The sequence below is a fragment of the Ranitomeya variabilis genome, chromosome 2, assembly GCF_051348905.1.
Source record: "Ranitomeya variabilis isolate aRanVar5 chromosome 2, aRanVar5.hap1, whole genome shotgun sequence".
Lineage (NCBI taxonomy): Eukaryota > Metazoa > Chordata > Amphibia > Anura > Dendrobatidae > Ranitomeya > Ranitomeya variabilis.
In genome coordinates this window covers 648,016,365-648,088,453 of record NC_135233.1, presented here as the reverse complement: position 1 = coordinate 648,088,453, position 72,089 = coordinate 648,016,365, and positions in this window count along the sequence as shown.

Sequence of the window (72,089 nt, the reverse complement as noted above, 5' to 3'; positions counted from 1 at the left end):
GAACAGGCAAGGTCAACAACAACCCACTAGCCCGAGAACAACAAGGCTTGGCCCGAGCACAAACATCGCAAGACTGCACAAAAGTACGCACGTCCCGAGACAGGGAAGGCCACCAGAAGGACCTAGCCACCAAATCTCTGGTACCAAAAATTCCCGGATGACCTGCCAACGCAGAAGAATGAACCTCCGAGATGACTCTATTGGTCCACTCATCCGGCACAAACAATCTACCAGGCGGACAACGATCAGGCCGATCCGCCTGAAACTCTTGTAAAGCACGTCGCAGGTCTGGGAAGACAGCAGACAATATCACCCCATCCTTAAGTATACCCGTAGGTTTAGAATCACCAGGGGAATCAGGTTCAAAACTCCTACAAAGGGCATCCGCCTTCACATTCTTAGTACCTGGCAGATACGAAACCACAAAATTAAACCGGGAGAAAAACAACGACCAGCGCGCCTGTCTAGGATTCAGACGTCTGGCCGACTCAAGATAAATCAAATTTTTGTGATCAGTCAAGACCACCACCTGATGTTTAGCACCCTCAAGCCAATGACGCCACTCCTCGAATGCCCACTTCATCGCCAAAAGCTCCCGATTACCGACGTCATAATTTCGCTCGGCGGGCGAAAATTTTCGAGAAAAGAACGCACAAGGTCTCATCACTGAACAATCTGAACTTTTCTGCGACAAAACCGCCCCCGCTCCGATCTCGGAAGCATCAACTTCCACCTGAAAAGGAAGAGAAACATCAGGCTGGCACAACACCGGAGCAGAAGAAAAATGGCGCTTAAGCTCCCGAAAGGCCTCCACAGCAGCAGGAGACCAATCTGCAACATCAGCACCCTTTTTAGTCAAATCAGTCAAAGGCCTGACAACGCTAGAAAAACCAGTTATGAATCGACGATAAAAGTTAGCAAAGCCCAAAAATTTCTGAAGGCCCTTAAGAGAAGTCGGTTGCGTCCAGTCACAAATAGCCCGAACCTTCACAGGATCCATCTCAATAGAAGAGGGGGAAAAAATGTACCCCAAAAAAGAAATCTTCTGAACCCCAAAAACACACTTTGAACCTTTAACAAACAGAGAATTGGTCCGCAAAAGCTGAAAAACCCTCCTAACTTGTTGAACATGAGATTCCCAGTCATCCGAAAAAATCAAGATATCGTCCAAATACACAATCATAAATTTATCCAGATATTCACGGAAAATATTGTGGATAAAAGACTGAAAGACCGAAGGGGCATTTGACAGACCAAAAGGCATCACCAAATACTCAAAATGGCCCTCGGGCGTATTAAATGCGGTTTTCCACTCATCCCCCTGCTTAATTCGCACCAAATTATACGCACCGCGAAGATCAATCTTAGAGAACCATTTCGCCCCCTCAATGCGAGCAAATAAATCTGTCAGCAATGGCAAAGGATACTGATACTTGACTGTGATCTTATTCAAGAGTCTATAATCAATACAAGGTCTCAAAGAACCATCGCTTTTAGCTACGAAAAAGAACCCCGCTCCAAGAGGAGACAAAGAAGGACGAATATGTCCCTTTTCCAAGGACTCCCTAATATACTCTCGCATGGCAGCATGTTCAGGTACAGACAGATTGAATAGACGACCCTTAGGAAATTTACTGCCAGGGATCAAATCTATGGCGCAATCGCAATCTCTGTGAGGAGGAAGAGAATTAAGAGTAGATTCCTCAAAAACCTCACGATAATCAGACAAAAACTCAGGAATTTCAGAGGGAATAGATGAAGCAATGGAGACCAAAGATGTGTCCCCATGATTTCCCTGACATCCCCAGCTTAGTACAGACATTGTTTTCCAGTCAAGGACTGGGTTATGAGTTTGCAACCATGGCAATCCCAGCACCAACACATCATGTAGATTATACAGTACAAGGAAGCGAATCACCTCTTGATGGTCTGGAGTAGGGTTGAGCGACTTTCATTTTTTTAAGATCGAGTCTGGTTTTGTGAAACCCGATTTAGTCCAGAGTCGAGTCGAGTGAAGTCGGCCGATTATCACTAAAAGTCGGGGATCGACCGAAACACGAAACCCAATGCAAGTCAATGGGGAAGCATAGCCGGCAGTGAGTGGAGGCCAGGAAAACACCTACAGTGCACATTTTACTGCCAAAAACATCCATTCTTGTTTTCTGAAGCTTGTCAATCTTAATTAACTTTATAATAATAGTTGGGCACTGGAAATTAGGGGTCATTTGGCAAAAGTTGTGGGGGTAGGGCTGGTTCAAGGTTTTAGTGGGCCCAGGAAACATGGACTACGTCATGGCGGTGGAGCAGGGAGAGGTAAGTATTTCAACGTTGCAAGTGCTGTGATCCTGAGCAAGCAGGGGGGGCCCACTCGTTCGCATTGGCACTGGCACAGGGCCCCTCAAAGTACGGCGGTGTGTTTGCATGGCGGGGGCGCCTCCCACCAGCAGCGACACTTTTGCGTACTCTGAGTGGCCCTGTGCCAGTGACGTCGCCAACGAGTATGCCCCCCCACCTGATGAAGGAACCTGCACTTTCATCTGCACCTTCCTCTTTGTCCCTGTGTAAGGTGGTATAATATGCGGGAAGGGGAACCTTACTTTCAGCAGGGTCAGATTCTGGCTGTGTAGAGTACAAGGGGAATGTAGTGGTCTAGGTCAATGTACCAGCAGACTCATCTAGCAGTGGCTGGGCAATGGGCAGGATGATGAGGAAACAGATATAGGGCCAAAGAATAAAGTAGGCTAAATGCAGATCAAAATTGGTAACAGGACTAAACAGGCGGCATTGCTTTGTTCAGTGGAGTAGCAAACCCAAGAGCAGCAGACACTGTTTCAAGGGCCTAACCACACTAGTAGGCCAAATGCAGTTTAATATCTGATAGTATAGACCGAAAGCCAGAATGTGGAAGCTCAGCTTTGTTCAGTTGAGGACAACACCAGGGAGGGGCAGACACCGTTAGTAGGCCCTAACCACCATTTTGTTTTTTAAAAAACACTTAATGAGAGCCAGAAGGTTGAAGCTCAGCTTTATTCAGTTGAGGGCAACACCAGGGAGGGGCAGACACCGTTAGTAGGCCCTAAACACCATTTTGTTTTTTAAAAAACACTTAATGAGAGCCAGAAGGTTGAAGCTCAGCTTTATTCAGTTGAGGGCAACACCAGGCAGGGGCAGACACCGTTAGTAGGCCGGAACCACCATTTTGTTTTTTAAAAAACACTTAATGAGAGCCAGAAGGTTGAAGCTCAGCTTTATTCAGTTGAGGGCAACACCAGGCAGGGGCAGACACCGTTAGTAGGCCGGAACCAGCAATGTGTTTAAAAACAGCAGTTAATCAGAGCCGGAAGGTAGAAGCTCAGCTTTATTCAGTTGAGGGCAACACCAGGGAGGGGCAGAAGCCGTTAGTAGGCCCTAACCACCATTTTGTTTTTTAAAAAACACTTAATGAGAGCCAGAAGGTTGAAGCTCAGCTTTATTCAGTTGAGGGCAACACCAGGCAGGGGCAGACACCGTTAGTAGGCCGGAACCAGCAATGTGTTTAAAAACAGCAGTTAATCAGAGCCGGAAGGTAGAAGCTCAGCTTTATTCTGTTGAGGGCAACACCAGGGAGGGGCAGAAGCCGTTAGTAGGCCCTAACCACCATTTTGTTTTTTGAAAAACACTTAATGAGAGCCAGAAGGTTGAAGCTCAGCTTTATTCAGTTGAGGGCAACACCAGGCAGGGGCAGACACCGTTAGTAGGCCGGAACCAGCAATGTGTTTAAAAACAGCAGTTAATCAGAGCCGGAAGGTAGAAGCTCAGCTTTATTCAGTTGAGGGCAACACCAGGGAGGGGCAGAAGCCGTTAGTAGGCCCTAACCACCATTTTGTTTTTTAAAAAACACTTAATGAGAGCCAGAAGGTTGAAGCTCAGCTTTATTCAGTTGAGGGCAACACCAGGCAGGGGCAGACACCGTTAGTAGGCCGGAACCACCATTTTGTTTCTTATAAAACACTTAATGAGAGCCAGAAGGTTGAAGCTCAGCTTTATTCAGTTGAGGGCAACACCAGGCAGGGGCAGACACCGTTAGTAGGCCGGAACCAGCAATGTGTTTAAAAACAGCAGTTAATCAGAGCCGGAAGGTAGAAGCTCAGCTTTATTCAGTTGAGGGCAACACCAGGGAGGGGCAGAAGCCGTTAGTAGGCCCTAACCACCATTTTGTTTTTTAAAAAACACTTAATGAGAGCCAGAAGGTTGAAGCTCAGCTTTATTCAGTTGAGGGCAACACCAGGCAGGGGCAGACACCGTTAGTAGGCCGGAACCAGCAATGTGTTTAAAAACAGCAGTTAATCAGAGCCGGAAGGTAGAAGCTCAGCTTTATTCAGTTGAGGGCAACACCAGGGAGGGGCAGAAGCCGTTAGTAGGCCCTAACCACCATTTTGTTTTTTAAAAAACACTTAATGAGAGCCAGAAGGTTGAAGCTCAGCTTTATTCAGTTGAGGGCAACACCAGGCAGGGGCAGACACCGTTAGTAGGCCGGAACCACCATTTTGTTTTTTAAAAAACACTTAATGAGAGCCAGAAGGTTGAAGCTAGCTTTATTCAGTTGAGGGCAACACCAGGCAGGGGCAGACATCGTTAGTAGGCCGGAACCAGCAATGTGTTTAAAAACAGCAGTTAATCAGAGCCGGAAGGTAGAAGCTCAGCTTTATTCAGTTGAGGGCAACACCAGGGAGGGGCAGAAGCCGTTAGTAGGCCGGAACCAGCAATGTGTTTAAAAACAGCAGTTAATCAGAGCCGGAAGGTAGAAGCTCAGCTTTATTCAGTTGAGGGCAACACCAGGGAGGGGCAGAAGCCGTTAGTAGGCCCTAACCACCATTTTGTTTTTTAAAAAACACTTAATGAGAGCCAGAAGGTTGAAGCTCAGCTTTATTCAGTTGAGGGCAACACCAGGCAGGGGCAGACACCGTTAGTAGGCCGGAACCACCATTTTGTTTTTTAAAAAACACTTAATGAGAGCCAGAAGGTTGAAGCTCAGCTTTATTCAGTTGAGGGCAACACCAGGCAGGGGCAGACACCGTTAGTAGGCCGGAACCAGCAATGTGTTTAAAAACAGCAGTTAATCAGAGCCGGAAGGTAGAAGCTCAGCTTTATTCAGTTGAGGGCAACACCAGGGAGGGGCAGAAGCCGTTAGTAGGCCGGAACCAGCAATGTGTTTAAAAACAGCAGTTAATCAGAGCCGGAAGGTAGAAGCTCAGCTTTATTCAGTTGAGGGCAACACCAGGGAGGGGCAGAAGCCGTTAGTAGGCCCTAACCACCATTTTGTTTTTTAAAAAACACTTAATGAGAGCCAGAAGGTTGAAGCTCAGCTTTATTCAGTTGAGGGCAACACCAGGCAGGGGCAGACACCGTTAGTAGGCCGGAACCACCATTTTGTTTTTTAAAAAACACTTAATGAGAGCCAGAAGGTTGAAGCTCAGCTTTATTCAGTTGAGGGCAACACCAGGCAGGGGCAGACACCGTTAGTAGGCCGGAACCACCATTTTGTTTTTTAAAAAACACTTAATGAGAGCCAGAAGGTTGAAGCTCAGCTTTATTCAGTTGAGGGCAACACCAGGCAGGGGCAGACACCGTTAGTAGGCCGGAACCACCATTTTGTTTTTTAAAAAACACTTAATGAGAGCCAGAAGGTTGAAGCTCAGCTTTATTCAGTTGAGGGCAACACCAGGCAGGGGCAGACACCGTTAGTAGGCCGGAACCACCATTTTGTTTTTTAAAAAACACTTAATGAGAGCCAGAAGGTTGAAGCTCAGCTTTATTCAGTTGAGGGCAACACCAGGCAGGGGCAGACACCGTTAGTAGGCCGGAACCAGCAATGTGTTTAAAAACAGCAGTTAATCAGAGCCGGAAGGTAGAAGCTCAGCTTTATTCAGTTGAGGGCAACACCAGGCAGGGGCAGACACCGTTAGTAGGCCGGAACCACCATTTTGTTTTTTAAAAAACACTTAATGAGAGCCAGAAGGTTGAAGCTCAGCTTTATTCAGTTGAGGGCAACACCAGGCAGGGGCAGACACCGTTAGTAGGCCGGAACCAGCAATGTGTTTAAAAACAGCAGTTAATCAGAGCCGGAAGGTAGAAGCTCAGCTTTATTCAGTTGAGGGCAACACCAGGGAGGGGCAGAAGCCGTTAGTAGGCCGGAACCAGCAATGTGTTTAAAAACAGCAGTTAATCAGAGCCGGAAGGTAGAAGCTCAGCTTTATTCAGTTGAGGGCAACACCAGGGAGGGGCAGAAGCCGTTAGTAGGCCCTAACCACCATTTTGTTTTTTAAAAAACACTTAATGAGAGCCAGAAGGTTGAAGCTCAGCTTTATTCAGTTGAGGGCAACACCAGGCAGGGGCAGACACCGTTAGTAGGCCGGAACCAGCAATGTGTTTAAAAACAGCAGTTAATCAGAGCCGGAAGGTAGAAGCTCAGCTTTATTCAGTTGAGGGCAACACCAGGGAGGGGCAGAAGCCGTTAGTAGGCCGGAACCAGCAATGTGTTTAAAAACAGCAGTTAATCAGAGCCGGAAGGTAGAAGCTCAGCTTTATTCAGTTGAGGGCAACACCAGGCAGGGGCAGACACCGTTAGTAGGCCGGAACCACCATTTTGTTTTTTAAAAAACACTTAATGAGAGCCAGAAGGTTGAAGCTCAGCTTTATTCAGTTGAGGGCAACACCAGGCAGGGGCAGACACCGTTAGTAGGCCGGAACCAGCAATGTGTTTAAAAACAGCAGTTAATCAGAGCCGGAAGGTAGAAGCTCAGCTTTATTCAGTTGAGGGCAACACCAGGGAGGGGCAGAAGCCTTTAGTAGGCCGGAACCAGCAATGTGTTTAAAAACAGCAGTTAATCAGAGCCGGAAGGTAGAAGCTCAGCTTTATTCAGTTGAGGGCAACACCAGGGAGGGGCAGAAGCCGTTACTAGGCCCTAACCACCATTTTGTTTTTTAAAAAACACTTAATGAGAGCCAGAAGGTTGAAGCTCAGCTTTATTCAGTTGAGGGCAACACCAGGCAGGGGCAGACACCGTTAGTAGGCCGGAACCACCATTTTGTTTTTTAAAAAACACTTAATGAGAGCCAGAAGGTTGAAGCTCAGCTTTATTCAGTTGAGGGCAACACCAGGCAGGGGCAGACACCGTTAGTAGGCCGGAACCACCATTTTGTTTTTTAAAAAACACTTAATGAGAGCCAGAAGGTTGAAGCTCAGCTTTATTCAGTTGAGGGCAACACCAGGCAGGGGCAGACACCGTTAGTAGGCCGGAACCACCATTTTGTTTTTTAAAAAACACTTAATGAGAGCCAGAAGGTTGAAGCTCAGCTTTATTCAGTTGAGGGCAACACCAGGCAGGGGCAGACACCGTTAGTAGGCCGGAACCACCATTTTGTTTTTTAAAAAACACTTAATGAGAGCCAGAAGGTTGAAGCTCAGCTTTATTCAGTTGAGGGCAACACCAGGCAGGGGCAGACACCGTTAGTAGGCCGGAACCACCATTTTGTTTTTTAAAAAACACTTAATGAGAGCCAGAAGGTTGAAGCTCAGCTTTATTCAGTTGAGGGCAACACCAGGCAGGGGCAGACACCGTTAGTAGGCCGGAACCAGCAATGTGTTTAAAAACAGCAGTTAATCAGAGCCGGAAGGTAGAAGCTCAGCTTTATTCAGTTGAGGGCAACACCAGGGAGGGGCAGAAGCCGTTAGTAGGCCCTAACCACCATTTTGTTTTTTAAAAAACACTTAATGAGAGCCAGAAGGTTGAAGCTCAGCTTTATTCAGTTGAGGGCAACACCAGGCAGGGGCAGACACCGTTAGTAGGCCGGAACCACCATTTTGTTTAAAAACAGCAGTTAATCAGAGCCGGAAGGTAGAAGCTCAGCTTTATTCAGTTGAGGGCAACACCAGGGAGGGGCAGAAGCCGTTAGTAGGCCCTAACCACCATTTTGTTTTTTAAAAAACACTTAATGAGAGCCAGAAGGTTGAAGCTCAGCTTTATTCAGTTGAGGGCAACACCAGGCAGGGGCAGACACCGTTAGTAGGCCGGAACCACCATTTTGTTTTTTAAAAAACACTTAATGAGAGCCAGAAGGTTGAAGCTCAGCTTTATTCAGTTGAGGGCATCACCAGGCAGGGGCAGACACCGTTAGTAGGCCGGAACCAGCAATGTGTTTAAAAACAGCAGTTAATCAGAGCCGGAAGGTAGAAGCTCAGCTTTATTCAGTTGAGGGCAACACCAGGGAGGGGCAGAAGCCGTTAGTAGGCCGGAACCAGCAATGTGTTTAAAAACAGCAGTTAATCAGAGCCGGAAGGTAGAAGCTCAGCTTTATTCAGTTGAGGGCAACACCAGGGAGGGGCAGAAGCCGTTAGTAGGCCCTAACCACCATTTTGTTTTTTAAAAAACACTTAATGAGAGCCAGAAGGTTGAAGCTCAGCTTTATTCAGTTGAGGGCAACACCAGGCAGGGGCAGACACCGTTAGTAGGCCGGAACCACCATTTTGTTTTTTAAAAAACACTTAATGAGAGCCAGAAGGTTGAAGCTCAGCTTTATTCAGTTGAGGGCAACACCAGGCAGGGGCAGACACCGTTAGTAGGCCGGAACCAGCAATGTGTTTAAAAACAGCAGTTAATCAGAGCCGGAAGGTAGAAGCTCAGCTTTATTCAGTTGAGGGCAACACCAGGGAGGGGCAGAAGCCGTTAGTAGGCCCTAACCACCATTTTGTTTTTTAAAAAACACTTAATGAGAGCCAGAAGGTTGAAGCTCAGCTTTATTCAGTTGAGGGCAACACCAGGCAGGGGCAGACACCGTTAGTAGGCCGGAACCAGCAATGTGTTTAAAAACAGCAGTTAATCAGAGCCGGAATGTAGAAGCTCAGCTTTATTCTGTTGAGGGCAACACCAGGGAGGGGCAGAAGCCGTTAGTAGGCCCTAACCACCATTTTGTTTTTTGAAAAACACTTAATGAGAGCCAGAAGGTTGAAGCTCAGCTTTATTCAGTTGAGGGCAACACCAGGCAGGGGCAGACACCGTTAGTAGGCCGGAACCAGCAATGTGTTTAAAAACAGCAGTTAATCAGAGCCGGAAGGTAGAAGCTCAGCTTTATTCAGTTGAGGGCAACACCAGGGAGGGGCAGAAGCCGTTAGTAGGCCCTAACCACCATTTTGTTTTTTAAAAAACACTTAATGAGAGCCAGAAGGTTGAAGCTCAGCTTTATTCAGTTGAGGGCAACACCAGGCAGGGGCAGACACCGTTAGTAGGCCGGAACCACCATTTTGTTTCTTATAAAACACTTAATGAGAGCCAGAAGGTTGAAGCTCAGCTTTATTCAGTTGAGGGCAACACCAGGCAGGGGCAGACACCGTTAGTAGGCCGGAACCAGCAATGTGTTTAAAAACAGCAGTTAATCAGAGCCGGAAGGTAGAAGCTCAGCTTTATTCAGTTGAGGGCAACACCAGGGAGGGGCAGAAGCCGTTAGTAGGCCCTAACCACCATTTTGTTTTTTAAAAAACACTTAATGAGAGCCAGAAGGTTGAAGCTCAGCTTTATTCAGTTGAGGGCAACACCAGGCAGGGGCAGACACCGTTAGTAGGCCGGAACCACCATTTTGTTTTTTAAAAAACACTTAATGAGAGCCAGAAGGTTGAAGCTAGCTTTATTCAGTTGAGGGCAACACCAGGCAGGGGCAGACATCGTTAGTAGGCCGGAACCAGCAATGTGTTTAAAAACAGCAGTTAATCAGAGCCGGAAGGTAGAAGCTCAGCTTTATTCAGTTGAGGGCAACACCAGGGAGGGGCAGAAGCCGTTAGTAGGCCGGAACCAGCAATGTGTTTAAAAACAGCAGTTAATCAGAGCCGGAAGGTAGAAGCTCAGCTTTATTCAGTTGAGGGCAACACCAGGGAGGGGCAGAAGCCGTTAGTAGGCCCTAACCACCATTTTGTTTTTTAAAAAACACTTAATGAGAGCCAGAAGGTTGAAGCTCAGCTTTATTCAGTTGAGGGCAACACCAGGCAGGGGCAGACACCGTTAGTAGGCCGGAACCACCATTTTGTTTTTTAAAAAACACTTAATGAGAGCCAGAAGGTTGAAGCTCAGCTTTATTCAGTTGAGGGCAACACCAGGCAGGGGCAGACACCGTTAGTAGGCCGGAACCAGCAATGTGTTTAAAAACAGCAGTTAATCAGAGCCGGAAGGTAGAAGCTCAGCTTTATTCAGTTGAGGGCAACACCAGGGAGGGGCAGAAGCCGTTAGTAGGCCGGAACCAGCAATGTGTTTAAAAACAGCAGTTAATCAGAGCCGGAAGGTAGAAGCTCAGCTTTATTCAGTTGAGGGCAACACCAGGGAGGGGCAGAAGCCGTTAGTAGGCCCTAACCACCATTTTGTTTTTTAAAAAACACTTAATGAGAGCCAGAAGGTTGAAGCTCAGCTTTATTCAGTTGAGGGCAACACCAGGCAGGGGCAGACACCGTTAGTAGGCCGGAACCACCATTTTGTTTTTTAAAAAACACTTAATGAGAGCCAGAAGGTTGAAGCTCAGCTTTATTCAGTTGAGGGCAACACCAGGCAGGGGCAGACACCGTTAGTAGGCCGGAACCACCATTTTGTTTTTTAAAAAACACTTAATGAGAGCCAGAAGGTTGAAGCTCAGCTTTATTCAGTTGAGGGCAACACCAGGCAGGGGCAGACACCGTTAGTAGGCCGGAACCACCATTTTGTTTTTTAAAAAACACTTAATGAGAGCCAGAAGGTTGAAGCTCAGCTTTATTCAGTTGAGGGCAACACCAGGCAGGGGCAGACACCGTTAGTAGGCCGGAACCACCATTTTGTTTTTTAAAAAACACTTAATGAGAGCCAGAAGGTTGAAGCTCAGCTTTATTCAGTTGAGGGCAACACCAGGCAGGGGCAGACACCGTTAGTAGGCCGGAACCAGCAATGTGTTTAAAAACAGCAGTTAATCAGAGCCGGAAGGTAGAAGCTCAGCTTTATTCAGTTGAGGGCAACACCAGGCAGGGGCAGACACCGTTAGTAGGCCGGAACCACCATTTTGTTTTTTAAAAAACACTTAATGAGAGCCAGAAGGTTGAAGCTCAGCTTTATTCAGTTGAGGGCAACACCAGGCAGGGGCAGACACCGTTAGTAGGCCGGAACCAGCAATGTGTTTAAAAACAGCAGTTAATCAGAGCCGGAAGGTAGAAGCTCAGCTTTATTCAGTTGAGGGCAACACCAGGGAGGGGCAGAAGCCGTTAGTAGGCCGGAACCAGCAATGTGTTTAAAAACAGCAGTTAATCAGAGCCGGAAGGTAGAAGCTCAGCTTTATTCAGTTGAGGGCAACACCAGGGAGGGGCAGAAGCCGTTAGTAGGCCCTAACCACCATTTTGTTTTTTAAAAAACACTTAATGAGAGCCAGAAGGTTGAAGCTCAGCTTTATTCAGTTGAGGGCAACACCAGGCAGGGGCAGACACCGTTAGTAGGCCGGAACCAGCAATGTGTTTAAAAACAGCAGTTAATCAGAGCCGGAAGGTAGAAGCTCAGCTTTATTCAGTTGAGGGCAACACCAGGGAGGGGCAGAAGCCGTTAGTAGGCCGGAACCAGCAATGTGTTTAAAAACAGCAGTTAATCAGAGCCGGAAGGTAGAAGCTCAGCTTTATTCAGTTGAGGGCAACACCAGGCAGGGGCAGACACCGTTAGTAGGCCGGAACCACCATTTTGTTTTTTAAAAAACACTTAATGAGAGCCAGAAGGTTGAAGCTCAGCTTTATTCAGTTGAGGGCAACACCAGGCAGGGGCAGACACCGTTAGTAGGCCGGAACCAGCAATGTGTTTAAAAACAGCAGTTAATCAGAGCCGGAAGGTAGAAGCTCAGCTTTATTCAGTTGAGGGCAACACCAGGGAGGGGCAGAAGCCTTTAGTAGGCCGGAACCAGCAATGTGTTTAAAAACAGCAGTTAATCAGAGCCGGAAGGTAGAAGCTCAGCTTTATTCAGTTGAGGGCAACACCAGGGAGGGGCAGAAGCCATTACTAGGCCCTAACCACCATTTTGTTTTTTAAAAAACACTTAATGAGAGCCAGAAGGTTGAAGCTCAGCTTTATTCAGTTGAGGGCAACACCAGGCAGGGGCAGACACCGTTAGTAGGCCGGAACCACCATTTTGTTTTTTAAAAAACACTTAATGAGAGCCAGAAGGTTGAAGCTCAGCTTTATTCAGTTGAGGGCAACACCAGGCAGGGGCAGACACCGTTAGTAGGCCGGAACCACCATTTTGTTTTTTAAAAAACACTTAATGAGAGCCAGAAGGTTGAAGCTCAGCTTTATTCAGTTGAGGGCAACACCAGGCAGGGGCAGACACCGTTAGTAGGCCGGAACCACCATTTTGTTTTTTAAAAAACACTTAATGAGAGCCAGAAGGTTGAAGCTCAGCTTTATTCAGTTGAGGGCAACACCAGGCAGGGGCAGACACCGTTAGTAGGCCGGAACCACCATTTTGTTTTTTAAAAAACACTTAATGAGAGCCAGAAGGTTGAAGCTCAGCTTTATTCAGTTGAGGGCAACACCAGGCAGGGGCAGACACCGTTAGTAGGCCGGAACCAGCAATGTGTTTAAAAACAGCAGTTAATCAGAGCCGGAAGGTAGAAGCTCAGCTTTATTCAGTTGAGGGCAACACCAGGGAGGGGCAGAAGCCGTTAGTAGGCCCTAACCACCATTTTGTTTTTTAAAAAAACACTTAATGAGAGCCAGAAGGTTGAAGCTCAGCTTTATTCAGTTGAGGGCAACACCAGGCAGGGGCAGACACCGTTAGTAGGCCGGAACCACCATTTTGTTTAAAAACAGCAGTTAATCAGAGCCGGAAGGTAGAAGCTCAGCTTTATTCAGTTGAGGGCAACACCAGGGAGGGGCAGAAGCCGTTAGTAGGCCCTAACCACCATTTTGTTTTTTAAAAAACACTTAATGAGAGCCAGAAGGTTGAAGCTCAGCTTTATTCAGTTGAGGGCAACACCAGGCAGGGGCAGACACCGTTAGTAGGCCGGAACCACCATTTTGTTTTTTAAAAAACACTTAATGAGAGCCAGAAGGTTGAAGCTCAGCTTTATTCAGTTGAGGGCATCACCAGGCAGGGGCAGACACCGTTAGTAGGCCGGAACCAGCAATGTGTTTAAAAACAGCAGTTAATCAGAGCCGGAAGGTAGAAGCTCAGCTTTATTCAGTTGAGGGCAACACCAGGGAGGGGCAGAAGCCGTTAGTAGGCCGGAACCAGCAATGTGTTTAAAAACAGCAGTTAATCAGAGCCGGAAGGTAGAAGCTCAGCTTTATTCAGTTGAGGGCAACACCAGGGAGGGGCAGAAGCCGTTAGTAGGCCCTAACCACCATTTTGTTTTTTAAAAAACACTTAATGAGAGCCAGAAGGTTGAAGCTCAGCTTTATTCAGTTGAGGGCAACACCAGGCAGGGGCAGACACCGTTAGTAGGCCGGAACCACCATTTTGTTTTTTAAAAAACACTTAATGAGAGCCAGAAGGTTGAAGCTCAGCTTTATTCAGTTGAGGGCAACACCAGGCAGGGGCAGACACCGTTAGTAGGCCGGAACCAGCAATGTGTTTAAAAACAGCAGTTAATCAGAGCCGGAAGGTAGAAGCTCAGCTTTATTCAGTTGAGGGCAACACCAGGGAGGGGCAGAAGCCGTTAGTAGGCCCTAACCACCATTTTGTTTTTTAAAAAACACTTAATGAGAGCCAGAAGGTTGAAGCTCAGCTTTATTCAGTTGAGGGCAACACCAGGCAGGGGCAGACACCGTTAGTAGGCCGGAACCACCATTTTGTTTTTTAAAAAACACTTAATGAGAGCCAGAAGGTTGAAGCTCAGCTTTATTCAGTTGAGGGCAACACCAGGCAGGGGCAGACACCGTTAGTAGGCCGGAACCAGCAATGTGTTTAAAAACAGCAGTTAATCAGAGCCGGAAGGTAGAAGCTCAGCTTTATTCAGTTGAGGGCAACACCAGGGAGGGGCAGAAGCCGTTAGTAGGCCCTAACCACCATTTTGTTTTTTAAAAAACACTTAATGAGAGCCAGAAGGTAGAAGCTCAGCTTTATTCAGTTGAGGACAACTTGAATTAGGGACTGCATACAGACTTAGCAGGCTGTCCCCTGTGTGGACCATGCATCCAATACATTAACCCATTGAGCCACAAAGGACACGTAACCTTCCGTGGCCATGCCTACAGGTCCATGTGTCTGTTGTCAGGTGTACCTTTGTCAGTGTAGGCCTATTGGAAGGAGGGACCGCAGACAGGCTTCGAAGGCCTAACACAATAAAATGGGCTGGCTGTAGGCACTTTAAAATTGGTTCCAGGGGTACACGGGCAGCAGTGGTCTGGTCAGTGGCGGCCTAGTGGAAGGAGGGACCGCAGACAGGCTTCGAAGGCCTAACACAATAAAATGGGCTGGCTGTAGGCACTTTAAAATTGGTTCCAGGGGTACACGGGCAGCAGTGGTCTGGTCAGTGGAGGCCTAGTGGAAGGAGGGACCGCAGACAGGCTTCGAAGGCCTAACACAATAAAATGGGCTGGCTGTAGGCACTTTAAAATTGGTTCCAGGGGTACACGGGCAGCAGTGGTCTGGTCAGTGGAGGCCTAGTGGAAGGAGGGACCGCAGACAGGCTTCGAAGGCCTAACACAATAAAATGGGCTGGCTGTAGGCACTTTAAAATTGGTTCCAGGGGTACACGGGCAGCAGTGGTCTGGTCAGTGGAGGCCTAGTGGAAGGAGGGACCGCAGACAGGCTTCGAAGGCCTAACACAATAAAATGGGCTGGCTGTAGGCACTTTAAAATTGGTTCCAGGGGTACACGGGCAGCAGTGGTCTGGTCAGTGGAGGCCTAGTGGAAGGAGGGACCGCAGACAGGCTTCGAAGGCCTAACACAATAAAATGGGCTGGCTGTAGGCACTTTAAAATTGGTTCCAGGGGTACACGGGCAGCAGTGGTCTGGTCAGTGGAGGCCTAGTGGAAGGAGGGACCACAGACAGGCTTCGAAGGCCTAACACAATAAAATGGGCTGGCTGTAGGCACTTTAAAATTGGTTCCAGGGGTACACGGGCAGCAGTGGTCTGGTCAGTGGAGGCCTAGTGGAAGGAGGGACCGCAGACAGGCTTCGAAGGCCTAACACAATAAAATGGGCTGGCTGTAGGCACTTTAAAATTGGTTCCAGGGGTACACGGGCAGCAGTGGTCTGGTCAGTGGAGGCCTAGTGGAAGGAGGGACCGCAGACAGGCTTCGAAGGCCTAACACAATAAAATGGGCTGGCTGTAGGCACTTTAAAATTGGTTCCAGGGGTACACGGGCAGCAGTGGTCTGGTCAGTGGAGGCCTAGTGGAAGGAGGGACCGCAGACAGGCTTCGAAGGCCTAACACAATAAAATGGGCTGGCTGTAGGCACTTTAAAATTGGTTCCAGGGGTACACGGGCAGCAGTGGTCTGGTCAGTGGAGGCCTAGTGGAAGGAGGGACCGCAGACAGGCTTCGAAGGCCTAACACAATAAAATGGGCTGGCTGTAGGCACTTTAAAATTGGTTCCAGGGGTACACGGGCAGCAGTGGTCTGGTCAGTGGAGGCCTAGTGGAAGGAGGGACCGCAGACAGGCTTCGAAGGCCTAAAATAACAAACAATAGGCTCATGGCAGTTTTACAGCGGTTACATGGATACACGGGCAGGCAGCTGGTGATGAGTGGAGGAGTATTTAAAGTAGGGACCGCAGACAGGCTATCAAAGGCCTAAAATAACAAACAATAGGCTCATGGCAGTTTTACAGCGGTTACATGGATACACGGGCAGGCAGCTGGTGATGAGTGGAGGAGTATTTAAAGTAGGGACCGCAGACAGGCTATCAAAGGCCTAAAATAACAAACAATAGGCTCATGGCAGTTTTACAGCGGTTACATGGATACACGGGCAGGCAGCTGGTGATGAGTGGAGGAGTATTTAAAGTAGGGACCGCAGACAGGCTATCAAAGGCCTAAAATAACAAACAATAGGCTCATGGCAGTTTTACAGCGGTTACATGGATACACAGGCAGCTTGGTGGTGAGTGGAGGAGTATTTAAAGTAGGGACCGCAGACAGGCTATCAAAGGCCTAAAATAACAAACAATAGGCTCATGGCAGTTTTACAGCGGTTACATGGATACACAGGCAGCTTGGTGGTGAGTGGAGGAGTATTTAAAGTAGGGACCGCAGACAGGCTATCAAAGGCCTAAAATAACAAACAATAGGCTCATGGCAGTTTTACAGCGGTTACATGGATACACGGGCAGGCAGCTGGTGATGAGTGGAGGAGTATTTAAAGTAGGGACCGCAGACAGGCTATCAAAGGCCTAAAATAACAAACAATAGGCTCATGGCAGTTTTACAGCGGTTACATGGATACACGGGCAGGCAGCTGGTGATGAGTGGAGGAGTATTTAAAGTAGGGACCGCAGACAGGCTATCAAAGGCCTAAAATAACAAACAATAGGCTCATGGCAGCTTTACAGCGGTTACATGGATACACAGGCAGCTTGGTGGTGAGTGGAGGAGTAGTGCAAGGAGTGTCTGTCCCAGTACTCCCAAAATATAAATAGATGTTAATGTCTCGCAAAACAACCAAAACAAAAAAAAAGGTGGCATACTTAGGTACAGGGGTGGGCTCATCTACTGAGTTTCTGACATAGTAATTTGGCAGTAACTATTTAATGGTGCCAATATAGGACACAGACACAGACTACTTTAAGTTGCATCATAGATGTCTACAAATTTGTATTGTCAGTGCCAGACATTGAATGATGTCAGCGAATAGACTAAAGATTGGTGGAGCTGTGCGACATAATTTTGCACGTGGTAGAGCACATTTTGAGCTGGGGTAGGGGGGAACTCTCTTGAGGCCGGCGGGACCGCCCCAGGGCCCCTCATGTTACAACGGTGTGTCTGACGTTGGGTGCGCACCGCCACCGCCAGAGACACTACATTGTACTATGAGGGACCCAGTAGCAATGCCGTCAACCAAAAGCGAGCACACCCACCTCTTCAGACAAACAGCAGTCTCACGGGTGCTTGCGCCAAGTCGCGATACCACGGCCCCGTGTGGGGAGTTTTGCCATTTAGGGAGGTGTAAACATGTCGTATGCTGTACAATCAGCTGCAGCAAATTAGACATTAGAAAAGTAATTCACAGGCAAGAGCTTTTCATAGGAAAGCTAGGTGTCGGCCGGGCAAGGTGGGGCAAAAGATTTCGAAATCCAGTTGTGGTTCATTTTAATGAATGTTAGATCGTCAACATTTTGGGTAGCCAGACGAGTCCTTTTTTCGGTTAATATTGAACCTGCAGCACTGAATACTCTTTCTGATAGGACACTTGCTGCCGGGCAAGCAAGCTCCTGCAATGCATATTCTGCCAATTCTGGCCAGGTGTCTAATTTGGAGGCCCAGTAATCAAATGGGAATGACGGTTGAGGGAGAACATCGATAAGGGATGAAAAATAGTTAGTAACCATACTGGACAAATGTTGTCTCCTGTCACTTTCAATTGATGCAGCAGTACCTGTCCTGTCTGCGGTCATAGCAAAATCACTCCACAACCTGGTCAGAAAACCCCTCTGTCCAACGCCACTTCTGATGTGTGCACCCCTAACACTCCTAGTCTGCTGCCCCCTGGAGCTCGTGTGAGAACGATCACGTGCGCTGTGTGCTGGGAATGCCTGAAGCAAACGGTCAACAAGAGTTGATTGTTTGGTTGCTAATATTAGTTCCAAGTTCTCATGTGGCATAATATTTTGCAATTTGCCTTTATAGCGTGGATCAAGGAGGCAGGCCAACCAGTAATCGTCATCGTTCATCATTTTCGTAATGCGTGTGTCCCTTTTTAGGATACGTAAGGCATAATCCGCCATGTGGGCCAAAGTTCCAGTTGTCAAATCTCCGGTTGTGATTGGTTGAGGGGCAGTTGCAGGCAAATCTACGTCACTTGTGTCCCTCAAAAAACCAGAACCCGGCCGTGACACGCAACCAATTTCCTGTGCCCCCGGGAAAGGTTCGGCATTAAAAATATACTCATCCCCATCATCCTCCTCGTCCTCCACCTCCTCTTCGCCCGCTACCTCGTCCTGTACACTGCCCTGACCAGACAATGGCTGACTGTCATCAAGGCTTTCCTCTTCCTCTGGTGCAGACGCCTGCTCCTTTATGTGCGTCAAACTTTGCATCAGCAGACGCATTAGGGGGATGCTCATGCTTATTACGGCGTTGTCTGCACTAACCAGCCGTGTGCATTCCTCAAAACACTGAAGGACTTGACACATGTCTTGTATCTTAGACCACTGCACACCTGACAACTCCATGTCTGCCATCCTACTGCCTGCCCGTGTATCCTCCCACAAATAAATAACAGCACGCCTCTGTTCGCACAGTCTCTGAAGCATGTGCAGTGTTGAGTTCCACCTTCTTGCAACGTCTATGATGAGGCGATGCTGGGGAAGGTTCAAAGACCGCTGATAGGTCTGCATACGGCTGGCGTGTACAGGCGAACGTCGGATATGTGAGCAAAGTGCACGCACTTTGAGGAGCAGGTCGGAGAACCCAGGATAAGTTTTCAATAAGCACTGCACCACCAGGTTTAAGGTGTGAGCCAGGCAAGGAATGTGTTTCAGTTGGGAAAGGGAGATGGCAGCCATGAAATTCCTTCCGTTATCACTCACTACCTTGCCTGCCTCAAGATCTACTGTGCCCAGCCACGACTGCGTTTCTTGTTGCAAGAACTCGGACAGAACTTCCGCGGTGTGTCTGTTGTCGCCCAAACACTTCATAGCCAATACAGCCTGCTGACGCTTGGCAGTAGCCAGAAGGTTGAAGCTCAGCTTTATTCAGTTGAGGGCAACACCAGGCAGGGGCAGACACCGTTAGTAGGCCGGAACCACCATTTTGTTTTTTAAAAAACACTTAATGAGAGCCAGAAGGTTGAAGCTCAGCTTTATTCAGTTGAGGGCAACACCAGGCAGGGGCAGACACCGTTAGTAGGCCGGAACCAGCAATGTGTTTAAAAACAGCAGTTAATCAGAGCCGGAAGGTAGAAGCTCAGCTTTATTCAGTTGAGGGCAACACCAGGGAGGGGCAGAAGCCGTTAGTAGGCCCTAACCACCATTTTGTTTTTTAAAAAACACTTAATGAGAGCCAGAAGGTAGAAGCTCAGCTTTATTCAGTTGAGGACAACTTGAATTAGGGACTGCATACAGACTTAGCAGGCTGTCCCCTGTGTGGACCATGCATCCAATACATTAACCCATTGAGCCACAAAGGACACGTAACCTTCCGTGGCCATGCCTACAGGTCCATGTGTCTGTTGTCAGGTGTACCTTTGTCAGTGTAGGCCTATTGGAAGGAGGGACCGCAGACAGGCTTCGAAGGCCTAACACAATAAAATGGGCTGGCTGTAGGCACTTTAAAATTGGTTCCAGGGGTACACGGGCAGCAGTGGTCTGGTCAGTGGCGGCCTAGTGGAAGGAGGGACCGCAGACAGGCTTCGAAGGCCTAACACAATAAAATGGGCTGGCTGTAGGCACTTTAAAATTGGTTCCAGGGGTACACGGGCAGCAGTGGTCTGGTGAGTGGAGGCCTAGTGGAAGGAGGGACCGCAGACAGGCTTCGAAGGCCTAACACAATAAAATGGGCTGGCTGTAGGCACTTTAAAATTGGTTCCAGGGGTACACGGGCAGCAGTGGTCTGGTCAGTGGAGGCCTAGTGGAAGGAGGGACCGCAGACAGGCTTCGAAGGCCTAACACAATAAAATGGGCTGGCTGTAGGCACTTTAAAATTGGTTCCAGGGGTTCACGGGCAGCAGTGGTCTGGTCAGTGGAGGCCTAGTGGAAGGAGGGACCGCAGACAGGCTTCGAAGGCCTAACACAATAAAATGGGCTGGCTGTAGGCACTTTAAAATTGGTTCCAGGGGTACACGGGCAGCAGTGGTCTGGTCAGTGGAGGCCTAGTGGAAGGAGGGACCGCAGACAGGCTTCCAAGGCCTAACACAATAAAATGGGCTGGCTGTAGGCACTTTAAAATTGGTTCCAGGGGTACACGGGCAGCAGTGGTCTGGTCAGTGGAGGCCTAGTGGAAGGAGGGACCGCAGACAGGCTTCGAAGGCCTAACACAATAAAATGGGCTGGCTGTAGGCACTTTAAAATTGGTTCCAGGGGTACACGGGCAGCAGTGGTCTGGTCAGTGGAGGCCTAGTGTCTGTTGTCGCCCAAACACTTCATAGCCAATACAGCCTGCTGACGCTTGGCAGTAGCTGGCCCATAATGGGACAACTGGTGTGCAACAGTGTCATCTGCCGATGGAGTGGTTGGCAGACTGCGTTCTGTGGAAGAGCTGTAGCTTCTGCAGGAGGACGAGGAGGAGGAGGAGGAGGGGGTGCGAACGCCTACAGCCAACTGTTTCCTAGACCGTGGGCTAGGCACAACTGTCCCTAAATTGATGTCGCCTGTGGACCCTGCATCCACCACATTCACCCAGTGTGCCGTGATGGACACATAACGTCCCTGGCCATGCCTACTGGTCCATGCATCTGTAGTCAGGTGCACCTTTGTACTCACAGATTGCCTGAGTGCATGGACGATGCGCTGTTTAACATGCTGGTGCAGGGCTGGGATGGCTTTTCTGGAAAAAAAGTGTCGACTGGGTAGCTCGTATCGTGGTTCAGCGTACTCCATCAGGGCTTTGAAAGCTTCGCTTTCAACTAACCGGTAGGGCATCATCTCTAACGAGATTAGTCTAGCTATGTGGGCGTTAAAACCCTGTGTACGCGGATGCGAGGATAAGTACTTCCTTTTTCTAACCAGAGTCTCATGTAGGGTGAGCTGGACTGGAGAGCTGGAGATCGTGGAACTTTCGGGTGTGCCGGTGTACATGGCAGACTGAGAGACGGTTGGAGACGGTATTGTTTCCGCCGGTGCCCTAGATGCAATATTTCCTCCTACAAAACTGGTGGTTCCCTGACCCTGACTGCTTTTGGCTGGCAAAGAAACCTGCACAGATACTGCCGGTGGTGCGGAAAATGGTGGCCTTACAGTGACGGAAGGGATGTTGCGTTGCTGACTAGCTTCATTGGCCGAGGGTGCTACAACCTTAAGGGACGTTTGGTAGTTAGTCCAGGCTTGAAAATGCATGGTGGTTAAGTGTCTATGCATGCAACTAGTATTTAGACTTTTCAGATTCTGACCTCTGCTTAAGCTAGTTGAACATTTTTGACAGATGACTTTGCGCTGATCAGTTGGATGTTGTTTAAAAAAATGCCAGACTGCACTCTTCCTAGACTCGGATCCCTTTTCAGGGATTGCAGACTGAGCTTTAACCGGATGGCCACGCTGTCCTCCAACAGGTTTTGGCTTTGACACGCGTTTTGGGCCCGATACGGGCCCGGCAGATGGAACCTGTTGCGATGTTGATGCCTGCTGCGGCCCCTCCTCCACCTCCGCTTCTGAACTACTGCCGCCTGCACCCTGTTCCCCCAATGGCTGCCAATCGGAGTCAATAACTGGGTCATCTATTACCTCCTCTTCGAGCTCGTGTGCAACTTCGTCTGTGTCACTGTGTCGGTCGGTGGTATAGCGTTCGTGGCGGGGCAACATAGTCTCATCAGGGTCTGATTGTGGATCTGTACCCTGAGAGGGCAATGTAGTGGTCTGAGTCAAAGGAGCAGCATAGTACTCTGGCTGTGGCTGTGCATCAGTGCACTCCATGTCAGAATATACTTGTAATGGGCATGGCCTGTTAAATGTTTCACTTTCTAAGCCAGGGACGGTATGTGTAAAGAGCTCCATGGAGTGACCCGTTGTGTCGCCTGCTGCATCCTTCTCTCTTGTTGTAGTTTTTGCTGAGGAGGACAAGGAAGCGACTTGTCCCTGACCGTGAACATCCACAAGCGACGCGCTGCTTTTACATTTACCAGTTTCGGAAGAGGAGGCAAAAGAGCTAGAGGCTGAGTCTGCAATGTAAGCCAAAACTTGCTGTTGCTGCTCCGCCTTTAAAAGCGGTTTTCCTACTCCCAGAAAAGAGAGCGTTCGAGGCCTTGTGTAGCCTGACGACGAAACTGGCTCCACAGCTCCAGACTTAGGTGGAATATTTTTATCCCCACGACCACCTGATGCTCCACTACCACTACCATCATTACCAGCTGACAATGAACGCCCACGACGACCTCTTGCACCAGACTTCCTCATTGTTTTAAAATCTTAACCAAAGTAACTTTATTTGTTGCTGTCAAACAACTTACACGGTGAGCTATAACTTCAGTATGATTTCAATATCCCTTAACAGGTTGGTGAGACCACAAGGAAAATCAGGCACAATGTTACACACTCTGTTTTCTGTGGCACAAAATCACAGAGATGACACACACGCAGGACTGTCACTCAAGCACTAATGTCAATATTAATCTCCCACCTAATTTATTTTTATTTTTTTCTCAGGGAGACTTTAGAAACCAAATAATATTAAAAAAAAACAAAAAAAAAAACAAAAAAAAAAAGGCTTTCTATGGCCCACAATTAGAGAGAGAGAGGTGGCACACCCAGGAGTCAAGACTGGCGCACAAGCTGAAAGGGCAATATTACTCTCCCACTGTTTTTTTATGTATTTTTTGTTTTTTAAGGGAGACTTTAGAAACCAAATAATATTAAAAAAACCAAAAAAATAAATAGCCTTTCTATGGCCCACTGAATGAGAGAGAGGTGGCACACCCAGGAGTCAAGACTGGCACACAAGCTGAAAGGGCAATATTACTCTCCCACTGTTTTTTTATGTTTTTTTTTTATTATTTTCAGGGAGACTTTAGAAACCAAATAATATTAAAAAAACCAAAAAAATAAATAGCCTTTCTATGGCCCACTGAATGAGAGAGAGAGGTGGCACACCCAGGAGTCAAGACTGGCACACAAGCTGAAAGGGCAATATTACTCTCCCACTGTTTTTTTATGTATTTTTTGTTTTTTAAGGGAGACTTTAGAAACCCAATAATATTTAAAAAAAAAAAAAAAAGGCTTTCTATGGCCCACTGAATGAGAGAGAGAGGTGGCACACCCAGGAGTCAAGACTGGCACACAAGCTGAAAGGGCAATATTACTCTCCCACTGTTTTTTTATGTATTTTTTGTTTTTTAAGGGAGACTTTAGAAACCCAATAATATTTAAAAAAAAAAAAAAAGGCTTTCTATGGCCCACAATTAGAGAGAGAGGTGGCACACCCAGGAGTCAAGACTGGCACACAAGCTGAAAGGGCAATATTACTCTCCCACTGTTTTTTTATGTATTTTTTGTTTTTTAAGGGAGACTTTAGAAACCCAATAATATTTAAAAAAAAAAAAAAAAAAAGGCTTTCTATGGCCCACTGAATGAGAGAGAGAGGTGGCACACCCAGGAGTCAAGACTGGCACACAAGCTGAAAGGGCAATATTACTCTCCCACTGTTTTTTTTATGTATTTTTTGTTTTTTAAGGGAGACTTTAGAAACCCAATAATATTTAAAAAAAAAAAAAAAGGCTTTCTATGGCCCACAATTAGAGAGAGAGGTGGCACACCCAGGAGTCAAGACTGGCACACAAGCTGAAAGGGCAATATTACTCTCCCACTGTTTTTTTATTTTTTTATTTTTTTTTCAGGGAGACTTTAGAAACCAAATAATAAGAAAAAAAATAAATAAATAAATAGGCTTTCTATAGCCCACTGAATAAGAGATAGCACACACAGCAGTGGCACACAAGCCCTGACTGAGGCCAATATTTTTCTACCACTGATTGATGTAGTGTTTTTGTGTTGAGGTAGAATTTAGAACACAAATCACGGAAAAAATAAATAGGCTTTCTATGGCCCACTCAGTGAGAGATGGCACACACAGGGATGGCACTGTAGCAGAAATGCCAATCTTAATCTCCCACAAAAAAAAAAAAAAAAAAAAACAGGGACTGTCCTACAATTACTATCTCCCTGCAGTAATCTAAGCCAGGTATGGCAGGCAGCAATAGGAGTGGACTGATGCACAAATTAAATAAAAAGTGTGGACAAACAAAAAAGATAGCTGTGCAGAAAGGAACAAGAGGATATGTGCTTTGAAAAAAGCAGTTGGTTTCCACAGTGGCGTACACACAGCAATACAGCTATCACGGAGCCTTCTAGGGCAGCCCAATGAGCTACAGCGCTGAGGAAAAAAAAAAAAAATAGCTTCCACTGTTCCTGCACACCGAAGGTGGTGTTGGACAGTGGAAATCGCTACAGCACAAGCGGTTTGGTGGTTAGTGGACCCTGCCTAACGCTCTCCCTGCTTCTGACGAAGCGGCAGCAACCTCTCCCTAAGCTCAGATCAGCAGCAGTAAGATGGCGGTCGGCGGGAACGCCCCTTTATAGCCCCTGTGACGCCGCAGACAGCAAGCCAATCACTGCAATGCCCTTCTCTAAGATGGTGGGGACCAGGATCTATGTCATCACGCTGCCCACACTCTGCGTTCACCTTCATTGGCTGAGAAATGGCGCTTTTCGCGTCATTGAAACGCGACTTTGGCGCGAAAGTCGCGTACCGCATGGCCGACAAGCACAGGGGTCGGATCGGGTTTCATGAGACGCCGACTTAGCCAAAAGTCGGCGACTTTTGAAAATGATCGACCCGTTTCGCTCAACCCTAGTCTGGAGTCATACGCATAGTCACTTGTGTCCAGTATTGTGGTTTATTACTAGCCAATGGTGTAGAATCAATACCCTTTAAAGGTATAGGAACTTCCAGAGGCTCTAGATCAAACCCACAGCGCCTGGCAAAGGACCAATCCATAAGACTCAAAGCGGCGCCAGAATCCACATACGCATCCGCAACAATAGAAGATAACGAACAAATTAGAGTTACAGACAAAATAAACTTGGACTGCAAAGTGCCAATAGCAGAGGATTTATCAACTTTCTTTGTTCGTTTAGAGCATGCTGATATAACATGAGTAGAATTTCCACAATAGAAGCACAAATGATTTTTGCGCCTATAAATCTGTCGTTCGCTTCTGGACAGAAAGCTATCACATTGCATACTCTGTGGTGCCTCTTCAGAAGACACCGCCAACTGGTGCACAGGTTTGCGTTCCCGTGAACGCCGATCAATCTGAATTGCCATTGTCATGGACTCATTCAGACCAGTAGGCGCAGGAAACCCCACCATGACGTCTTTTACAGCATCAGAGAGACCTTCTCTGAAAATTGCCGCCAGAGCGCACTCATTCCACTGAGTAAGCACAGACCATTTTCGAAATTTTTGGCAATATATTTTGGCTTCATCTTGCCCCTGAGAGAGGGCTATTAGGGCTTTCTCAGCCTGAATCTCCAAATTTGGTTCCTCATAAAGCAACCCCAAAGCCAGAAAAAACGCATCCACATTGAGCAACGCAGGATCCCCTGGTGCCAATGAAAATGCCCAATTTTGGGGGTCACCCCGCAGTAAAGAAATAACAATTTTTACTTGCTGGGCAGGATCTCCAGCAAAATGAGATCTCAGCGAAAGAAACAATTTACAATTGTATTTAAAATTTAGAAAACAAGATCGATCTCCAGAAAAAAACTCCGGTATAGGAATTTTAGGTTCAGACCGAGGAGCATGTAACAAAAAATCTTGTATATTCTGAACTTTAGAGGCAAGATTATTCAAATTGGTAGCCAGACTCTGGGGATCCATATTTCAACAGATAAAGTCTGAGCCATTCAGGGGTTAAGAGGAGAGGAAAACAGGAGACTGCAATTAGAGCTGGAGTGCAACTTCAGAGGAAGGAAAAAAAAAAAAAAAAAAGGTTTCACACAGTTCCTTTTCTCTCCTGCTTCAGCCTATAGATTAAACATTTTGGCTGGCCATACTGTTGTGGTTTCCAATGGCAAGGAAACATCAGAAGCATAGAATAAACGGACAAGCTCTCGGGTGATGGAAACTAGAGCTGACCGCGATGCTAAACCTACACACCACACTAGAAGTAGCCAGGGGGCATTCCTGCGTTGTCTCTAGATGCCGCGCGCCAGCCGGAGAACTAACTACCCCTGGTAGAAGAAAACACAGTCCTGGCTTGCCTCCAGAGAATGTCCCCACAGGAGATAGCAGCCCCCCACATATAATAACGGTGAGAGCAGATGAAAAGACACACGTAGTATGAAAGCAGATTTAGCACAGAGAGGCCCGCTAACTAAATAGCAGAAAGATACAACAGAGGACTTCGCGGTCAGCTGCAAAACCCTTCAAAACACCATCCTGAAATTACCTTAACTCATGTGACAACTCATGACACCGGAGTGGTAATTTCAGCCCAACAAGAGCTTCCAGCTGCAGAGATTCACATAAGTGCAAACTGGATAAAACATACAAAAATAGACTTAAGGACTAAAGTGTCCAACTTAGCTGAGCAGAAAACTGGGAGCAGGAACATGCAACAGAATCACTCTGGATACATTGATGGCCAGCATAAGAATGACTGAGGAGCAAGGTTAAATAGGATACTCCCACATCCTGATAGGATCAGGTGAACTGAGAAGGCAAAGCTTGCAGGACACCAGTACCACAAGAGACCACCGGGGGAGCCCACGAACCGAATCACAACAGTTTTGCTAATCGCCATCGTCGTGTTGGTCCTCGTCTTCGTGTTGGGGACTTGGTGTGGTTGTCCTCCCGTTTTGTCCCTATGAGGGTCTCTTCTCCTAAGTTTAAGCCTCGGTTCATCGGTCCTTATAAGATTTTGGAAATTCTTAACCCTGTGTCTTTTCGTTTGGACCTCCCAGCATCCTTTGCTATCCATAATGTCTTCCATCGGTCATTATTGCGGAGGTATGAGGTACCACTTGTGCCTTCTGTTGAGCCTCCTGCTCCTGTGCTGGTTGAGGGTGAATTGGAGTACGTGGTGGAGAAAATCTTGGACTCCCGTGTTTCCAGACGGAGACTTCAATATCTGGTGAAATGGAAGGGCTACGGTCAAGAGGATAATTCTTGGGTTACAGCTTCTGATGTTCATGCTTCTGATTTGGTCCGTGCCTTTCATAGGGCTCATCCAGATCGCCCTGGTGGTTCTTGTGAGGGTTCGGTGCCCCCTCCTTAAGGGGGGGTACTGTTGTGATTCGGTTCGTGGGCTCCCCCGGTGGTCTCTTGTGGTACTGGTGTCCTGCAAGCTTTGCCTTCTCAGTTCACCTGTTCCTATCAGGATGTGGGAGTATCCTATTTAACCTTGCTCCTCAGTCATTCTAATGCTGGCCATCAATGTATCCAGAGTGATTCTGTTGCATGTTCCTGCTCCCAGATTTCTGCTCAGCTAAGTTGGACACTTTAGTCCTTAAGTCTATTTTTGTATGTTTTGTCCAGTTTGCACTTATGTGAATCTCTGCAGCTGGAAGCTCTTGTTGGGCTGAAATTACCACTCCAGTGGCATGAGTTGTCACATGAGTTAAGGTAATTTCAGGATGGTGTTTTGAAGGGTTTTGCAGCTGACCGCGAAGTCCTCTGTTGTATCTTTCTGCTATTTAGTTAGCGGGCCTCTCTGTGCTAAATCTGCTTTCATACTACGTGTGTCTTTTCATCTGCTCTCACCGTTATTATATGTGGGGGGCTGCTATCTCCTGTGGGGACATTCTCTGGAGGCAAGCCAGGACTGTGTTTTCTTCTACCAGGGGTAGTTAGTTCTCCGGCTGGCGCGCGGCATCTAGAGACAACGCAGGAATGCCCCCTGGCTACTTCTAGTGTGGTGTGTAGGTTTAGCATCGCGGTCAGCTCTAGTTTCCATCACCCGAGAGCTTGTCCGTTTATTCTATGCTTCTGATGTTTCCTTGCCATTGGAAACCATAACAGCACTCACTAAAGGAAGGAGCCAGACTAAATAGCCCCGTCCAAAGTGGAAGCAGCTGATGACTGTTGTGAAGGACAAACAGCAGCACTACCACTTATAACCACCGGAGGGAGCCTAAGAGCAGAACCCACAACAGAATTCACAACAGGGCAGCGCCTGAATCCACAAATGCCATGACAGAAAAGGACGATAATGAGCAAATCAAGGTCACAGATAAGAGAAATTTAGGCTGTACATTACTGATGGTAACAGACCTAGCGACCCTCTTAGTACGCTTAGGGCAGTCAGAAATAACATGAGCAGAATCACCACAGTAAAAACACAGCCTATTCTGGCGTCTGAATCCCTGCCGTTCTGCTCTAGTCAAAATCCTATCACATTGCATAGGCTCAGGACTCTGCTCAGAGGATACTGCCATATGGTGCACAACTTTGCGCTCGCGCAGGCGCCGATCAATCTGAATAGCTAGAGACATAGATTCGCTCAAACCAGCAGGCGTGGGGAACCCCACCATAACATCTTTAAGGGCTTCAGAAAGACCCTTTCTGAAAATTGCTGCCAGAGCCTCCTCATTCCATTTAGTGAGCACAGACCATTTTCTAAATTTCTGGCAGTATACTTCTGCCACTTCCTGACCCTGACACAGGGCCAACAAGGTCTTTTCTGCATGATCCACAGAATTAGGTTCGTCATACAATAATCCGAGCGCTTGAAAAAATGCGTCTACATTAAGCAATGCCGGATCCCCTGATTCAAGGGAGAATGCCCTGTCCTGAGGGTCACCACGCAGCAGAGAGATGACAATTTTAACCTGCTGAATGGAATCACCAGAGGAACGGGGTTTCAAGGCAAAAAACAATTTGCAGTTATTTTTAAAGTTCAAAAACTTGGATCTGTCCCCAAAAAACAAATCAGGGGTTGGAATTCTAGGCTCTAAAGCCGGAGTCTGGACAACATAATCTTGGATACTCTGTACTCTTGCAGCAAGTTGATCTACACGAGAAAACAGACCCTGAACATCCATGCCAGCGCCAAAATCCTGAACCACACAGAGATTAAGAGGAAAAAAAAACAAAACAGACTGCAGAAAAAAAATGGCTCAGAACTTCCTTTTCCTTCTTTTGAGATGCATTTAATTCATTTTTGGCCAGTTGTACTGTTATGAGCTGGTGGTTTAAGAGCAACATGGGACGTGCTCTGGAGGAGGTGGTACCTGTACTGACCGCAGTTCCTGAGCTTAACACAACACTAGAAGTAGCCATGGGATGTTCCTGTCACTCCCTAGACACCTCGTCACAGCCGGAGGACTAACTACCCCTAAAGATAGAAACAGGAAAGCTATCTTGCCTCAGAGAAAATCGCCAAATGATAGGACAGCCCCCCACAAATATTGACTGTGAGTGGGGAGGGAAATGACATACGCAGAATGAAACCAGGATGTAGCAAAGGAGGCCAGTCTAGCTAGATAGATAGAACAGGACAGAATACTGTGCGGTCAGTATCAAAAACTAGAAAAATCCACCACAGAGTTTACAAAAATCTCCACACCTGACTAAAGGTGCGGAGGGTAAATCAGCTTCCCAGAGCTTCCAGCTTAACTGAATAAATCCATACTGACAAGCTGGACTAGAAAAAATATAGAAAGTGCAGAAAGATTAAGTCCACAACAAGTGGACTGCAAAAGAACAAAGCAAGGACTTATCTTTGCTGAACTGGTCAGAATATCAGGGAAATCCAAGCAGAGATGTGAATCCAACCAGGAACCATTGACAACTGGCACAGGCTGAAGGATAGAACAAGGCTAAATAGCCGAGCCAGAAAGACAATCAGTGGAAGCAGCTGCTGACTACTAAATCCAAGGAGCAGCAGTACCACTTAAAACCACCGGAGGGAGCCCAAGAGCAGAACTCACAAAAGTGCCACTTACAACCACCGGAGGGAGCCCAAGAGCGGAATTCACAACAGGATAGTACATCCAGCGCGATCAGACGCGCTCACGGGTGGAGCGTGGTCGATCGCGGTCGGGTCTCAGTTGACTATCGTAGCTGACATCCGGCACTATGTGCCAGGAGCGGTCACGAACTGCCCCTGGCACATTAACCCCCCGGCACACTGTGATCAAACATGATCGCAGTGCTCCGGCGGTATAGGGAAGCATCGCGCAGGGAGGGGGCTCCTTGCGTGCTTCCCTGAGACCCTCAGAGCAACGCGATGTGATTGCTCCGAGGGTCTCTTACCTCCTCCTCCCTGCAGGCCCGGATCCAAAATGGCCGTGGGGCTGCATCCGGGTCCTGCAGGGAGATGGCTTACCAGCGCCAGCTCAGAGCAAGCGCTGGTAAGACTCCCTGCTGTGCCTGTGTGATCGCTGATCTGACACAGTGCACAGCAAAGTGTCAGATCAGCGATCTATCAATATAATGTGATGCCCCACCCTGGGGCAAAGTAAAAAAGTAAAAAAAAGTTTTACATGTGTAAAAAAAATAAATAAAAAATTCCTAAAAAAAAAAAATATATATATTGTTCCTATAAATACATTCCATTACCTAAATACAAAAAAAACAATAAAAGTACACATATTTAGTATCGCCTTGTCCGTAACGACCTGACCTATAAAACTGTCCCACTAGTTAACCCCTTCAGTGAACAACTTAAAAAAAAAAAATCCGAGGCAAAAACCAACCCTTTATTATCATACTGCTGAACAAAAAGTGGAATAGCACGCGATCAAAAAGACACATATAAATAACCATGGTACTGCTGAAAACGTCATCTTGTCCCGCAAAAAACGAGCTGCCACACAGCATCATCAGTGAAAAAATAAAAAAGTTATAGTCCTCAGAATAAAGTGATGCAAAAAAAATAAAACCAAACTGTTCCGCGTTTGGTAAAATGGATAAAGTAGTTTTATTCTTCTGGTCAGTACGACTACAGCGATACCTCATTTAGATGATTTTTTTATTTTTTTGGCGCTTTTATTAATTATATTTTGCAATAAATTATTTGCAATAAAAAGCGTCTTTTAGTGTGTGACAGCTGCCAATCATAAACATCCGCTAAAAAACCCGCTATAAAAGTAAATCAAACCCCCCTTCATCACCCCCTTAGTTAGGGAAAAATAAAAAAAATTAAAAAAATGTATTTATTTCCATTTTCCATTAGGGCTAGGGTTAGGGCTAGGGTTTAGGGTTATGGCTAGTGTTAGGGCTAGGGTTAGTGCTAGGTCTAGAGTTAGGGTTAGGGCTAGGGTTAGGGTTAGGGCTAGGGTTAGGGTTAGGGTTGGGGCTAGGGTTGGGGTTTGGATTACATTTACGGTTGGGATTAGGGGTGTGTCAGAGTTAGGGGTGTGGTTAGGGTTGGGGTTAGGATTAGGTCTGTGTTTGGGTTAGGGTTTCAGTTAGAATTGGGGGTTTCTATTGTTTAGGCATATCAGGGGCTCTCCAAACGCGTCATGGCGTCCGATCTCAATTCCAGCCAATTCTGCGTTGGAAAAGTAAAACAGTGATCCTTCCCTTCTGAGCTCTCCCGTGCGCCCAAACAGGGGTTTACCCCAACATATGGGGTATCAGTGTACTCAGAACAAATTGTACAACAACTTCTGGGGTCCAATTTCTCTTGTTACTCTTGGGAAAATAAAAATTTGGGGGGCTAAAAAAACATTTTTGTGGGACAAAACGGCTCTGCGTTATAAACTGTAGTGAAATACTTGGGGGTTCAAAGTTCTCACAGCACATCTAGATAAGTTCCTTGGGGGTCTAGGTTCCAAAATGGGGTCACTTGTGGGGGGTTTCTACTGTTTAGGCACATCAGGGGCTCTGCAAATGCAACGTGACGCCTGCAGACCAATCCATTTAAGTCTGCATTCCAAATAGCGCTCCTTCCCTTCCGAGCTCTGCCATGTGCCCAAACGGTGGTTCCCCCCCACATATGTGGTATCAGCGTACTCAGGACAAGTTGGACAACTTTTGGGGTACAATTTCTCTTGTTACCCTTGGGAAAATACAAAACTGGGTGTTAAAGATAATTTTTGTGGAAAAAAAAATGATTTTTTTATTTTCACAGCTCTGCGTTATTAACTGTAGTGAAACACTTGGGGGTTCAAAGTTCTCACAACAAATCTAGATAAGTTCCTTGGGGGTCTAGTTTCCAATATGGAGTCACTTGTGGGGGGTTTCTACTGTTTAGGTACATTAGGGGCTCTGCAAACGCAATGTGACGCCTGCAGACCATTCCATCTAAGTCTGCATTCCAAATGGCGCTCCTTTCCTTCCAAGCTCTGCCATGCGCCCAAACGGTGGTTACCTCCCACATATGGGGTATCAGCGTACTCATGACAAATTGCACAACATCGCTTGGGGTCCAATTTCTCCTGGTACCCTTGGGAAAATACAAAACTGGGGGCTAAAAAATAATTTTTGTGGAAAAAAAAAGAATTTTTATTTTCACGACTGCGTCATAAAGTGTAGTGAAACACTTGGGGGTTCAAAGCTCTCACAACACATCTAGATAAGATCCTTAGGGGGTCCACTTCCCAAAATGGTGTCACTTGTGGGGGGTTTCAATGTTTAGGCACATCAGGGGCTCTCCAAATGCAGCATGGCGTCCCATCTTAACATCTTAATTCCTGCCAATTTTGCATTGAAAAGTCAAACGACGCTCCTCCCCTTCCGAGCTCTGCCATGCACCCAAACAGTGGTTTACCCCACATATGGGGTACCAGCATACTCAGGACAAATTGTACAACAACTTTTGGTGTACAATTTCTTCTGGTACCCTTGGGAAAATAAAAAATTGGGGGCGAAAAATTCATTTTTGGGAAAAAATATTATATTTTATTTTTACGGCTCTACATTATGAATTTCTGTGAAGCACTTGGTGGGTAAAAGTGCTCACCACACATCTAGATAAGATCCTTAGGGGGTCTACTTTCCAAAATGGTGTCACTTGTGGGGGGTTTCAATGTTTAGGAACATCAGGGGCTCCCCAACGCAATATGGCGTCCCATCTCAATTCCAGCCAATTTTGCATTGAAAAGTCAAATGGCGCTCCTTCCCTTCCGAGCTCTGCCATGCATCCAAACAGTGGTTTACCCCCACATATGGGGTATCAGCGTACTCAGGACAAATTGCACAACGTTTGGGGTACAATTTGTTCTGATTCCCTTGGGAAAATAAAAAAATTGGGGGCAAAAAGTTCATTTTTATGAAAAAATATTATTTTTTATTTTTACGGCTCTACATTATAAACTTCTGTGAAGCACTTGGTGGGTCAAAATGCTCACCACACATCTAGATAAGTTCCTTAGGGGTCTACTTTCCAAAATGGTGTCACGTGTGGGGGGTTTCAATGTTTAGGCACATTAGTGGCTCTCCAAAAGCAACATGGCGTCCCATCTCAATTCCAGCCAATTTTGCATTGAAAAGTCAAATGGCGCTCCTTCCTTTCCGAGCTCTGCCATACGCCCAAACAGTGGTTTACCCCCACATATGGGGTATCAGGTTACTCAGAACAAATTGTACAACAACTTTTGGGGTGCATTTTCTCCTGTTACCCTTTGTAAAATAAAACAAATTGGAGCTGAAGTAAATTTTTTGTGAAAAAAAATTGAATGTTAATTTTTTTTAAACATTCCAAAAATTCCTGTGAAACACCAGAAGGGTTAATAAACTTCTTGATTGTGGCTTAGAGCACCTTGAGATGTGCAATTTTTAGAATGGTGTCACACTTGGTTATTTTCTATCATATAGACCCCTCAAAATGACTTCAAATGTGATGTGGTCCCTAAAAAAAAATGGTGTTGTAAAAATGAGAAATTGCTGGTCAAATTTTAACCCTTATAACTCCCTAACAAAAAAAAATGTTGTTTCCAAAATTGTGCTGATGTAAAGTAGACATGTGGGAAATGTTACTTATTAAGTATTTTGTGTGATGTATCTCTGTGATTTAAGGGCATAAAAATTCAAATTTGGAAAATTGCGACATTTTCAAAATTTTTTCCAAATTTCTGTTTTTTTCACAAATAAATGCAGGAAATATCAAAGAAATTTTACCACTGTCATGAAGTACAATATGTCTCGAGAAAAGAGTGTCAGAATCACTGGGATCCGTTGAAGCGTTCCAGAGTTATAACCTCATAAAGGGACAGTGGTCAGAATTGTAAAAATTGGCCCGGTCATTAACGTGCAAACCACCCTCGGGGCTTAAGGGGTTAAAGATCCCTAATAGGGTCCAAATATATGTAGATGCATACCGTCTTGGCAAAACAATGTAAAAATGTCTCATTTGTCCAAGATATTTAAATGAAAAAACTCTGCTTCAAATAGCTTATAGGCTAATCCTACCCATCACAAACATATAACTATTATTGATGGCATGTACTTTTCTTTATTTCTTTTTATTCACAGCCATCATGGTCAGATGACCCCAAAACCAAATAGATGATAATCAAAGCATTGAATAATGAAAAAAGCAACAACCCACAGAGGCCAACAATCAGGATTCCTGCATATATTTCTTTAGATATCGGTGTTCTTTCAAATCACTTTCCATAGTAGGACTGCACACTGCCCCATAAATAATTATGTGAATCCATATAAGCAATGAAAACAACGCTATACTCATCTGAGCCACGCTGCACCATCTTTAGCGCAAGGGACACCGTTCAGCAGAGCCATCAGTGAGGCCTCATACGGGGAAATCATCCCTAGCAATGCCCAACGCTTTTCCCCCCGTGGGAGTGACGGGGGTTCATCAGGGGATACTGACCATCCAGATAATAGGAGGGTAAAGGAGCACCCACCTGCCTGCTCAAAATAAATACCATCTCTCCTTCCGGAGCACGTATCATGTGGGAACCGCAGTTCCACCCACAGGCGTATCCCCCATGTGTCATCATCTGGACCGCAGATGCGCTCCAGCCAGCGGAAGTGGCATGTCTCCATCAGAGATCTACGTCATGTGATCAAGTCAAGCTCAGCATTATGCAGGACCGCCCACCAGGTGTCACCGCCCACATGCGCATTACTTGGAATGCTATGCGTTCCAGCCGGCCTGACGCAAAATGATGACTAGTGCGCTCCACCAGGGGAATACCCCCAGAAAGGAGGCAGTGACACAGACCCAGAACTACATACACAACCCACAATGGGGTATACGGTACCGATTGGGGCAAAGAACCCAAAAAAATCAAACTACTATAAAACCTGCAAACCGTAATGTCTGGTGGAGACATGGGATATAGCATATATAAGATAAAGGATAAAGGAGCGCTCCAAAGCACAAAAGAATAATCAGTCCATAAAATACGGACAAAAAGCCAAAAAAGGAACAAAATTAACACATAATAACATCACTATATATGATAATTCTAACCAAGTACCAATATACTGGACAGGCATGATAGTTATAGGCCAATAAGTGGTTTTTAGATGAAGCTCGTGAAGGACATCTGTTCATTGAGGCCCAAAGGGCTCATCAAATAGATCCATCTCGTTTCCCGTAGTGTAATCCTTTTATCCCAATCTCCCAATCTTAATGAGGGGGGAATAACCTCTATAACCACAAAACGTATCGAATTAAGGTCCCTTCGATGTATATCATTCACATGTCGTGCCAACAGTGGCGTAGGAAGGGGGGTGTGGGGGGATGGGCCGCCCCGGGCAGCACAATGCGAGGGTGGGTCACAGGGCCTCGGCCGGCGCTGCAGGCTGCAGCTGTTTAACGCTATTGATGTGCGGGCCCGCGCCCGCACGTCAATAGTTAACAGCCGCCAGCCAATCTGAGGCTGGCAGCTGACGTCAGTCCCAGCGTGCATGTCGCCGGCGTCTGACGTCATTGTCAGTCGCCGGCAAGTGCACGTTTCAGCTGCGTGGAGAGAGCAGGAGCACGGTCAGGTAAGCAGAACTTGTTTTTTTTTGCAGAGGGGGGGTGCCAAACTCGGGAACAGCCCCGGGCGGCAAAGCTCTAGCTACGCCCCTGCGCGCCAAAGGGGTATCCCTGCCATGTCTAACATCCCCCAGATGTTCTCCGATACGTATGCGAAGTTCACGTTTAGTTTTACCCACGTAATCTTTCGGACATGTACAGGTGCAGAGATACACAACCCCCATCGTTCTGCAATTTGCAAAATGTCTCATCTGAAAAATTCTTCCTGTTGCTGAACTTCTAAATGTTTTTGAGGGTTGTATGTGTTTGCAAAAGGAGCAGTGCCAACATTTAAATGTCCCAAGAGATCTATTTTCCAGCCATGTACTAGGTTTTTTTGGAGATACAAAATGGCTGTGCACGACCATGTCCCTTATTGATATTCCCCTTCTATAGGTGACGGAGGGATGTGGAGATATGTTGTCACGAATGTCCGGGTCTGACCTCAGGATCTGCTGGTGTTTTTTCAATATCTGGTAGATCCTTCCTGATTGATCATCATACATGCCTATAAGCCATGTGATCGGTTCCATATCAGTATTCCTTTTGGGTATCAACAATGAGGCTCGATTAGTGTTATACTGTATGCAGCATGGTAGGGGGAATCAATAATATCATCTGGATATCCTCTATCCTTAAAGCGATATTTTAGATCCAAAGATTTGGCTTCAAAATCTCCCAAATTGGAAAAGTTCCTCCATAATCTGAAGAACTGTCCCTTTGGGATACCTCTCTTCAATGGACACCGATGATGGCTTTCCCATCTTAACAGGCTGTTCGTAGCCGTAGGTTTCCGAAAGATGGTGGTATTCAGTAGGCCATCTTTCTGTCTGGAGATGAGAACATCCAAATAGGTAATTTTGTCCACCCCCTATCTCATAGGTGAATGCCATACCCTCGATGTTACTATTAAGGTACTGCATAAACCCAGTAAATGATTCAACATCTCCTTTCCAAAGGACAAGGATGTTATCTATGTAGCGGCCCCAGAAAATAATCCTGGGGCTCCACACCTCATCCTCGTCCCGGAATACAAATGTATCCTCCCACCAGCCCAGGAGCAAATTAGCATATGTGGGGGCACAGGGGCTCCCCATTGCAGTGCCCCTGAGCTGGTGGTAAAATTTGTCATTGAAGAGAAAAAAAAAATTCTGCTGCAAAACAAAACCCAAGAGTTCTTTATCCCCCTTGCCCCTCATCTAGGTTCAATGTGACCCTGAGACCTAATTATGGTTTTATATATATGATTGTGGTCTTTCTCACATATATGATATACCAATTTTTCTTTATCTTTGCAGATAACAGACCCGTTTTGATTTACATTTTGTCCATATTATGTAGACTCTGCTTTTTTTGTTGTACATTTATTATTGTACGATACAGTAATGTCTGCTATTTCTGTTGGTTATACTTCGTGTTATGATCAATCATGTAATACCCTATGTTGTTTGTGCTTTTGTTTCTGACTGTACATTATGTTTGTAGATAATTACCTTGACAAAGGCCAGATGGCCGAAACATCAGTTTTAGTTCTGTATAATTGGTCATAATTAAAGTGAATCTTTTGACTCTCATGCCTCAGGTTTATCTATTCTATATCTATAAGGTTAGTAATGGAGAGGTGTCTTATAGACTCTTCACCATTACTAACCTGTAAGCTTGATGTCAGCAGCCATAAAACAGCTGACAGCAGCCCTACAAATATTACCCCGCTTGCCACCGTTCCAGGGCAAGTGGGAAAAACAGGGAAAAACATCAAAATTGGAGCATCTATTAGATATGCCTTTTCTGGGCCACTGCGGGCTGCTATTTTTCCACTGGGAAGGCCAATATCAATGGCCCCTTTCCTGCCTGAGAATACTAACCCCTAGTTGTCTGCTTTAGCTTGGCTGATTGAAAAAAATGGGGGAGCCCCATGTCATTTTTTTTAATTATTTATTTAAATATTAAAAAAGCGGCATGACAGACACTATAACAGCTTTTAAAAAAGGGCTGGACAATTTCTTTGATACACATAAGATTGCGGGTTATAGCTAGATTAGTGATGAAATGTATAATTGGTGGAGAAAGGTTGAACTTGATGGACCTAGGTCTTCATTCAACCTATGTAACTATGTAACTATGTAATATGGGGACCCCTCTATTCTTGATAACCAGCCATGATAAAGCTGACAACTGATGGTTGCAGCCGATAGATAGATAGATAGATAGATAGATAGATAGATAGATAGATAGAAACATGTAAGTTTGAACATAATTAGTAAAGTAGGCAAAGTAAAAACACCAACACCCAAGGAGAAAGGTATTGTTGTAAGCTGTGACAGAAAAACAGGTTTTGTGTGGTAAACCCATAAAGAAAGGTGATCAAATACTAACTGGATACTGTTGTGCTAAACAGCTAGTGGAATATAATCAGTGCTTTGTGTGCTTACTTTTTTAACTTGTATTTATTGATTAAATAACTAAAAAAAAATTGTGTGGGGTCCCCCTTAATTTAATTAACCAGCTGAGGGAAAGCATACAGATGGGGGCTGGTGTTATAATACTGGGAATGGGCCAATATTCGTAAACGTTCCCAGCCTATTAATATTAGATCACAGATGTCTACATAGCCTTTACTGGTTATTATAAAGGGGGACTCCTCAAAAAAAGACATGGTGTCCTCCCTATTTTTAATAGCAAGCAAAGGCTGATATTAATAGACTGGGAAGAGGCCATGGATATTGTCCCTCTCCAAGACAAATAACACCAGCCTTCTGCTGCCCCAGAAATCGCATATCCATTAAATGCGCCAATTCTGGTGCTTAGCCTTGGCTTTTCCAGATTGCCCTGGTACGTTTTCAAGCAGGGAAATGGTTTTGGTGTTGATGTTAGCTTTGTAATGTCAGTTGGCATCAAGCCCAGATGACTCCTCCATAACTAACCTGTCGTCAAAACTAATAAATACATACAGAGAAAAATCTGTTAAATGTAAAAAAAAACCCTCCCCCACCCTCTTTTATCTATTTATTGCCATTGACGTAAAAAAAGCCACAAATGCAATAATGAATTGGATCATATGTGTCTACTTTTAAAATATATCTCAGAATTGCAGCGGGTCAGGCACTGGGGTCAACCCCATAACAAAATATACAAAATAGAATTTAAAAAATCTACAATCGGAAAATAAAAATAGATTAGAAAAAACATATTTATAAGTAAATTTGATTTTAGTTTGTAAAAAAATATGTTTTATGTCATCTGTATCTACTTCTTTATATCTGACATAAATGTACTGTATGTCAAAAGTAAATGTCTGCAATGGGCTCAGGAACTAAGACTGCTCTACATGGTGCATGCCAGCTGGGTTCTCTAGATGTTATACAGATATCTGCTGAACCGATTCAGAAAAAATGGAGCATTCATGCAAATTAGGAAGTGTCTGCTAGGTTTTTCATCCACAGTGCTGCACATCTCTCTGGCTCATGCAGACAACCATATTTTCGGGCTGAGTGTGAATCTTTAAAACAGTTGATCAAATTTAGACCAATGTTATTCTATGGGGCGTGTATATGTAAGATTTTTTTCTTTGAACCGAGTCTGAATAAATCACATCATTCTTGATTTGCATCCGTAATTTGGACCACATTTGGTTATGCAACTCAATTGATCAGTCAAATAATTTGGACCGCACCCAAATTACATCTTACTGGAGTCCAATTTTCACTGAGTGACAGAATTGAGAAGATAGAGACATTTTTTTCCCATGTTCTCCACATGAGAGAAAATTGGATCACACTATGCTCACATGCTGTATAAAAGCTCATCGACACAAAAAGAGGACTTAAAGATCCTCCAAAAAATTGAAAAAAGTCACAGAGAAAAATGCAGAGATGTTTACCTGCTGAAGCCTCCAACCAAATGCACTAGCAGGGTGCGGCGGACACGATTAATGATGGCAAAAACACAGGTGCAAAAAAAAAAAAATGAAACAACCACTTTCAATCCAGTGTTGGCTGTTTGGCATTAGTGCACAAAAAGATAAGCGATAATAGTCTGTATGTGGCGTTGTTCACACAGGCAATGCAAAGCATCTGGTTTACAGCCTATTACTGACGCACATATATGCGGGCCGCCCAGTGCCACAAAATGCATGCTGTGTGAATAGAGGCCAAAAGTTTACAGAGCCATCTTGGTCCAACCGCACCCTGCAAGATAAAGTGCAAAAAACCCACATATCAATGTATGTCAGGTATTAGTTTATATTGGGGCCTCAATACGTAAGCTGGCAACCTGCGTCATGGGTCCTTACATTTTGCCAGTCCTAACGCTAAACATAGAATAAAAGCTCACCGACACAAAAAGAAAACTTAAAGATCCTCCAAAAAATTGAAAAAGTCACAGAGAAAAATGCAGAGATGTTTACCTGCTGAAGCCTCCAACCAAATGCACTAGCAGGGTGCGGCGGACCCGATTAATGATGGCAAACACACAGGTGCAAAAAATACCGATGAAACAACCACTTTCAATCCAGTGTTGGCTGTTTGGCATTAGTGCACAAAAAGATAAGAGATAATAGTCTGTATGTGGCATTGTTTACACAGGCAATGCAGAGCATCTGGTTTACCCACCTATTACTAACGCACATACAGGCGGGCCACCCAGTGCCACAAAATGCATGCCATGTGAACAGAGGCCAACAGTTTACAGAGCCATCTTGGTCCGACCGCACCCTGCAAGACAAAGTGCAAAAAACCCCACATATCAATGTATGTCAGGTATTAGTTTATATTGGGGCCTCAATATGTAAGCTGGCAACCCGCATCATGGGTCCTTACATTTTGCCAGTCCTAATGCTAAACATAGAATAAAAGCTCACCGACACAAAAAGAAAACTTAAAGATCCTCCAAAAAACTGAAAAAAGTCACAGAGAAAAATGCAGAGATGTTTACCTGCTGAAGCCTCCAACCAAATGCACTAGCAGGGTGCGGCGGACACGATTAATGATGGCAAAAACACAGGTGCAAAAAATACCGATGAAACAACCACTTTCAATCCAGTGTTGGCTGTTTGGCATTAGTGCACAAAAAGATAAGCGATAATAGTCTGTATGTGGCATTGTTCACACAAGCAATGCAGAGCATCTGGTCTACAGCCTATTACTAATGCACATACAGGCGGGCTGCCCAGTGCTACAAAATGCATGCTGTGTGAATAGAGGCAAGATAAAGTGCAAAAAAACACATATCAATGTATGTAAGGTATTAGTTTATATTGAGGCCTCAATACGTAAGCTGGCAACCCACGTCAAGGGTCCTTACATTTTGCCAGTCCTAATGCTAATCATAGAATAAAAGCTCACCGACACAAAAAGAGGACTTAAGGATCCTCCAAAAAATTGAAAAAAGCCACAGAGAAAAAATGGAGCATTCATGCAAATTAGGAAGTGTCTGCTAGGTTTTTCATCCACAGTGCTGCACATCTCTCTGGCTTATGCAGACAACCATATTTTCGGGCTGAGTGTGAATCTGTAAAACAGTTGATCGCACTTAGACCAATGTTATTCTATGGGGCGTGTATATGTAAGATTTTTTTCTTTGAACCGAGTCTGAATAAATCATATCATTCATTATTTGCATCCGTAATTTGGACTACATTTGGTTATGCAACTCAATTGGTCAGTCAAATTATTTGGACCGCACCCAGATAACATCTTATTGGAGTCCAATTTTCACTGAGTGACAGAATTGAGAAGATAGAGACATTTTTTTCCCATGTTCTCCACATGAGAGAAAATTGGATCACACTATGCTCACACGCTGTGCAATTAGCATGACATTCTTGGATGAGAGAAATTACGATCATGTAACCCTAGCCTTCACAACATTATTCAATAGCAGAGAGGAGGGATTAGTCAGAGTTTACATCAAAAGAGTTACGATATTTCAGGTTTTTTTTAATTCCCCTGCTAACTTGCATACATGGATGACTTAAAGCACCAATCCAGGAAGTTCCTTGCCCCTGGTCTTATACTCATCCTCTGGCTTCTTCATCTTTTTTCAGCACAGCTTCCATCCTGTGGCACCATCTTCTGACCATAACTTCCGAGTCGCCGGACGTCAGAAGTTACTTCACAACTAGTGTTGAGCGAGTATGTTCATTACTCGAGTTTTCCGAGCATGCTCGGGTGTTCTCCAAGTATCTTGGGCGTGCTCGTAGATTATGTTTGTGTCTCCACAGCTGCATGATTTGCGGCTGTTAGACAACCTGAACACACGCAGGGATTGAATGTTTGTTAGGGATTCCCTACATGTATTCAGGCTGTCTAGCAGCTGCAAGTCATGCAGCTGCGGGGACTCAAACATAATCTACGAGCACGCCCTAGATACTTGAAGAACACCCGAGCATGCTTGGAAAACTAGAGTAATGGGCATACTCGCTCAACACTATTCACAACCTCTCAATGCAAGTCTGTGAAAGCCAGAACGAGGCTCTAAGACTATGCGCAAATGATGAGTAAACGATACCGGTTGGATTCATCGTAGTTGTGCAGCATCCAACCCACAGCGGCTAGATGTTACAGCATAGAGGATGGGATTTCAAGACCGCAGCATGTCAATTTCTCTTGCGGAGAAATTTCATCCCTACAATGTATTGGATCCGGTGAATCCGCGCAGCTCAGTGAACACATGCAGATTCACCTGCGTTCAACAGACAGCAGCACTTTGGACGCATCGAACATGCACTGCGTACAAAGCGCTGCCACTTCCCGATGTTCTGCACATACCCTAATAGCCTTGCATTGGAGCGTGATCTCCGGCTCGCTACATGAGACACTAGAGTGATCTGGTAAGTTACAAACTACTGGAGACCGACTGGAGCATTGGTGAGTATAAGAGTAGGGTCAGGACCCTTAGATTAGATTTGAAGCACCACTATGGCGGTAAAATAAAAAAGCACTAGCGCTTATTTCCTTTGATTCAGCACATTATCATAAGCAGAATAGATTTGTTTAAATTAGACTCAACAAAATCTATGTTGTTCTGTCAGCAATTTGGTGGACTCAAATCTACTGACAGATTTCCTTTTAATCTGTATTTGAATGTTTTGAATCTATATTTTTCCATTAAAAGTAAAAATCTGCATTCTGTTGCAGTTTCATAAATTATACGATGTTGCTTGCTGTTTGCAAAATTCTACTGTTAGGATAAAAAAATAGAAATTTAGATAAAAAAAATCAATTGGCATTTTGTGATTGCCATCTGTCAATAATATTATTACAATCGTAAAGTAAACTGCATTATTCATAGGATGACAATCTTATCTGTATGCTGTGAATTCCCTTGATACTGACAAATGTCATACAAATGTGCTTTCCTATTCACATTTGATAAGTGTAGGTAATTTACTCATGGATGTAAATAGTCATCCTTGACACCAAAAAATAGAAATGTATGTGCTCATTTTAATGGTAAACTATAAAATGGAATAAGTTAGTCTTATATATCTTTTGTTTTGCAAAACACTGTTCCAAACCAATGCAAATTATTAAGTTAGTATGATAAATATGCAATTATACAGGATATGAACAGATTTTTAAGTTGGTGGCTGCCTTTAAGGAATACATCTGGTAGAAAACCTCATCCCACCTTTGTACCTCAGATCACCTGACCTATGAGAGGTAAAAAGATAGAGTCAATGACTGTTTTAGACTTTAAAAAGAGCCACATTATTGCCTACACTTCTTTTGGCTTGGTGGTGTAAGGGTCACAGTGGCAGAGGTGTTCGGTTGCAACCTGCAACCCTAGACATCAGTAAAATAGGTTCCTCTAGAAGTGTATAGTGGTATTTCCAGTAGATGTTTTCCACTTTGGCCACATCTTGTTAGATGGTACATGAACCCCAGATTTAAGGAATAAACTTCAAAGTATGCAGTGCATTTTATAAAGATAAACGTGATTTTACAGATGAATTGGATATAACATACATGCAGAAAACAGCAGGGACGTCTTTGCAAATCATATCTCTTTTGTAATAAGCAGAGGCACAGTCTTAGAGGTTATATGTGGGGGCACATACCATTTAAAGTATCCAGCAGTTAGTCATACTTGCTTTCACTATTGTACTTGTTGCCACAATTATATTTATAAGATTTTCTGGTAGTACTGTTCTTTCCGTCTGTCTGCAGACCACTCCCGCTAAACAATCTATCGTTCCTCTAAAGTCCAACTCTGGTTAGCTGTTACCTTTGCTGTCTTAAGGTACCTTCACACGAAACGACATCGCTAGCGATCCGTGACGTTGCAGAGTCCTCGCTAGCGAAATTGTTTCGTTTGACATGCAGCAGCGATCAGGATCCTGCTGTGATGTCGCTGGTCGCTGAATAAAGTCCAGAACTTTATTTGGTCGTCCGATCGCCGTGTATCGTTGTGTTTGAAAGCAAAAGCAACGATACCAGCGATGTTTTACACTGGTAACCAGGGTAAACATCGGGTTACCAAGCGCAGGGCCGCGCTTAGTAACCCGATGTTTACCCTGGTTACCAGCGTAAAAGTAAAAAAAACAAACAGTACATGCTCACCTGCGCGTCCCCCAGCGTCTGCTTCCTGACACTTACTGAGCGCCGGCCCTAAAGTGAAAATGAAAGTGAAAGCACAGCGGTGACGTCACCGCTGTGCTGTTAGGGCCGGAGCTCAGTCAGTGTCAGGAAGCGGACGCTGGGGGACGCGCAGGTGAGCATGTACTGTTTGTTTTTTTTACTTTTACGCTGGTAACCAGTGTAAACATCGGGTTACTAAGCGCGGCCCTGCGCTTAGCAACCCGATGTTTACCCTGGTTACCCGGGGGCCTCGGCATCGTTGGTCGCTGGAGAGCGGTCTGTGTGACAGCTCTCCAGCGATCAAACAGCGACGCTGCAGCGATCGGCATCGTTGTCGCTATCGCTGCAGCGTCGCTTCGTGTGAAGGTACCTTTAGGGTCCACAAACCCATGGACACCTCTCCAGACTTCCAGCTCAGTACACTAAAGTTGCTTCCTTCACTTTTTTCCCAGATCTCTGGTCTGGTCCAAGGTCTTATCAACTATACTTTAGTTACTCTGCCACATATTACTTTTGGGGTTGGTCTAGAAATGTACTATTCACATCCTTCCTTTTCACACTTACTGTGGTGCAGCCTTATCTTTGCTTCTCTGCTCTCATTTCTTTAGTAACACTCTACTCAAAAAGTAACGATAACTCTAAGGGTACTGTCACACTCTGCAACTTTCCAACGATCACGACCAGCGATACGACCTGGCCGTGATCGTTGGAAAGTCGTTGTGTGTTCGCTGGAGAGCTGTCACACAGACCTCTCTCCAGCGACCAACGATGCCGAGGTCCCGGGTAACCAGGGTAAACATCGGGTTACTAAGCGCAGGGCCGCACTTAGTAACCCGATGTTTACCCTGGTTACCAGCGTAAAAGTAAAAACAAACAAACCGTACATACTCACATTCCGGTGTCCTTCAGGTCCCTTGCCGTCTGCTTCCCGCTCTGACTGAGTGCCGCCGTAAAGTGAAAGCAGATCACAGCGGTGACGTCACTGCTGTGATCTGCTCTTACTTTCCGGCAGGGCCGCGCTTAGTAACCCGATGTTTACCCTGGTTACAAGCGAACGCATCGCTGGATCGCTGTCACACACAACGATCCAGCGATGACAGCGGGAGATCCAGCGACGAAATAAAGTTTCAAACGATCTGCTACGACGTACGATTCTCAGCAGGGTCCCTGATCGCAGTAGCGTGTCAGACACTGCGATATCGTATGGATATCGGTGGAACGTCATGGATCGTACCGTCGTAGCGATCAAAGTGCCACTGTGTGACAGTACCCTAAGGCCACGTTCACACGTTCAGTATTTGGCCAGTATCATCAGTAATTGTAAGCCAAAACCAGGAGTGGGTGAAAAATGCAGAAGTTGTGTTGTGTTTATTATATTTTTCCTCTTATTGTTCTGATCCTGGTTTTGCCTCACAAATACTGCTGTAAAATACTGACCAAATACTGAATTTGTGAATATGGCCTAACTCTGACTAATTCAAAACAGGAAATATAGTGGGGAAAATAAGCATTTGATACACTGCCAAAATTGCAAGTTTTCCCACCTACAAAGAATGGAGAAGTCTGTAAGTTTTATCATAGGAACGCTTCAACTGTGAGAGATACAAAATTACATTGCATGATTTTTGTATAATTAATTTACATTTTATTGTATGAAATAAGTATTTGATACAATAGAAAAACATTATTATTATTATTTATTTATATAGCACGATTAATTCCATGGTGCTGTACATGAGAAAGGGGTTACATACAGGGTTACAGATATCATTTACAGTACACAAATTTATGATGACAGACTGGTACAGAGGGGAGAGGACCCTGTCCTTGCGGACTTAAAAACATAACTTAATATTTGGTACAGAAATCTTTGTTTGCAGTTACCGAGGTCAGACATTTCCTGTAGTTCTTGACCAAGTTTGCACACACTGCAACAGGGATTTTGGCCCACTCTCCCATATACATACAGTGGGGAAAAATAGTATTTAGTCAGCCACCAATTGTGCAAGTTCTCCCATTTAAAAAGATGAGAGAGACCTGTAATTGACATCATAGGTAGACCACAACTATGAGAGTCAAAATAGTGAAAACAAATCCAGAAAATCACCTTCTCTGACTTGGCAAGAGGTTTTTTTTGCAAATTATGGTAGAAAATAAGTATTTAGTCACCTAAAAACATGCAAGATTTCTGGCAATCACAGACCTGTAACTTCTTCTTTAAGAGGCTCCTCTGTCCTCCACTCATTACCTGTAGTAATGGCACCTGTTTGAACTTGTTATCAGTATAAAAGACACCTGTCCACAACCTAAAGCAGTCATACACCAAACTCCACTATGATGAAGACTAAAGAACTGTAGAAGGACACCAGAAACAAAATTGCAGCCCTGCACCAGGCTGGGAAGACTGAATCTGCAATAGGCAAGAAAAAAGAAAATTGAAGACATACAAAACCACTGATAATCTCCCTCGATCTGTGGCTCCATGCAGGATAGCACCCCGTGGGGTCAAAATGATCACAAGAGTGGTGAGCAAAAATCCCAGAACCACTCGGGGGGACCTAGTGAATTACCTATATAGAGCTGGGACCACTGTAACAAATGCTACCATCAGTAACACACTACACCATCATGGACTCAGATCCTGCAGTGCCAGATGTGTCCCCCTGCTTAAGCCAGTACATGTCCGGGCCAGTCTGATGTTTGCTAGAAAGCATTTGGATTATCCAGAAGAGTATTGTGAGAATGTCATATGGTCTGATGAAACCAAATTAGAACTGTTTGGTAGAAACAAAACTCGTCGTGTTTGGAGGCGACAGAATGCTGACTTGCATCCAAAGAAAAGCATACCTACTGTGAAGCATGGGGGTGACATCATGCTTTGGGGCTGTTTCTCTGCAAAGGGACCAGGATGACTGATCCGTGTACATGAAAGAATGAATGGGGTCATGTATCGTGTGATTTTTAATGTAAAACCTCCTTCCATCAGCAAGGGCATTGAAGATGAAACGTGGATGGGTCTTTCAGCATGATAATGACACGAAGCACTCCACCAGGGCAATGAAGGAGTGGCTTTGTAAGAAGCATATGAAGGTCCTGGAGTGGCCTAGCCAGTCTCCAAATCTCAACCCTATAGAAAACCTTTGGAGGGAGTTGAAAGTCCATGTTGCCCAGCGATAGGCCCAAAACATCACTGCCCTAGAGGAGATCTGCATGGAGGAATGGGCCAACATACCACCAACAGTGTGTGCCAACCTCATGAAGACTTACAGAAAACATTTGACCACTGTCATTGCCAACAAAGGATATATAACAAAATATTGAGATGAACTTTTCTTAATGACCAAATACTTAATTACCAAATACTACCATAATTTAAAAAAAAAAATGTTGCCAAATCAGACAAGGTGATTTTCTGTATTTGTTTTCTCTATTTTGACTCTCATTGTTGTTATATACCTATGATGTCAATTACAGGCCTCTCTCATCTTTTTAAGTGGGAGAACTTGCACAATTGGTGGCTGCCTAATTACTTTTTTTTCCCAATATATCTTCTCTAGATCTCTCAGGTTTCTTGGCTGTCGCTGGGCAACATTGAGTTTCAGCTAAGATTTTCTGTTGCGTTCAGGTCTGGAGACTGGCTACGCCACTCCTTAACCTTGAAATGCTTGTAGAAATGCTTTAGATATCACAATATCTTAACTACCACAGAGATGTCTTGATCCATCTTCCAATTCTTTTACACACACCCTCTTTAACGGTTGTCATCCTCAGATATTGGCCCCTAGAGAATATAAAAACAGCACAGTAAAACATTTGTATGACATGGCAGTTGCAAATCAAAAACAGGCACATTCTTCTCTCATTGCAGCCCTGAAAAACATCAACTCCGTCACATACAAGAGTCCATATCAAGATGAACAGATTCTGATATTAAAGAACACCTGTCACTTGCTCAAAAACTGAGTTAAATACCTTGGAAAAAAAATCCTGAGCGCCTCTGATTCTGCCACTCTATTCCTATTCATCCTGCATTGCTCCATTGCATAGATAATCACAATTATTGCTCTTGTAGCCCAGAACTGAAAATTCTGCTTGCAGTCCTACTAGGCATTTCGTCTGGCAGCTCATCTAGCTGTCTCAGATGTGAATGTGCTGTGATTGACAGTGCCTAGGAGAGATGGGTGAAAGCACTTCCACCAGAGAAAACTGAAGAAATATCCAGTTGGGCTGCAGCAGCGATGTCACATATTGTGACCCAGAAGAAATAAATGTAAATATCTCTGCATTAGAGTAATACAGTGCAAAAATGTAAGAGCAGCAGAATAATATGAGCTCAGGTATTTCTGAAGGATTTTGTATTCTTCTTTTAACAAGTGACATGTTCTCTTTAAGGATTCAATCATTTGAAACAAGAAAGAACATAGTCCATTTTTCATCAGTCCAGTCCTTTTTAGAGAACACAGTCATTGTAACTAGAAGCACAGAAAATAATAAAACAATCCTTGAAAGCTCATCTAATCCTTGAAGGACATGGCACAGTCCATAGTTGAAGGTGTATGATTCTCTTACTGTATAAATTCCCTGCAAAAGCACAAAGGGACACAACTGTAGCAATAAAGGTAAAGAATGGAAATTAAAATATAGCCTATCCGGCTCAATTGTTCAAGCCTTTTTTCTGCCCAATAGAGGCATGACAGTGGAAATTGTCCATCTCAAAGAGCAGAAACAAACCACAGGCCTACCCCGCCCTCAAGGGAAGTCAAAGAGGGGGCCCCTTTTCTAGCTCAACAAGATTCTAGCCAACTAATGCCCTTTTCATGCCTTTTTTTCTCTTTTATCCCTTTGTGGCTGACCTATCAGGGGTACACTTCTCCAGAGATCCTGGACTCCTCACAGGTTAACCTAGTGACGCTACTGCAGGTTGGAATGACTCTGCGAGATACACTACCGACACTGGGCTATGAGTCACCTGAATCATAAGTGTACCCAGTCTGGTCATGGTCCAGGTTGTGGAGGCCTGCGCTATGTTAGTCATAGTGGATAACTCCCTAAACAGCCTGGCCAGGGTTAGCACGGCTGTTGAACTTGTCCTTTCATTCAGTTCTCTAATGTGTTCACCAATGAAGGCCCCCAAGGCTTGCCAGTATTGATATTTTTTAGTGGCTTTCTCTATTTTTGTAATTACTGTCAGGAGTCTCCTCGCCTCGATGTTTTTCCCCATTTCTCACTGACCTGAACTCTGATGTTCTTCCTCCCAGTTTTGCTCTCCTGGTTCAATTCCGCTACCTCCCAGCAGACAGGATTTTCCTTCTATTCACTATGTGCACCTTCCAGGATGGGTCAGACTGGTAATAATATAGGCTTTCTCAGCCTCGTCGTGTGATGTTTTGCTACCCATAGTAGCACTTCATCTCTTCTTCCTCTGCCAGGTAGAAACGTTTCACATCTTTCTCAGATGCAGACATCCCACAAAGGGTCTGACTTTCAGCACTCTGTTTCCTCTCACTGTCTGCCACTTCTGTGGATTTGGCTACTCATCTCACCATTCTTCTTGCAGGACACCTTATCCTGCCAACTCAGTCAATTTATAGTGTAATGGACGCACTGGCGAGGTATTCTGTTACCACTCTAGACACCAGTGATATAGGTTCCTCTGGGTGTGTGTGGTGGTATTTGTTGTACATGTTTTTTCTGCATCTGGATAGAAGGTACAGGAGCCTCAGATTTGAAGTATAAACAACCAAATATACCGTCTTTTTTTAATAAAAATAAACTTGATTTTATTGATGAACTGGATGTAACATATATACAGAGTATAGCAAGTATGTCACTTTGAAATCACAGGCTTAGTTACATGTGGTGACATATTTTTTGCTGTTGCTGGTCCACCATATTTTCTAATAGTATTGTCATTTCATTCTGCCTGCAGCCTATTTCCAGTGTACAATCTGCCAGCCATCTTGGCTATCTAAACTTCTCCCTCCAAATTCCAAGTCAGGCTTTCACGTGCCTCTGGCCCTATCACCTTTCATTTCATCTACTTCATCTTAATGATGTGTTATCATGTTCTATTTATTATTCATTGCAAAACTGCTTTTTGCAGCTTGTGTATATGAAGCTTATACCCCCTCTATAAATGTTCTGTTACGAGGTAGCTCCCTGTAGTTGTGGGAATGTGTCCTCAAACTGTAATATACAGTATTATTTTGTATAGTGTTTTGGCTTTGTGGCTTGGTTTAATATACTAACTTTACATTACCTGCCAGTTATTTCTGATATTTTCTGCAATGCTGGATTATGATTCTGTTTTATTTACCAAATAAGAGGAAAAAATAAATTAAATTTAAATCAATTCCAATGGACAGTGCACGGCTCCTGTCAACTCTACATTTATATTTCACTTTATTCTTGGTTTATCTAGTTGCTAGAAATACCAGCATACCATAGCCTTAAGACAGCAGAAAATGTCTTATGCTGTGTACTTCTCAAAGCTGTTGTGCTGCCCTTTAGGGCATCCTAGCTGTTGTCCTAAATTGAGATGACAGTGTTGCTCATATTAAATTGCCTTTGCGCTTGGGTTAGCATGCTGGCATCCATATCTATTAATGCAGGAGTGTCCAAATGTCCTACTAAGAAAGCAATTTGTTCCACAGTGGGGTACCCAAGAAACAGCTGGTCTAAAGAAGTCATCAGAGGTGATGTTAGGGGCAGCTCGTGATTTTTCTATTTTAATGGAAATTTTTAGTGATTCGTCTCTCTCCTAGCACCTACCACTTGTCGGCAAGGCAGCACACATCCATCTTCACTCCTCTCATCCTACCTCCCAACAGATCTGTCATCTTTCTTGTCGTGAGAAAGACTTTTACACATCCTAAGACTTATAATGTGTAGTGTGATAGTAACAAATGTTATATAAATAGGTTAAAAGTATGGAAACAGTTCACAATTAAACATTCCTATTTTCAAAACATCTTCATACATCCTTTCAGTGTTTTAATACCCAATGTCAGTCATGTATTTAGGCATGTTAAACTGACTGTCCAGGATAAAGCTGCTTTCACATTTTACTATTACATTGCAGGTTTTCATTCCTGTTTTACCACAATTCCAATTTTGCATGTGAGATAAATCATGTGATTTTCAAGTACTTCCGAAAACTGCAGTAAAAAACATACGATAGCTGCAATGAGGTCTAAATGTGTTAACATGACTGATTCTTTCAGGAATTAGACAACATGCCTCAGTGGATTGTGTCTGGCATTAATTTTCATCAAAGGAATGGAGTTGACAGGTGTTTTGCAGGTATCCTGTACAACCCCTCCAGGAATAATCTTTTTAAATGCCTCAGACTGTTTTTAAATAAAATAAATAATACTCAACGTCCATGACTCTGGAGCCTACTGTTTCAGCACTCACCTGATCGCTGTTGGTGTGTGTTTTCTATCCAGAATGACTATACATGCCCACTGAGCCAAGTATTTGCTGAAACTGGTCATCTTTGCTGTAAGTAACACTGCGCAACAAATTTCAGAAAAGTTCTTGTCCCCTGAGAAAATGTTATTGTATCTTATAGATTTTGATATGCTGAACACAAATATGTGCTCCAAAAGTCTGTGTCACGTAAGGTTTTTAACTCCTTCATGACCGGAACTTTTTTAGATTTTTTGTTTTTGTTTTTCGCTGCCCTTGTTTCCACAGCCATAACTTTTTAATTTTTCCTTCAATATGGCCGAGTGAGGGCTTATTTTTTGCGGGACAAGCTGATGCTTTTAATGATATCACGATTGTGTAGATTTGTTCTTTTGATTTTCCTGTTTGTCATGGTTAAGACATGGTTAATGTCCTGTTCTCATAGGGTTAATATGGTTGCCTCTCTTCCAAGATGGGAGGGGTATTTATACTCGCCCCCAGCTGAGGTTCCTTGTCAGCTATACCTTCTGTTTTGGTTTGTGTGTCTGACTCCTGGAGTGTATGTTCGGTCTGCACTGTGTTTACTTTGCTTTCCTTGCGATTCTCTGTTTGCTATTCCGGATTCCTGACCTCTGGCTTTGCTTTTGACTATCCTCTGCTTCACTCCTTTTGTACTTCATGATATTCTTGCCCAGATCTCTGTTTGTTTGGTATTTCTCTATGTATTTATCCCTTCTCTGTTCCCCACATCTGGCTCCGCCCCCTGACCTCCTCCCTTTCTGTCACATGTCTAAGGTCCTGTCTGGTTAGCAGATCACTCTGTCACATGTCTAAAGGTCCTGTGGGTGATCAGATTAGTACCCAGCATTTGGCTCAGCTTCATGGCTGCTGTGTGCAGCTATCTCTGCAGCATTAATACCCGGGAGCTGTGACATTATAGCTGACCGGATAGTCTTTCTCCCTGGTGAGGGGAGGTGTTTTTATGCCATGGGTCCGGTACAGGCTCTCACGGGGCAGATTGATGAGCTCTCCCAGCTTTTGCAAAAGTTATCTGTGGAGCAGCAAGCCCTGGTCCACTCACATCAAGAGGTGCAGAGAGATGTAGCAGATGCTTTACAGATGTCTGCTCCATTGCGGTCCTGGGAGGGGGGGCCTCTCTGATGTTTCCCTAGCGGATCCCAAACCACCGGTAAAGTTACCCAATACTTTTTCTGGGGATAAAAAATAGTTCAGGGTTTTTAAGGAGGGATGCAAGTTGTTTATTGAGTTGTGTCCCCGGGCTTCTGGAAATGAAAGGCAGAGAGTGGGGGTAGTAATGTCCTTGTTAAGGGGTTCTCCGCAGGCATGGGCCTTCTATCTCCCTTCCTCTGCTCCTGAACGTATGTCTGTGAACCTGTTTTTTTCAGCTTTGGGCCACATTTATGATGAGCCTGATAGAGTACATCTGGATATGATGATGAGTGTGACACAGGGGAGGCACTCCACTGAATGGTTCTGCTCAGAGTTCATGCATTGGGCAGCTGAAGTTTCTCTGATCACCTCTATGCAGCAGGATAACAGGCTTGCTATGAGCGCCGACCACAGGGTGGCACTCATAGCAATCTGCCATCAACAACCATAGAGGTCTTGAAGAGACCTCTGGTTGTGATGGCAATGCAGCGATGACCCCCCGATCACGTGACGGGGGTCATCGCTGCGCGTTTTTCCGGCAGTGCGTTTAAATGCCCACAGTCAGAGTTTGACAGCGGCATTTAACTACTTAATAGGCGCGGGTGGATCGCGATTCCAGTAAGGCCTATTATGGGCACATGTCAACTGATAAAAAAAGCTGACATGTCGCGGCTTTGAGGTGGCCTCACCGCCGGAGCCCACCTCAAAGCGGGGGATACTGCTAGCTGACGTACTATTCTGTCAGCTGGCAGTAAGGGGTAAGAAGCAACAGTTTATAGTCTACTTTATGACTTTCGAGACACTGCATACATGTGCATTGATGTCAGTATCAAAAGCAATTGTTCAAAAGTGTTTTGCAGATGACTTTTGTTTATAATCCGTGTCAGATGCTTCTTAATAAGATTCCAGCAATAGTCAGCCAGCATTGATGTACTCCACTTTCCCTGGTACCTATTCTCCATCGGCGCAATGTCTTGATGAAATTTTTCACCTTTGTTCATCGCTAACGGCACCAAGATTGGCTGGAAAAAAGTCCAAGTAAGAATGCAGAAAATGCATTTTTAGTGACTAGTGTTGAGCGATACCGTCCGATACTTGAAAGTATCGGTATCGGAAAGTATCGGCTGATACCGGCAAAGTATCGGATCTAATCCGATACCGATACCCGATACCAATACAAGTCAATGGGACTCATGTATCGGACGGTATTCCTGATGGTTCCCAGGGTCTGAAGGAGAGGAAACTCTCCTTCAGGCCCTGGGAACCATATTAATGTGTAAAATAAAGAATTAAAATAAAAAATATTGCTATACTCACCTCTCCGACGCAGCCTGCACCTTACCAAGGGAACCGGCAGCGTTGTTTGCTTAAAATTCGCGCTTTAACTTCCTTACGTGAAGTCCCGGCTTGTGATTGGTCGCGCGCCGCCCATGTGGCCGCGACGCGACCAATCACAGCAAGCCGTGATGTAATTTCAGGTCCTTCAGGATTTTAAAATTACGTTCCGGCTTTGTGATTGGTCGCGTCGCGGTCACATGGGCGACGCGACCAATCACAAGCCGTGACGTCACGGGAGGCTGGACACGCGCGCATTTTAAAATGCGCGCGTGTCCTGCCTCCCGTGACGTCACGGCTTGTGATTGGTCGCGTCGCCCATGTGACCGCGACGCGACCAATCACAAGCCAGAGCGTAATTTTAAAATCCTGAAGGACCTAAAAATACGTCACGGCTTGCTGTGATTGGTCGCGTCGCGGCCACATGGGCGACGCGACCAATCACAAGCCGGGACGTCACGGGAGGCAGGACACGCGCGCATTTTAAAATGCGCGCGTGTCCAGCCTCCCGTGACGTCACGACTTGTGATTGGTCGCGTCGCCCATGTGACCGCGACGCGACCAATCACAAGCCAGAGCGTAATTTTAAAATCCTGAAGGACCTAAAAATACGTCACGGCTTGCTGTGATTGGTCGCGTCGCGGCCACATGGGCGACGCGACCAATCACAAGCCGGGACGTCACGGGAGGCAGGACACGCGCGCATTTTAAAATGCGCGCGTGTCCAGCCTCCCGTGATGTCACGACTTGTGATTGGTCGCGTCGCCCATGTGACCGCGACGCGACCAATCACAAGCCGGGACTTCACGTAAGGAAGTTAAAGCGCGAATTTTAAGCAAACAACGCTGCCGGTTCCCTCGGTGAGGTCCAGGCTGTGTCGGAGAGGTGAGTATAGCAATATTTTTTATTTTAATTCTTTATTTTACACATTAATGTTGTTTCGATACCGATACCCGATACCACAAAAGTATCGGATCTCGGTATCGGAATTCCGATACAGCAAATATCGGCCGATACCCGATACTTGCGGTATCGGAATGCTCAACACTGTTAGTGACATATTGCATTTCATCAAATGATTTGCTATGAGCATGTTGTCCACGAGTTGTTCAAAGTTTGTTGCCCTGCTGTTGCCAAGGAAGTTGAAGGTCACGTCTTTAAAGGCTCTCCATGCCACTTGTTCAGCACCTTGCAAAAGACCATCAAAGCTACTGTCATTCATTATATCTCTGATCTGTGGGCCAATAAAAATACCTTCTTTAATCTTTTCATCACTTATTCTTGGAAATTTCTGTCACAAGTAAGAAAAGGCTTCCGATTATTTGTTCATTGCTTTTCATTTGTTCATTGCTTTTATGAAATTCTTCATAAGCCCAAGTTTAATATGCAAAGGAGGGATAGATATCTTTGCTGGATCAATGAAAGGATTATGTTTAACATTCTTCTGTTTAACCAGGTTTTCACGGAGTGGCCATTCCTATCTGAAATAGTGCATTTCTCGTGGATGACTATCCCACTCACAAATAAAACAAGAAGAAGTGCAACAACTTTTAGATCACCACATATGTTCCAGTTATAATTTCTATAATTAATGTGGGTCAACAGTAACTCTTTCATGTGTATGGCATGTCCAATAGGTATAGAAAGATAGATATTTCAGTTGTGTAGTAAAACAGCCTTCAGACTTAAAACTGACGAGTCAAAGAACAGTCGCCATTCCTTCGGGTCATGTTCGCATCCAAGAGCACCAAACAACCCCAAGACATCGTTGCAAAAGGTTAAACTGTCGACATGGTTGAAACATTGATTAAGATCTTCTTGACAACTGCGAAAAACAGAAACTCTTGTTCCTGGTAATAAGAGATTCCGCTCTTGTAGCCTTGATCCCAATAATTCTGCCTGCCTCTTTGACAATTTCAAATCTCTGACCAAGTCACTCAGATCATGATCTCTCTGCTCTCTCCATATCATTGGGACAGCAAACTGCATTGAAGGTTGTGATCCATTCAGCCATGCTCTATGGCTCCTAGAACAAGATGCACAGCATACATGAGGTGCCCACTGTTTATCCTGATCTCCAATTGAACATTCAAAGTATAGTTCATATTCTTTCTTAACAAGTGGAGTCATTTCCTTCTTTTGTGCTTTCACTGTATATTCTCTGCATATGCAGCAGAAGTTATCACTGCTGTTGAGACACCGACACAACATTTGAAAATAAATCTTCAGTTTTTAAAATGAAAAGTATTCAGGTGAATCGCATATATGTTAGCAACTACTGTAGATGAAGGCCCGATGCTATCAAATCGGGAAGGCGGTAATGTCACGATGAGGGCAGGGTTTTCAGCATTGAGAATCTCTCCCCCCCATGTGCTCACCCATCTAACCACTCTCTCTTTCCCCATGTGCTGACTTCTCCCGTCTGTGCTCTGTTGAGATCACAGAGGATACATTTTGTGAGGTAAAATATTGTTTAAAAACAGTCAGTGAAATATTTTACCTCACAAAATGAATCCTTGGTGATCCCTTGCTGTAATGTCAGTATTGTCTTTTGATTCCTTCCCTGCCCAGGAGATGTGGTATGCTCCATATACGGTCAGCCGAATGATTCACTGTGCCTGCGTGGAATTTGCATAATAAGTGCTTGCATATGTGTAGATCAGCGATTTATTTTATTTCAGTGGAAAATTCAGAATATGCTGTTTCAGAAAAAGTTCATATATGAGTTTTTAGAATTATAACAGAATATTAAAATGTTTCATATTATTTCTCTAAAACCTTACACCAGCATGAAAAAATATGTCAGGAACACTCAAAATTGTCGGAGGGACAAAACCTTTGTAACACAGTGTAATTGGCTGATCAGATCAGTCATTTGGCTCACTTGAGTTCTGTTCAGAAAGCAGATACCAGCAGGGACCAGGTCAGAATGGAGGAAGAAACAGCATGGAAGAGATTGATCAGTTCTTTAAAATTTTAAACCATTATGAATAGTAATGAGCGAATTTGTTAGGAAAACAATCGCCAAACATAGATTCGGCATGAATATGGCACATTCGGAATCGTGATCGGAAACACAAGCAAAATTTTATAAAATCGGGAAAAATCAGTAACATTCGGTAAAAAGTGCGTTAAAACATTTACGCTGCCACAAAAGTATTTTTAGCACTTTTGCAACGATAATGGTGGTGTATCATGAGCGTTTGGCTCGTGTTTGATGAAGGGAAAGGGTTTGCAGAGCTCAGAGGCAACTGTAAACAGTTTTTTTTCCCCTAACTTTATGTGTGCACTTTGCGGTTAGCCAATCAGGGCATAGGAAACACCCACAATGTCCTGACACAACAGCTTGTGTCATTGGATGCTGAAATCACATCTCCCTTTCCATATAAATAGCGAACATCTTGTTTTAACATCATTTTGACACTGTACAAAGAGCACAAAGAGCACAAAGAGGCTGCTACTGTTAGCAGCAATATTTTAGCTAGTGAGCGTATATCAGTCAGATAGTGTAGCTAGCTAGTGTCCAGTATGGCTGTTAAATTTACCTTCCAGCATTTTTGTTATGCCATTACTGAGGTCCACAGACAAAGCCAGCAATTGGTAGTGGTGTGTGTTAGGAGTTGAGTTTCCTCTGCTGCACAGGGGGAATCTCAATCTGCGTATGCTGCGGTCTCCCATTCTGCATCAGCCACAGTGGAGCCTGCTCAGTGGAGACGTCGGTCCCAGCATCTCACTGAGACTGATACTGTGCACAGGGTTACTGCTGCCTCTCCAGGCTCTGCTATTGTACCCTGCACTGATCTGCGGTGAGCAGGCTTTTCTGGGACTAAGTCCTGCTTTGCACACACTGAGCATGCCCAGGGTAAGATCTCTCAGTGGAGATCAAGGGTCACATGCTCAGGTACTGCAGCCAAATCTAATGGTCCTTCTAGGAAGGTCCTGTAGGTGCGCAGGCTCTGTGGCAGCCTCTCATTGGTCCTTCTAAGAAGGTCCTGTATGTGCAAAAGCTATTTAAGGCTCGCATGGCCGCACGTTCATGCTCTAGTATCTTCCTAAGTTATGTGCCTTGCGCCAGTGTGGTCATGTGTTTGTATGTGTTCAGGGACCCGGCTGAAATAAGCCCCTAGAATGCTGGCACCTCCGGTGAGGAGATTGTGTTTGTGTGTATTCAGGGACCTGGCTGAAATAAGCCCCTAGAATGCTGGCACCTCCGGCGAGGAGTTTTGTGTGCATGCATGACCACTGACTGCTCTCATTTGGGTAGTTAGCCTGTGCCTCTGTGAAAGTCTAACAGGGCACAGAGCTTTGCTTTCTTGGCCGCTCTGTGAAACTAACAGAGCTGGTTCATACCGCCATATAGTGCTGCCATTTACTTAGCAGCAGGTTCTTTCCTGCATGGTGGATCCTGGGTTACGAACGCACCAATCCCATCTAATAAATATATTCAGTGCGTTCCACCAACCCTAACAGTGTGAGGCCCTCACTTTTTAAAATGTGAAAACTCCACGTTGGGTGTCCATCTGCTGAAATGAGTGTAGCGGAAGACCTGTTGGTCCCTATTATACTATTTCTACCGTGGTGAAATTGATGCCACTTCTGTGGTATAAGGTCCTCATTTGTTTAAATTTTGAACACTCCTGGTTGGTTGTCCATCTGCTAGATTGAGCGTAGTGGAAGACCTGTCACTCCCTATTATACTATTTCTACTGTGGTGAAATTGATGTCACTTTTGTGGTGTCTGCCAGTAATTTTTGGAAATGTGAACACTCCTGGTTGGGTGTCCATCTGCTGGATTGTGTGTAGTGGAAGACCTGATGGTCCCTATTATACTATTTCTATTGTGGTGAAATTAATGCCACTTTGGCAGTGTCTGCCTCTTATTTTAGACTCCTGGTCGGGTCTCCTTCATGTGTGTTGCCTGTAGCAGTAGGCCTCCAAGACCATCAGGTCTCCAACTCCTTAGACTCAACTACCCATGTTACCATCCTTAAATTTTTCTGACAATAGTAGTCCACAAAACTGATATTTGCACCACCTGAGTGTGGCTCAGCATGAAAGCAGGTAGAGGTGTTGCATGTGGTATCACAGCTCCCAGCAATGGAGGCCTAGACCAATCCCTCACCCACCTGGTCTTACTATGATGTTCAATTGAAATCTGTAAATGCTGTCCTAGACCCCGATACCTCATGCCTGGCTTATTGCTGAAGTGCCATGCTACAATTTGTTCTGTGGGTGAATTGAGGCCACTTTCCAGGTGTCTATCCCTCATTTGATGCGTTTTGACAGCATTTGGGGCTATTATAAGGTGTTTTGCATGCGCTTGTTTTTGCCTCCCTTTGACTTGAATGGCGTTTGGTTATGTTCAGTCATTATTCATCTAATAAATTGGCGAATATTGCAAATTCAGCGATCATAATCCAAACCGAACATTGAAATATTCACTAATCTCTAGTTAGTACCCTCTGATGTACAGTCTGTCTCTCCTGAACCTGTGATATCTCTCCCTGATAAATTTTTGGGAAAGAAAGATCAGTTTAGGGTATTCAGGGATAGCTGTAAGTTATTTTGTATCCTGCACCTATGGTCGTCAGGGGAGGAGTTCCATCTGGTGGGAATAATCATGTCACTACAGCGAGGAGGTCCTCAGACTTGTGCATTTTCTTTGCCCCACAAGCTCCAGAACGGTATTCTGTTGATGCCTTTCTTTAAAGTTTAGGTCTGATATATGACAAACCAGACAGAATACAGATCGTTTTGGCTAAAATCATGAACCTGGCACAGGGGGCTCGCACAGCTAAGGAGTACTGTACTGAGTTCTGGCAGTGGTCCACCGAAGTTCTATGGAACTACATTGCTCTCAGATGCCAGTTCTAAAGAGGCCTTTCTGAGACACTGAAGGATATACTGGATGTTCTATCATGCCCTTTGTTCTCTGATGAAAGCCATCACTCAGGCCATATGAATGGACTGCAGAATCCGTGAGAGACATGGTGAACAGCAGGCAGCATGTTATAGTTCCCAGGATCAGGTTCATTTACCCAATGTTGGAGTTGCCAGTCTTTGTGTCGCGGAGAGAAGACGGAGACAAGATCTCGACTCTACTGTGGTGCCTATACTGTGGTCCCTCTGGATATTTTCTTAAGAATTGTCCAACTTGTCCTCAAGTTATGAAACCATTGGGAGAATGTCTGAGTCTAGGTCATGGCTGAGGAGGTCACCCAGACTCCCAGGTAACTTTTTCTTCCTCTGGTAAAGTACTGAAAAATACGATGATTTCCTTTGAGAACCAGGTGTTATCAACATTGGTGTTCTTTGACTGTGGTTCTGTTACTAACTTTATTGATTCGGGGCTGGTTCTGAACTTTGGATTAGGGACAGTTAGTTTAGGAAGACACATTCAAGTCATCACCCGTGACAAGACACTGCTATCTCACAATTTGGTCAAGAGAGCAACGATGGATTTCACTCTCCAAGTAAGAGCACTCCACTCTGAATCCATCTCCTGCTTTGTGTAGGTTAATTTATCTGCTGGATTGGTACTGGGATTTTCACCGGCAGAGAGAAATTATTATGTTGAGAATCGGGAGTTACTTGCTGTCAAATTGGCCTTTGAGGAATGGAGGCACTTTTTGGAGGGAGCGGTTCATCCAGTTACGGTGATCACTGATCACAAGAGTTTAGCTTACATTGAATAAGCTAAAATATTAACTCCTAGACAGGCCAGATGATCATTGTTTTTCTTTCGATTTAATTTTTCTATTACATTCAGGCCAGGGTCTAAGAATATGAAAGCTGATGCATTATCTCGTAGTCTAGATTCCATTTTTCCTCCACAACCTTCATCCTCCTTTATTCTTCATGGTATTGTGGTGTCTATGGTAATCTCGAAATTGGAACAGGAGATTCAAAAAGTCCAGTCGTTGGCTCCTTCCACTTCCCCAGGCTCCAAATTATTTGTGCCTTTGTACCTAAGATTACAGATGTAACAGGAATTTCATGATTCCATTTTAAGTAGTCATCCTGGAGTTTCTGCTACACGGAAAGCTGTTGATAGAATTTTTGGTAGATGTCCATGCATAATGATATTAAAGATTTTATATCTGCTTGTGAAGTCTGTGCACGTGCCAAAGTCAGTTGTAGCCAATCGGCTGCAGAATTGGCTCCATTGCCTATTCCATTGCCTATTCCAGAAAGACCATGGACTCATTTGTTCATGGATTTCATTACAGATTTGCCTCTTTCTGATGGGAAGACTGCTATCTGGATGGTAGTTGATTGATTCAGCAAACAAGCTCATTTTGTTCCTTTTTCATGATTACCTAATGCAGAGACTATCTCCAGGTTGTTTATTTCTCATATTGTAAGGTTGCATGGGATCCCTTTGAACATAGTGTCTGATAGGAGAGTACAATTTGTCTCTAAATTTTGGAGAGCTTTTTGCAGTAAACTAGAGATTGACTTGTCATTTTCATCTGCTTATCACCCAGAAACCACAGGTCAGACTAAGAGGACAAATCAATCTTTGGAACAAATTTCAAGGTGCTTTGTGGCAGAGCAACAGGAGGACTGGTCTTCGTTTTTACTTCTCGCTGGGTTGGCTTTTAACAGCGGAGTAAATCAATGTACCGGAATCTCACTGTTCTTCTGTAATTATGGTTTTCATTCACATTTTGGTGAATTTTCTATGATTAGTTCTGAATGCCGTGGAGGTCACCGTGCAGAGACTTGGGGATGGAGGACAAAGAAGAATGACAGAATTTACAACCTGATTATTAACCCCTTCCAGACCTGTGACGCCACGTAGGCATCATGAAAGTCGGTGCCAATCCGACCTGTGACGCATATGTGGCGTCATGGAGGGATCGCGTCCCTGCAGATCGGGTGAAAGGGTTAACTCCAATTTCACCCGATCTGCAGGGACAGGGGGAGTGGTACTTTAGCCCAGGGGGGGTGGCTTTGCCCCCACGTGGCTACGTTAAGTTCCTTTGGGGGTCTAGTTTCCAAAATGCAGTCACATGTGGGGGAGCTCCAATGTTTAGGCACACAGGGGCTCTCCAAACGCGACATGGTGTCCGCTAACGATGGAGATAATTTTTCATTCAAAAGTCAAATGGCACTCCTACCCTTCCGAGCCCTGCCGTGTGCACAAACAGTGGTTTACCCCCACATGTGCAGTATCAATGTACTCAGGAGAAATTGCCCAACACATTTTAGGATCGATTTTATCCTGTTGCCCATGTGGAAATGAACAAATTGAGGCTAAAAGAAATTTTTTGTTAAAAAAAAGTACTTTTTAATTTTTATGGATCAATTTGTGAAGCACCTTAGGGTTCAAAGTGCTTACTATGCATCAAGATAAGTTCCTTGGGGGGTCTAGTTTCCAAAATGTGGTCACTTGTGGGGGAGCTCCAATGTTTAGGCACACAGGGGCTCTCCAAACGCGACATGGTGTCTGCTAAAGATTGGAGCCAATTTTTCATTGAAAAAGTCAAATGGCGCTCCTTCCCTTCCAAGCCCTGTCATGCGCCCAAACAGTGGTTCCTGCCCACATATGGGGTATCAGCGTACTCAGGACAAATTGTACAATAACTTTTGGGGTCCAGTTTCTCTTTTGACCCTTGGGAAAATAAAAAAATGCTTGCTAAAAATAATTTTTGTGACTAAAAAGTTAAATGTTAATTTTTTCCTTCCATGTTGCTTCTGCTGCTGTGAAGCACCTGAAGGGTTAATAAACTTCTTGAATGTAATTTTGAGCACCGTGAGGGGTGCAGTTTTTAAATGGTGTAACTTTGGGGTATTTTCAGCTATATAGACCCCTCAAACTGACTTCAAATGTGAGGTGGTCCCTAAAAAAATGGTTTTGTAAATTTCGTTGTAAAAATGAGAAATCGCTGGTCAAATTTTAACCCTTATAACTTCCTAGCAAAAAAAAATGTTGTTCCAAAATTGTGCTGATGTAAAGTAGACATGTGGGAAATGTTATTTATTAACTATTTTGTGTCACATAACTCTCTCGTTTAACAGAATAAAAATTCAAAATTTGAAAATTGCGAAATTTTCAAAATTTTAGCCAAATTTCCATTTTTTTCACAAGTAAACTCCAAAATTATCGACCTAAATTTACCACTATCGTGAAGCCCAATATGTCACGAAAAAACAATCTCGGAACCGCTAGGATCCGTTGAAGTGTTCCTGAGTTATTACCTCATAAAGGGACACAGGTCAGAATTGCAAAAAACGGCCAGGTCATTAAGGTCAAAATAGGCTGGGTCATGAAGGGGTTAAAAAAATATATTATTCTTTATTAATACAATGAAAAATATAAAAATTTGGGTAAGGGTGGAAACAAATACACAGGAAACAAGAAGAGGATGCAATGCATTGGGAACAGATAACATTATGTCATGTTAAAAATTGAGTGGATCATAGCAGTACAAGAAAGTTAAAGATTAATAATAATAAAAGTTTACTTGTTTAAATACCACAATATGTAAATATATGAAAGTGGATCCTCAAAAGAAAAACATAAAGCAGGAATGGAGAAAATATGGATAAAAAATGATCAAGAAGATATAAATAATAAAGTGCATGTGCAAATATTATCCTCTTAGCCACACTTCAATAAGTGTGGCTAATAGCTTGTTAAGTGTAACAAAGTGCAAAATGATACTACAACGAAGTGCCAATGTTATAATATAGGATCATTATTAATGGGAAGAAAGGATGCATCCACCCCGAAGCACGTTTCGGCGTTTGCCTTTGTCAGGGGGTGGCGCTATCCAGAGGAAGAGTGATTTTTATACTGCAGGGCTCCAATGAGAGTGGGGGTGGGCGTGGTTTGACGCATATTCACAAAAGAGGTTGCCAGGCATCATCACCCATGCTCCCCACGTGACCCACGCTGCCACGATCAGCTGATTACATGACATGGGGATGCGGGAGTGGGGGGCGTGACCACCTGGAATGCAGTGCGGGTGTGCATTCCACCCAGCCTGCTGTCATGGGCAGATGGAATGGAAGTCATGTGGTCAGGTCCTGGTAGCTAAAAGGAAAGGTCCTAATAGATTTACCAATTAAGTAAGAATGAATGAGGCAAAGAAATATGTAATAATGTGATAACAAATGGAAAAAATAAGGAAAAAATAACAATGAAAGTAAGATTAGTAAATAGTGAAAGATGGGTATACAGAAAAAATAATATAGGAAATAGAAAAAAATATATATAGTAAATAAAAATAAATGCAAGTGAAAAATTAAAGCAAATGTGGGGGGGGGGGGTGACAGAATGGGAAGTGTAAGTGATGGGTGAAGGAAAGGGGAAAACAGGGGCAAAGAAAGGGGAAGTGAAGTAAAATGATGCAAAAAAGAAGAGAAATCATTTCTAAGTGATATAAGTGTAATTCATGAAAAAGTATTAATTATGATGTGAAAATATATATATATCTAAATCATGAAGGAGACATGTAAATATGTCCCAATTATATTGGAAGGAAAATATAATAAAATTAATAGTGAGTAGTGTTGAGCATTCCGATACCGCAAGTATCGGGTATCGGCCGATACTTGCGGGTATCGGAATTCCGATACCGAGATCCGATACTTTTGTGGTATCGGGTATCGGGTATCGAAACAACATTAATGTAAAAATGTGTAAAAGAGAGAATTAAAATAAAAAAATATTGCTATACTCACCTCTCCGACGCAGCCTGGACCTCACCGAGGGAACCGGCAGCGTTGTTTGCTTAAAATTCGCGCTTTTCCTTCCTTACGTGAAGTCCCGGCTTGTGATTGGTCGCGTGCCGCCCATGTGGCCGCGACGCGACCAATCACAGCAAGCCGTGACGTAATTTTAGGTCCTTCAGGATTTTAAAATTACGTTCTGGCTTGTGATTGGTCGCGTCGCGGTCACATGGGCGGCACGCGACCAATCACAAGCCGGGACGTCACGGGAGGCAGGACACGCGCGCATTTTAAGCAAACAACGCTGCCGGTTCCCTCGGTGAGGTCCAGGCTGCGTCGGAGAGGTGAGTATAGCAATATTTTTTTATTTTAATTCTCTCTTTTACACATTAATATGGATCCCAGGGCCTGAAGGAGAGTTTCCTCTCCTTCAGACCCTGGGAACCATCAGGAATACCGTCCAATACTTGAGTCCCATTGACTTGTATTGGTATCGGGTATCGGTATCGGATTGGATCCGATACTTTGCCGGTATCGGCCGATACTTTCCGATACCGATACTTTCAAGTATCGGACGGTATCGCTCAACACTAATAGTGAGCAATATAGAGGGCAATTGGGATAAGAAAAATAATAAAATAAAAAAGTGTATTGCAAAGTGATAAATAATTAATTAAATAATAAAAAATACACATGTAAAGTTAATATAAATAAAGAATAATAATAATAATAATAATAATAATAATAAGTATAAGAAATCAAGAAAAACCAATTAATGATAAATAATAATTGAAGAAAATATAATAAATAAAAATTACAATAAACCATAAATAAACAAAAATGCTGAATAAATAAAAAGGAATGAAAAATCAATCATTATTATTTCTTCTCAATCTTCGTCTTGTGATCATAATAGCAAAAAGTGTCCAAACAGATAATGAGTCCATATTCAGATGACCCATGCCGTCCCCAGTGAATCGATCAACTCTACAAATCCAAAAAATTGGCTCCAAAGAAGACCAATAATAATGAAGAACACAGGCATATCAAGTATCTAAAAATGAATAAAAATAGAATAAATATCTAAAAATATGAGGGACGAAGAATGGAAAAAGGAAAGGAAAAGGGGGAGGGGAAACAAAAGGAGGAAGGAGTTGGGGATAAAAAATGATCACCACATAAAAATATATACAGGACCATAAAAAATATGTGATGTATATACAGTACATATATATATATATATATATATATATATATATATATATATATATATATATATATATATATATATATACTCTAAATATTAATAATAAACATAATACAATGAATATGAAATATAAAAAGAGAAAAAAAACAACTTGATAACTGGGTGGTCAGAGAAAAGGAACAAAACTAATATTTTCATTCAGGCTGAGTGGATGTAGCGTATTTAAGGTCCATATCTGTCACGCTCGCGCCCAGACTTTGCTCTGCTCTCAGCTCTGCACTCTGTGGCTTTGCTCTCACCTCTGCTCTCTGTAACTTTGCTCTGCACTCTGACCTTGCCCTGCACTCTGTGACTTTGCTCTGCGGCTCTGCTCAGTTCTCGCTCTGCGGCTCCGCTCCTTGCGGTTCTACCTGGCTCCGCTCCTTGCGGTTCTACGTCTCCTGCTCTTGGCTCTGCCTCCTGTGTTTCTGCACGTTGCTTTGCCTCCTGCTCTTGGCTCCGCCTCCTGCATTTCTGCTCTTGGCTCCGCCTAAAGCATCTCTGTTCTTGGCTCTAGCTCCGACTCCAGTGTCTCTGTTGTACCCGTCTGCTTGCCTGTGTCCCAGCCGTGCCCACCTGTCTGCCAGAGTGCCTGCCGTACCCGCTTGCCTGTCTATGTTCCGTTCTCCGGTGGGAACAGCAGCCACAGTCAGACACCACCCTGGAGTAGCACCTGGTAGCTTCCTGCCGCACAAGCCTGACCTCACCATCAGAGGCTCCAGCGAATACCAAGGAAGCTACTTAGTCACGCCCCTTCCAGGGTAGTCTGGTCTGTGGCCCAGTGGGGCCACACCCCCACACGCCCGCGCCAACCAGTCTGGGCACGAGCGTGACAGTTTTCACAGGCCCTCACCAATGGGTGGGGATCTCTTAAATACAGAAAGCCTCATGGCAATTGGCCGGGGTCTCCTTAGCAAGGTGCATACAGACTCAATAAGACACAGGAGTTGCTGGCGCCGCCCCCCTATGCACACAGACAGAGCATGCACAGAACAAACAGCAGACATGAGGCACACAGCATGGAGCTGGCAGCAGAGAGAAGTCACAACAAGGCCCAGAGAAGTAAAGGCCCCGTCTCACTAAGCGATTTACCAACGATCACGACCAGCGATACGACCTGGCCGTGATCGTTGGTAAGTCGCTGTGTGGTCGCTGGGGAGCTGTCACACAGACAGCTCTCTCCAGCGACCAACGATCAGGGGAACGACTTCGGCATCGTTGAAACTGTCTTCAACGATGCCGAAGTCCCCCTGCAGCACCCGGGTAACCAGGGTAAACATCGGGTTACTAAGCGCAGGGCCGCGCTTAGTAACCCGATGTTTACCCTGGTTACCAAAAAAAACAAACAGTACATACTCGCCTTTCGGTGTCCGTCAGGTCCCTTGCCGTCTGCTTCCTGCTCTGACTGAGATCCGGCCGTACAGTGAGAGCAGAGCGCAGCGGTGACGTCACTGCTGTGCTCTCACTTCTCACTGTACGGCCGGCAGTCAGTGAGAGCAGGAAGCAGACGGCAAGGGACCTGACGGACATCAGAAGGCGAGTATGTATTGTTTTTTTTTTTTTACATTTACGCTGGTAACCAGGGTAAACATCGGGTTACTAAGCGCGGCCCTGCGCTTAGTAACCCGATGTTTACCCTGGTTACCAGTGAAGACATCGCTGGATCGGTGTCACACACACCGATTCAGCGATGTCAGCGGGGCCTCAACGACCAAAAAAAGGTCCAGGCCATTCCGACACGACCAGCGATCTCGCAGCAGGGGCCTGATCGCTGGTACGTGTCACACATAGCGAGATCGCTATGGAGGTCGCTGTTGCGTCACAAAACTTGTGACTCAGCAGCGATCTCGCTAGCGATCTCGCTATGTGAGACGGGGCCTTAAGTGAGTTTGAGTGTAATGCAGGTGGGGGATGGGAGGCCTTGCAATGATGCCAGCAGGGTTGTTACAATATCCATCTTGTTTCTTTTTGTGAAAGCTTCTTACTTATATTGCCACCACGGATAGATGGGGGAATAATATCTATTCCTCTTACCGTTAACGTGTTCTCTGACTAATTTTTTAAATGACAAGTTGTCAAGCTCACATAGATTTTTGGACATGAACATATGGCATAGTACACAACCGCTCTTGATTCACAGTTAATAAAATTATTGGTGTATTCTTTGGAGCCTGCAGAATTGAAAAACGGATGAATTCTCTCCATATTGGGACAGGCTACACAATGTCCACAGGGAAAGCTGCCTTTTCGTGGTGGGATCTGATTCCAAAACATTTGGGGCTCATTTCGATAATGACTATGTACCAGTATGTCTCTGATATTTTTGGATTTCTGAAATGTAATATTCGGTTGTTCTGGTAGATATCGGGCCAAAATTGGATTGGATAATAAAATAGGCCAACATTTTTTCAAAATCTCTCTCATAGAGTTAGCTTGAGAGTGAAAGTCAGTGATGAAGCGTACTATTGAGGATGAAGATGATTTATTTAGAGAAATAAAGAAGATCATTCCTTTGGGTAATTTTAGCTCTTTTGTATGCTCTTTTGATAGATCTATGACTATACCCTATGTCAAGAAATCTCAAGTTTAAATCATTTGCTTGTTTTTCAAAGTCAGAGTTTGGAAAACAAACACCTTTTAGACATAGAAATTGGCTTACCGGTATTAAACGTTTCAGTGATTCAGGGTGGGATGAAGAAGCATGAAGCAATGAATTTGTGGAGGTGGGTTTCCTATATAGGTCTGTTTGGAGGATGTTTGAAGAGTCTCGTTTCACTATTACATCCAAGAATTCAATAGAATAAAAATTGCTTGTGGATAAGATGGATATTTTGATTTTTTTTATTGACAATGAATTCATTTAAAGGGAACCTGTAACCTGAATTTGGCGGGACCAGTTTTGGGTCATATGGGTGGGGTTTTCGGATGTTTCATTCACCCTTTCCTTACCCGCTGGCTGCATGCTGGCCGCAATATTGGATTGAAGTTCATTCTCTGTCCTCCGGAGTACACACTTGCGTAAGGCAAGATTGCCTTGTGCAGGCATGTACTATGGAGGACAGAGAATGAACTTCAATCCAATATTGCGGCCAGCATGCAGCCAGCGGGTAACGAAAGGGTGAATCAAACACCCGAAAACCCCGCCCATATGACCCAAAACTGGTCCCGCCAAATACAGGTGACAGGTTCCCTTTAAGGATTCTGATGTACCCTTCCAGATAATAAAAATATCATCTGTGTACCATGCCCAGAAAAGGACACTATGCATATGTTGGAAACTGATGAAAAAAGGTATCCTTCCCACAGCCCCAGGAAGAGGTTAGCATAAGAGGGTGCAAATGGCGCACCCATGGCTGTGCCCTGGAGCTGTAGGTAGAGAGACCCCTTGAAGGTGAAAAAATTGTGAGTTAAGCTGAATTCTAACAATTGAATAGTGAATTTGGTCATACTGGTGGAGTAATTGGACATAGAGAGAATATATTTGGTTGCATGAAGGCCATCATTGTGCTTGATGTTAGTATATAATGATTCTACGTCACAAGTTACTAGTAATGTGTCCTCATCTAGTTGCAGACCATCAATTTTTTTAAGAAAATCTCCAGTATCTGGAGTAAAATAACCACTGAAACGTTCAATACCGGTAAGCCAATTTTAAGTAAACAGTACACTTGCACTCCTTAAGTACATGCGTAATTCCAAAAACAGCACCAAACATTCACATAACACATGGTAACAAAGTTCAAAAGTAACAGATTTCAAAAGTAACAAAGTTCAAGTTGTCAAATATATTGCGGACAAATCTATATGAATTATCTGTTACTTTTGAACTTTGTTACCATGTGTCATGCGAATATTTGGAGCCATTTTTTGAATTACGCATGTACATAAGGAGTGCAAGTGTACTGTTTCTCTATGTTTTGTGTGGCATTTCCTGAAGAAGGGGTCACTAAGACCCTGAAATGCATTGAATAAACCACCATTACTACCTCATTAAGCTTGGAAATTGAATTGCTGCAGCAGCGCAGAAGATATCCACACAACTCATGTACAAAAATCTATGGGGGCTTGACAACTCGTCATTTGAAAATTTGTCAGAGAACACAATAGGGTATGTGCACACATATTCCTGAGGTCTGCGGATTTTTCTGCAGAGGATTTGTGAAAACCGCAGGTAAAAGGCACTGCTTTTTACCTGCGGATTTCCTGCGGAATTACCACGGATTTCCTGCGGTTTTTGTGCGGATTCCACTGCGGTTTTACACCTGCGGTTTTCTATTATGGAGCAGGTGTAAAACCGCTGCAGATTCCGCACAAAGAATTGACATGCTGCGGAATGTAAACCGCTGTAAACGCATGGGAAACCGCTGCGGATCCGCAGCTGCGGAAACGCTGCGGATCCGCAGCAAAATCCACAGCATATGAAAATAGCCTTAACGGTACTATTGCAGCCCGTAATGAAAATAATATCTCTTGTCTAAAAACCAGACCCAAGCAGTTTACACTTTTCCATAATTGTGACTCATCAGCATTGATGGTAAGAGGAATAGATTTTATTCCTCTTTCTATTTGTGGTGGCAATATAAGTAAGAAGCTTTCACAAAAAGAAACAAGACGGCTATGGACCTTAAATACGATACACCCATTGTATTATTTTTATTATTAATATTTAGAGTATATATATATATATATATATATATATATATATATATATATATATATATATATATGTACAGGTCCGTCTCAAAAAATTAGCATATAGTGTTAAATTTCATTATTTACCATAATGTAATGATTACAATTAAACTTTCATATATTATAGATTCATTATCCACCAACTGAAATTTGTCAGGTCTTTTATTGTTTTAATACTGATGATTTTGGCCTACAACTCCTGATAACCCAAAAAACCTGTCTCAATAAATTAGCATATTTCAACCGTCCAATCAAATTAAAGTGTTTTTTAATAACAAACAAAAAAAACATCAAATAATAATGTTCAGTTATGCACTCAATACTTGGTCGGGAATCCTTTGGCAGAAATGACTGCTTCAATGCGGCGTGGCATGGAGGCAATCAGCCTGTGACACTGCTGAGATGTTATGGAGGCCCAGGATGCTTCAATAGCGGCCTTAAGCTCATCCAGAGTGTTGGGTCTTGCGTCTCTCAACTTTCTCTTCACAATATCCCACAGATTCTCTATGGGGTTCAGGTCAGGAGAGTAGGCAGGCCAATTGAGCACAGTAATACCATGGTCAGTAAACCATTTACCAGTGGTTTTGGCACTGTGAGCAGGTGCCAGGAAGCATGAAGTGCTCCAAAATCTCCTGATAGCTAGCTGCATTGACCCTGCCCTTGATGAAACACAGTGGACCAACACCAGCAGCTGACATGGCACCCCACACCATCACTGACTGGGTACTTGACACTGGACTTCAGGCATTTTGGCATTTCCTTCTCCCCAGTCTTCCTCCAGACTCTGGCACCTTGATTTCCGAATGACATGCAAAATTTGCTTTCATCAGAAAAAAGTACTTGGGACCACTTAGCAACAGTCCAGTGCTGCTTCTCTGTAGCCCAGGTCAGGCGCTTCTGCCGCTGTTTATGGTTCAAAAGTGGCTTTACCTGGGGAATGCGGCACCTGTAGCCCATTTCCTGCACACGCCTGTGCACGGTGGCTCTGGATGTTTCCACACCAGACTCAGTCCACTGCTTCCTCAGGTTCCCCAAGGTCTGGAATCGGTCCTTCTCCACAATCTTCCTCAGGGTCCGGTCACCTCTTCTCGTTGTACAGCGTTTTCTGCCACATTGTTTCCTTCCAACAGACTTACCATTGAGGTGCCTTGATACAGCACTCTGGGAACAGCCTATTTGTTGAGAAATTTCTTTCTGGGTCTTAC